At 36.7% G+C, this 72,089-nt stretch overlaps 1 protein-coding gene across 2 annotated transcripts; it reads right to left on the reverse strand.

Annotated features, from left to right (window-relative positions):
* Nucleotides 1–246: 246 nt before the first annotated feature.
* LOC129275228 (sodium- and chloride-dependent betaine transporter-like) lies at nucleotides 247–32,400 on the reverse strand. Of its 2 annotated transcripts, XM_054912022.2 has the most exons (15): nucleotides 32,048–32,400; nucleotides 25,199–25,253; nucleotides 17,956–18,160; nucleotides 17,001–17,135; nucleotides 16,025–16,325; nucleotides 14,502–14,640; nucleotides 13,789–13,923; nucleotides 13,000–13,103; nucleotides 12,039–12,163; nucleotides 5,201–5,313; nucleotides 4,751–4,888; nucleotides 3,605–3,707; nucleotides 2,880–2,983; nucleotides 1,858–2,031; nucleotides 247–1,423 (listed from the first exon to the last, which is right to left on the reverse strand). In XM_054912022.2, exons 3-15 carry the CDS (start codon nucleotides 18,149–18,151, stop codon nucleotides 1,322–1,324), a joined length of 1,869 nt encoding a protein of 622 aa, XP_054767997.2. In that variant the 5' UTR covers nucleotides 18,152–18,160; nucleotides 25,199–25,253; nucleotides 32,048–32,400; the 3' UTR covers nucleotides 247–1,321. The 2 variants fall into 2 exon arrangements, with proteins under 2 accessions (XP_054767997.2, XP_063964682.1); XM_064108612.1 differs by lacking the exons at nucleotides 25,199–25,253; nucleotides 32,048–32,400 and adding an exon at nucleotides 18,301–18,367.
* Between the last annotated feature and the right edge of the window lie 39,689 nt (nucleotides 32,401–72,089).

The following is a 72,089-nucleotide window of genomic DNA, read 5'->3' on the forward strand; positions in this document are numbered from 1 at the left end:
AAATTTTATGCTAAGGAGCCTAAGGCTCACGTCTTACGATATTTATTCAAATCAAACTTAACTAACGATTGATATAGAAATGATTGTCTTAATTATGCAAATCAAGATCAATCCCATTCGAAATCATACAATCGCAACTCTTTCTAAGTCAGCGGAGTGATATGAGCCGAACACTTACCCAAAAATTGCATTGCCTGGTGTTCAATTAAAAACGAGGAAGGTGAAAGATAATAGACAGCAATGCATGGGTGATGTTTGTAATATTTCAAACTTTAATCAGCAATGTTATTGTCATTATTACTGTATACATTATTGCCGTTGACATTCAAAGAGTAACACAATGTAAAAATAAAAATAAACTCACGATCGAAACAGAAGCTAGCAGACTAGAGATGGCGCTCTTTTACAATGGAATTGAATCCAAGGTTGAACCCCTCGCTTTTATCTCCACGAGAAACTCTCGTAAAAATCACGCATAAAATAGTAATATTCTCTTTCATCAAAATATAAAAAACACCCCAAAAATATTATCGCACTTTAAACCAAGAAGCGCATACTAACACTAATGGGGTGTTGCAAGAAACTTGCGATCAATTGCAAGTCAATGTTTGGTCCCTAAATCAATCATATGTCTTGTAGTTAATTGCAAATTAGTGATTGATTTCTAATCTGCTCCTTGAAACAAGAAGTTTAATCTGATTTGCTATAGCTAACGATGATCTGTCAGTTGTCAAATTGCGACAGAATATTTGCAATTGATCACACATATTTTCTTGCAACAACCCCTAACACTACATAGCTCATGAGTTTTGATACTTTACTTAAAGTAACGTAAGTCTCATGCACAAAGATACTATAAAAAAAAAATGAAAAAGATGATTACAACATTTTTTTTTTCTTTTTAGAAAAATACTTCTTCGGAGAAGGCTCTGAGTGCTCAAGGGCCTGTTGAAGAACAAGTTACAGTCAAACGCAACTCCTAGAATTGAAAGCAATTTGATTTTTTGTACTTGCACATTATTTCTTTCGCCTAGTTTTTACAGTATGTATGTCAGAGTACACAGTTTAGTTGTACAGTACTATGTGCTTATTAATAGTCATCAGAAACAACTGGGCATATGCGACTGGGAGATAGCTATTAAAATTAGGCTATCGCTATTTTTTTTTTTTTACTAATGTATAGTTTTGATTGTATATTGTGGTGTGTTTCATGGTTTTGAGGACAAAAACAAACACTCATACATACAAGTTTAACCTAATTTTGAGATTAAAAAAAAATCAGCTGGTCACAAAGTGCACTTTTAAGATCCAAGGGAATTATTCAGCGGACCTCTAGTATCTTGAGACCCACCATCTCCTCATTTTTCTCGTCCAGAGATCTCTGAAAATCCTGTATGCTTGCCGTAGTGAGGGCATTCCACCGCTACAAAAATAAAACAGAAGAATAATAAAAAAAAAAAAAATATGAAGTTCATTTCAGTTTCTCTGTACTGCAAGACTAAAACAATCGTTGAACTTAATATGATGTAAAATTAATCCCAATCAAGCAGCCGAATCGTCACGTGGTTTTATTAAATTGCTTCAGTATGAACATTAATTTAGATCAAGTAAATCGATTACAATCTCTTTCATTGTCTTTCGCACATGACATTAAAACAATGATAAAGGTCAAATAGCTTCGGACATGTTAGTGAAGCAGTGATCAAAGCATAGTGTGTATGTATGTATGTACGGGTGTATGTATGTATGTATTATGTATGTATGTTTGGACTTTAGTATGCTAACTTTGTTTTCATTGCTCTACCATCCGCTAAAAGGACCGTTCCCGTCCGCAATCGTAAAGTCCTTATTACATACCTGTCTCAGTGATCCTTGACTTTTGAAGATTAGCTGATAGAATATGAAGATGGGGATAGTGACCATAGAGGAAACTGCCATCATAATGCCAATAAAATAACCCCAACCTGGGTAGGTGTATTCATTCTCATACTTTAATGGCTCGTAGGCAACCAGGCTATACAAGAAGATTGTCTGAAAAAAAGTTTAGTGATAGATTCTGTAATTTGGAACTATACCATGGGGATGTTTTACGAAGAGTTGAATGTGGTTAAGGACGTTCCAAAGTTAAAATGAAATCCATGTTATTTTTAGAATTAAAAAAATAACATGGGTCCATGCTTGATATTTATTTTTATTTTCAGCTATCGAGCTTTGAAGTTCACCCAATTGAAAGTTCTCGAGAATGACGCAATGAAAAGAATTGGGCTTTTTTCAGACCTCACGAGATTGAGTTTAATCCTTTATTACTCAATAAGAAATCAATGTAAATTCAATCAAATTTTACAGTAAAGGTCAAAATCCATTCACATGGCTATTCGTTTACTCTTGTAAGGCCAGCAGCCACTTCAATTATGACAAATGGCGTGAAGGATGACAAAAACAGATCCCCAAAATTTGAAATTTTTACGACAAATTTCAGAAGAAGGCCTACATGAATGTTGCACTTTATTGAAAATTCAAGATATTTTCATCAGAATTTGCCATGTTGTAGGGGAAATTATACTAAAAGGGTGTAAACATTACAAATGACATGAATGGGGGTACATGTACTTCTTTTCAAACTATAAGAACTTTTGTTGGAGCAAATCTGCATTTAAAAAAAAAAAAAGAAAGTCGAATGTTAAGTTTTATCTGAGGAAAAATTACTAACCACTCTCTCATTTATTCAAACTCAAGATCACATTCGTCTACTTCGCAGCAGTACAAAGTTAAGTATTCTGAAGTTGTATAGAGGTACTAAAAATGATTTTTTTAAAGCTAATTAGAGAGAAAAAAAATTGCGAAGTAAATTGTACGAACGTTAAGCATTAAAAACTTACACCGGCAAATATTGGGGTTGCAAACATCCAAGAGAAGATCATGTAAGGCGAGATCCATTTCATACCGGTCATTGCTGTCACATTTTCCATAAAACGTCTCCCACCTAGAAAAATACATAAATAAATAAATAAAATTTGAGATTACGATGAGAAACGTGGCAAGGCGGCTAATCACGAACAAGCTGGCGCCCTCTGGGATTAAGATTGAAAATCAGTGCTTCTCCATTTTCCAGGAAATTACTCGAATTCCTAGCAACCTTGACCTTGTTGATCGGAAAATGGGGAAATAAATAAAGGCAATCCCAGGGAATCCGAAAATTAAAAATTACCCAATATTTGCATGTAACTAGTTTAAATCTTTCAGGTTATTATGTAGCCTAAATGTTCCGCTCGCGCTTCGCGCTCTTATCGATTTTGTCCCAATGTTTGGAAGTCTGTTTGCAAAAGAGACCTTGATTTCCGGTCAAAACTAAATGTACAGCGCAGGCTTGCTATATTATTGTCCAAACTTCTTTAAACATTGAAATAAAAAGAAATTAAAGGAAATAATACTGAATTTTGGAAAATTTGCGATTCAGTTTCGGGGAAACTTGCTTTTAAGGTATGAAACATTGTTTAGACTACAGTCGTGGCAAGTACCATTGATTGATTGGCTCTGGTATAATTGATTGGTATAAACACGATTTACAAGATATCAATAAGGTTTAGATTTTTTTCTAGCTTACCATACACCCACCCGATGACGGTTGATTCAAATATAGCGATCCATAGTAGAACAAAACCACTACATGAATAGTAGTCGAAGAGCTGAAATATGTACATTCCTCCCTGGTAAAGAGAAATTAGGGTAAATATGGTACGATGAAACATGATTTTATGAATATTGAAATAATAAAAAAAATAGAACAAAGCTACAACAAGAACAGTAGACAGATAGCTGAAAGATGTATATCGCTCCATGGCAAAGATAGATTGGGTTAAATTAATAACAATTTTCAAGTAAATACCAGCTTTCAATAGAATGGGAAATACTGAGTAATATCTTTTTAAAGAAACTTAGTTAAATCAATTTTGGCATTTCATATTCCGATTTTTCATGAAGTCGTTTCTCATTGTGTGACAGTGAACTCATTTTCATATTATTAGTTTACGTTCGATACGGCACCGACCTGGTTGAATAGGCTACATAATAACTTTAAATGTTCTGCATGACCCTGTATGCTTAATGAAAAAAAAATATATACATAAATTAATGTCACGTGACTCACCATTACGTCACGTAACTACTTATAAGTCGACATAGCAACATAGATGTCGCCATGTCAACTCCATGTCAACTTAACAAAGTTAATAAGAATATTAAAGTCGACGTGGTATGGTTAAATATCCCACCACTTGTCTATTTGGCACTTTAATTAGGCGTCCATACTCACCCTCCCATTTTGTTGAATATTATATAAGTTTCACAGGCCTAATTCATTTCCCATAGACTCGTGTGTTAAAGTGGCACTTAAAAAGAATTTATAAAAAATAAGGAGGAAATTCATGAATTTATGAAGACTACACCTGACGGGATCAAATTCATCACTTGAGAGAGTAAAATGGCCCTAATTCTTCCGCCAGTAAAAATATAGTTCCATTGTGGTGATATATCTTTTCAATTTGGAAAAAGTTCAGTAGGTACCCTTCCTAGAATCAGTGTTAGATCGTCAGTCATATTCATTCATTTTTGTCAATCAGCAATATCAGATTAAAAAATTGAGCTATGGGTTGGCTCGAATGAATATCTTTTGCCTGCCAGTTGTAGTTAGGCCCGTGTAACCTTAGGGAGTTCAAGTCCACCTTTATTATATTCTTGGGGGAAAACTTACGTTCGTTACCACAGGGATTGCAAGGATGCAGTAAAATGCGCAGACGGCTGCGCAGAACATTTCTCTTCTGTACCCACGGAGCAGGGTTTTCGGATACAGGTCGACGACGGTCGTGATAAATCCTTCAACACACACAAACTGTAAAAAAGTGAAGAAAAAAAATTTACGCAATATGCAGGTATCTTTTAGAGTAGCTCGAAAAGAATGAAAACAATCGGGTTCCTGAAAAAAGGGGGACTTACGGGTAATTTTGACGATTTTCTTTTTATTATGCCCTTTTTGATTTGCCGATAATTTGAGTTTTACTTAAAATTTCGAAATAATCTTTGCATCATCGGATAGCCTACAATGTAGGCTACTCTTTCAATATTTGAAATCATAAAAATAAATAATCACAAAAATTACCCTCAGTCCAGTGTTGCGGGAAGCAGACTTCTTGAGAAAACTTACCTGGCTATCTATACCTAGTAAGAGGAGAGTGAGGAAGAAGAGAATAGCCCATAGAGTGGAAAGGGGTGTCTGAGTGATGGCCTCGGGGTAAGCTATGAATCCAAGACCAGGACCTGTGAGGGTAGACCAAGTAATAGACCAAATACTCGTGTAAGTCCATATTTAGATAACCCATTCAGCAATATTGCAGTGCAACCGTTGCGGCGAACATTCGTAATGTATAAACATGATCATACTTGGGAATTATTTCTTGCACACGATTGACTCCTTCCCAATACACTAAACAAAACAAGTTTACAGCCAGACTGCAGGTCCCTATGCTAATGAGCAAATTAGCAAGATTTGTTCTAGTCCTCTATTGCATTCACCTCCCTGCAAAATCTCGTGAATTGCGAGACTTTCTTTCTCAAAGAATTTTACACCTTACCATGAAGTAAAATTGAATATTGTTGCACCATCAAAAATAGTAAATGTTACTCTTTTATATTGATCATTTATTTTGAATTAAATAATTTGATAAATAAGTGAATTTCAGGCATGAAAAGATGTCTCAAAACGTGATTTTCTTCCTCTGTTGTCTTTTGCAAATGGTGCAAACGTTTATTTATATCATCATAAAGCTTATTCTCTGTAATTTCTCACAATGTCACTCTTGATACGTGGCGTTTTGGAAATGGGTCTAGATCCAGCTTTTCCCATCAAGATACAAGACGATATTTCTGAAATTTCTCGATAGCATGAAATCCAGAGTTCTGATTGGCTGGATAATGTTTCAACACAAGAGGCGCGAGTAATTTGAAGAGATTACCGCATGGTGAGTGGGATCGGTATGACCTTGGAGAGACCCCAGCATGGAAACCGTTGGATGTTGGCTGGGTGTGTAGTTTCTTTGACCAACCAGAGTGCAGTATTTTTGTTTTCAAGCTGCAAAATGTACCTATTAGGTGGATCTTGACCCATTTAAAACACATCTTCTTATATATACATCCTATATCATAATAAAGCTTAGATCTTCAGCTTTATCATGATATCAAATCATTTGGGCTCAAACAGAAAATAAGTGTAAAAATAACAACTTTTGTGGGATGAAAATTATTTTGCAGCATGTGTTTCAGAATTTTCACTTAAACATGAATAACAAATTCTTTTATTAAATTCAGACACATGGCATGCAGGAATGATTCTTCTTCTTCTTCATAAAGATTATCAAACATATGAAATTTGATCTATATTTGGAGCAGCAATGGCTGAATAAAAAAAGGTGTTTTGGTCCGCACCCAGCTCACAGGAATATATGCAAAACCTTTCTAGTCATGAATATCACTCGGAAAAACTTTTTGAGGACCTGCCGGCTCACTGTTTAAAGTGACACCATTGCACTCTCAAGGGAAGTCAACTATTTCCTCACAGAAGAGTTCATAAAGTTTAAAGTTTCTGATAATAAATGGAAAATTCATTCTCTTCTACCATTTTCAGTGCCAATATTTTTGTTCCTGTTTCATCAAATAACATAGACTACTCCACTCCCAGTAACCATGGTAACCAAGCATCCGAAAAGTGTCGAAGGTGATCATTTTCGGTCTTGGTATTTCAACGGGAAAGAGGGACAATTGTTTGAGTTTAACGGACTTTCTCGTGTACGTCGATCACTACCCTGGACCCCGGGTAAAACGTTTAAGACATGCTAAAACATGTAAACCAACGTAATTTGAACCAAAATAATGTTATTCAAACTTAAGTACTTGTTTTTATAAAAACATGGCAAGAGAAAGTATATCCGACATGTCCGATATGAGTTTTGCCACCTTGGGAACATTCCTACTTGCAGCTCTCGATCATAATTCCTTTGTTTTGTATTTTAAAATCATTTTGAGAAAAGGGGCATTTTCAATTCAATTTTTCTTCTTCATAAAGATACCAAACACATGCCAGAGTGGAGTATTATTGTTTTCAAGCTGCAAAATAAGAAAGACTAGGACCAAAATGTTTTCAAAAGAATCAATTAAATTTAAGTTGATTTTTAATTTTAAATTTCATTTTCATTGAGAAGCTTCAACTAATCCAAGCCAGCTAATAATAAAGGAATTAGAGGATCTATTTTATAAACTCATGAAAATATCAAAACATCGTTAGGTGGGGCAGAGATGCAGGTCTCATTGTTCTTCTTGGTGTGAATAATATGTAGAGGTGTTTGTGCTCAGTGGATAAGCCTCCGGGCACTGAACCCCAAAGGGCCGAGGTTCAATTTCCAATGGAAAACGTGCGTCCTTTAGTAATGCGTTTATCTACATTTGCCACTCTCCATTCAGGTGTAGTTAATGGGTATCCGGTAGGGAAGAATTCCGTGAATGCTCAGGCACCTGATCAGCGTAGATGTGCTAAAGCCGGTGTAATAGCATGCCGTTTTTAGAACAATATTTTATCGTATGAAGTGCTTAATATGAAATATATTAAATGCGATTGCCTTCCTCTCCCTCCAACTCCCCTTTTTTTCTCTCCTACTATTGCTATTATTATTATTACTATTATAATCATTATTATTATTATAATTATCATTATCATTGTCAACATTAATATTATTATTTTTATCATCATCACATTGCTAATCGACAGTCTAAATGAGGGATAGGCCAAAGGGGGTCTGTCAGAAAGTCAAAGACAAGGTATACTCACACTATTATTGAAAAAAGGAGATAGTAGATTATTAGACAATTGGAGGCCAATCACAACGATTTCAAGGAGTAATCCATGAAATTGTTTCTTTTGATTAAACGGGTTATTTTAAGGGGCGTTCAGCCTCAGATAACTTAAGGTTGGTTCAAGATGTTATTGTATTATTGTATGTTATTATTGCAATACTTTGGAAGAACAAGGATTGGTACTTTTTTTTTAGATTTTCAAGCAAGCATTCGATTGTGTAAGACATAGCTTTCTTTTCGAAACCTTGTCAAGATTCTATTTTAAAGATTCATTTATTCAATGGGTTAAAGTATTATATAAAAATGCTGGAGGTAAAGTAATAAATAATGGTTGGATTTCAAAACAGTTTAAGATAGAAAAGGGTGTAAGGCAAGGGTGTCCTATATCGGCCCTGTTATTTGTTTTAGTTGTTGAAGTAAATGGCGTCACAGATAAGGTCAAACAAGAAAGTCAGTGGTATTAAGATTCCATTCCACATAGAACCGTTTTCAAAAGAATTAAAGATCTCACAGTTAGTAGATTACACCGCTCTTTTTGTTAATTCCGTCCAGGCAGGAAATGTCGTAAGTCAAGATGGTATTACGTTCGGGGATTATTCTAACCAAAGTAATGACACTTAATATAAATTATAATGAAAGAAGTGGTATATGCAACTTGGAATGGTCTGATGAACCAATTAAATATCTTGGGGTTGTATTATGCAAGAACGCAAATGACTTTAATGTCCTTAATTGGTCTGTCAAGATTGATAAAATTAAACGTATTATAAATCTTAGGAAGATGAGAAGTTTGACATAGTATGGGAAAATAGATATTATCAAAATATTACGTATATCACAATTAATATATTTAAGCACATGTTACATAATGCCCCAAATTTACATCAAAGAACTTGATTAAATAATTCATTCATTTTTATGGAAGTCTAAAAGAGAAAAAGTGAAAAAAGCTTACACTATTAATTCACCCCAATATGGGGGTTTAGGCATGATTGTCACTTTCTTGGTAACCAAAATTTGTAAGAGGTGATGAACCACCATGGAAATATATTTGTGTGTTTTGGTTGCAAAAATCAGGTGTACCGTTATCCATTCAATTCAACTGTTCTCCAGCAGACATGATTAACTTATGTAAAAAATATTCATTACCTACATTTTATACAGACTTACTCAATTCATGTGCTGAACTTCACTACCTTAATATATTCGAAGTAACTCAATTTGAAAATGAAATCATATGGAATAATTGAAATATAAAACATGAAAACATGTTATTGTATTTCAGAAAATGGTACGATAAGGGTATAGTAAAAGTACGCCATTCAATTGAAAATGGATCATGGAAAAACTCTGAAAGTATTACAGACCTACTGTCGATGAATTCTCTTTGTATCTTATTTCAATATGCTAAAATTAAAACCGCTTTTCCAAAACATTGGTTCGATAAGTTGAACACTGCTCAGTTTGAGAATCACGGTGATTAACCAATGCAAAACGATAAATTGATTCAAAACAATTCTACGCATATTTTGTAGATTTAAAGATAATTTACACCCAACGGTGTTATATCTTTGGCAAGATAGGCTGTCACTTGCAGAAGCATATATGATTGGAGCAAATTGCTGAAATTTAAGTTTGGAAAATTAATTAATAACAGAGTTAAACAATATAATTTCAAATTGCTGCATCGGACCTTGCCATATAAAGAGAATTTAGTTCGATGGAATATCACATCAGACATGGCTTGTAACCATTGTAAACAAATTGAAACTCTAGATCATGTTTTGTTGCATTGTCCACATGTGAATTTATTTTGGCAGAAACTAAGGTATTTCATTAAGATCCAGTTTAATATGAATATTCAAATTAATGAGAAAACATTATTGATTGGCCACGATGTTGAAAATGAAAACATGGGCTTTCTGAACGTAATTTTGGTTTTCGCACAATATACGATTTATAGAGTTTATATGCTGGCTCAGTTCACTTAAAAAAAATTCAGTTATTTTCTACGTTGTCAGATTTCAAGAGAGAATTAGTCACTAATTTAAGATTTCTTGAAGAGAGTAATAAGATGAAAATAACAGAAAAACAGTACAATGAAATCAAAGCTTTTGAAATGTGAAACTAATTGTATATATTGTTTGTGTTTGTTTATTGATTTTAATGTAATAAATACTAAAGGACAAAAAAGATCTGGTGGTATGCAAATGAGAGAGCTGATACACTCTAAAAAATCGAATGTTAAATCAACATTTGAAAGGTTGGAGGAGTGACAACCTTTTCCAAATGTTACATCCAACCTTGTATAAAGCTGAATCCAACATTTTAAGTGTTGGGTAGAACCATTTAAAGTGGTAAATGCAACATTTGGTAAATGTTGTCACTCCTCCAACCTTTCAAATGTTTAGTTAACATTTCTTTTTTAGAGTGTATGTCACTTTATCATTATTTCTTATTATATTATATTGTTTGAATTATACGATATTTCATTTTTGTAGATTTGACAATAAGGAGACTCTTCATAAAACCCCAATAGGTTACTGGGATTGCAATCACACATGTTCAGGGATGAATCACACTTTATTTCATATTACAATGAGAAATTTAAAATATTTCATATTTCATAAAGTCATACTAAAAAAGAGTGGGCGACGTCATCGATTTCCTCACAATATTCACATGGATCAAAATGTACACGTAACTGTTTTGTGAAAAATAAGCGAAAACTTTAAAACTGCATGTCCTAAATTTCTTTTTTTTACATCTGATTTTGATGAAATTTTCTGTGTTTTGCTTGTTTAATTTTTTTTCTCTTCACGTACGATGAAACACCAACCTGGTGGACTGTACTTTAACGGATGATGATGAAATCAACTTAGTGGTTGGTGAACTTTCCCTTTAAGAGAAAGTTGGAGAATACAGGTTATCATGGGAAGCCAAAAATGTCGAAATCTTGTTTATAATGTATGTCCCTTATGTTTACTGAGCAGTACTCCTGAGTCCTGGCTGTTACAGTATTGCTTGTATAATGAAGAACATTATTTAGTAATTATTTTTTAGACAGTTATGAATTCATTTTACCATATTTTAATCAATGACATACATGTATATGGTTTCCTATGATGTTTAATACTTCTTCACAAAACTGCTCTTTTTGGGGTTCAGATTTTGTTTTGTTTTCTATTTTTATTTTTTGAACGCGTAGGGTTGACCTCTACTGAGTCTTTGAATTTGGGATGAAAAGAGGGGGAAGTTCATGGCGCTATTGAACTGTTGATTTTTGTTTTGGTAAAATCGCCTCATGCCGTAAACCATTTTGTCTCACTCGTCTGAAAGCAGTATCACTGGTGGATCCAGGGGGGGGGGGGGGGGGGCAAAGACGGCCCGTGCTCCCATTTGAGAGGCACAATTAGAATTTGTAATGAAAAATGCCGTTAATATAGAAGTGTGCCCCCCCCCCTTGAAAGTGAAGAAGACTTTTTTTTGCTTGTCAATTTTTTTTATCGTGGACGAAATGTCCTTTGTTCAAGTTGAAAAGCTTTTTTTTATCCTCGGGTAAATGTGCACCCCCCTTTTGGAAAATCCTGTATCCCCCTGAGCTGTATAGTCCCCAGATTCCATTAAGAATACTTACTGACCCGATATATCTTATACATCAATACCTTTCCACTTTGTTTCAAAGTAAAGTAACTTTATATGCTCTTGTTTACTCATTAAAGATAATGAGCCTTGATCTGTTATATGATATAAGATACGGATTGAATATTTTGTTTATGAGATAACGCAATTTCCTATTAGACGAAAATTACACGTAGATAATAAATGAACCAGTCCAATTATATTTAGTCCATTCAAATTTTTTTTAAATTGCATCACCGCTTGTCATGGTCACCGAGCTTAATTCCTACCAGTTAAATGAATTTCAATCATTGATTATTTACGTATTAAAAATGAAGAAGTATAAAAGTTGTGAAGAAATGAAGTTGGATCAAGGAAACAAATATACCTTTTGTGTGTATGTATAATCAAAATTTCCGTACACATGTTTTAAACCTCTAGTCCTTTTAAGTGGACCAAAATAAATTAAACACAAATGTAAAAAAAAAGTCATCACTATTCTCAGTATACCAACCTACCTGAGCTCGCAACATCTGCAACCGGTTTCCCTTGCACACCAGACATGAATCCAAGAACAGCAAAGATTACGAATCCAGCATAAATACTGGTTGCACTATTTATTGCAGAATAAAGCAGTGTGTCCCTTTTTAAAGCATGAAAAATATAATCAAATCAATACTTGATGCCAATGTAATAATAAATAATAATGTTATTGTTGTAAATAAATAAAATATTAATATAATAACTAACAAGAAATAAGGAAAGTAAAATAATAAGAACAATAAGAATAATAATAACAATAATAATTATAATAGTAGGAGTAATAATATTGATTAAAATTAATGATGACAATACTACTACTACTTCTACTAATACAAATGATAATGAAATTGATAATAACAAAAATAATATTGATAATAATATTAAGATGATGAATCAGAATAATTTTTCTCTTTGATATCATAATCATAGCAAACCTTTATGTACATGAAATACATAACACATCGAATTTTTCTTATGTTTTGTTTGATGTCATGTTATAACCTATTAACATACAGTGTACATGACCAAATTGTATTTGTTCCAGCGATGGTTTCGGTATATATATCATATATCGTACCAGGGGTAGCCTCAATCACATACTAGTTTCCGGTTCTACCATGTACAGACATGGCATGCGCATATGAACATGCATGTGGTATATAATCAATTCATGTTGATAGGCGTTGTATAAAATGTTATATATCATTCCAATCCCTCGAGATTTAAAAATAAATTTTATGTATTGATAATAAATCCAGAATTCGATTGGTCCCTAATTACAGCCCATCTGCATTTTTTAAATCCCTGCAATTTAGAGTGTACGTAGTTCACATCTAAATAAATTACTATGCTATTATCATAATCATAATACAACGTGACTGAGGTACACTGTAGTAAAGAAATGATACATCAATTAGGATACATCAATTAGGATACCTGACGAAGTTGTGCGTTTTCCTATTGTAGCTGCCCAACGCTACCAAGACCCCCTGACCCAGAGAATTGGAAAAGAATATCTGAGTGGCTGCATCTAACCAGACCTTGATATAGGAGAAATCAAACGGAAGAGTAGAATTAGAGCAAGGATGAGAAAGAGCAGAAAGATGGGAAGTTGGATGAAGATGGAGATCAGTATACTAAGGAATAAGAAGAGATGGAGCTGAGGATGAAATAAAATTGAAGAGGGGAAGATAGCAAGATGGAAGTGAAGATGTACATGTATCAGGAAGAATGGTATCGAGGAGAAGGAGTAGGGGTGGTGGGGTTCTTTACGTTTTATATTTCCCTTTTCTCTTTCAGTGAGACGGGTTTTTCCCGCAAGTCTTACAAGTTATACACACGGGGTTTAACAGTTCACTGACCCAGAGGGTCGTAGGCTCAAATATCTATATAGCAAGAAATTTGTCTACATAATGCTGCACTCAACCCAAGTGATGAAAATGAGGAATGCACAGGGATATATTCCTTGAAACGTATACGTGCGTACCAGTAGATCTAGCTATGGTAATCATTGTTCTGCGTTATCTGATCATAGTTTTATTGAATACAATTGTTATTGTACCTTCTTATTTATCGATTGCCTCTTAATTTATCGGGAATTTTATAAGCGCTTTACTATAATAGTAAAGCGCTTAGAAATTCACGATAAAGTAAGAGGCAATCGATACATAAGAAGGTACAATAAAAATTGTATTCAATAAAACAATGAAATATTAGTTCTATTACCTGACTATTTTTCAGTTTTGAGAGATCTGGTTTGAGGTAGAAGATGATGCCTTCAAGAGCGTTGGGTAGGGTGACGGCCCGTACCAGTAGAATAGTCAGCAGGATGTATGGAAAGGGAACGGTGAAATATACCACCTATGTGACATGAAATTCAAAATGGCGGAAGTAAAGTAACTCTTATAGATCCCCAGATTTAAAGAAGGCTACATTGTTAGAATGATTTCATTGTAAGAAACAGAATTCGAAAAAAGTAAGGCAAACCGTATCTGTTTGCTCATATCATTTCATCTTCAGCACCCAAGGTAAAACAAGGTCGAACCTTCTACAAGTAGGAGTCAGAGAGAAAAATAGTTTTGATATGCTTTCTTGTCCTGTCCCGCAGTCGACCTATACAACCGAATCTACAATGTAAAGTCTGGCCAACAATACAAATGAATGATGGTCTGGAGCAATAACGTAATTATTTACAAATTGCAACCAATCACAAAATATTTACGATGTCACTGCGATTCGGAATTGATTTGCTTACATACCACCAAGGAGGTGTACATTATTAAAAAAATAATTTGAAATTCACAGGACGATTAAGAACTCTGGACGAAAGATTTCCAAATGAAATGTCCAAGTTAAACCATCATATAGGTTTAACCAAATTAGATCGCAGACAGGACGTCGCTAGATCGCAAAGAGATCGGTGGGCCTTACGATCTTACCTTCCCCGATGACTTGACGCCCTTACATATGCAAAAATAGACAATGATCCAAGCCAAGATCAGGCAGAGGAGGAGATGCCAATTCAAATGGCCGATGTCATGGATCCCTTCCGATAAGTGGATCTGAAGCACCTTCCGACTGATGATGAGGACATCGACGGCGACCACGATGATGACACGATGATTTCGAAGCAGATGGAAACATTTACAACGTGTGTGATGATGTCGACGGGCGCGGTTTATTCGTTGGCGAAGAGAGTAGCGATGTTTGACGACAATGGATGGTGATGTTGGTGAAGGTTGTAAGGAAAGGAAGATCATAATTGCCATCAGCAATGGTTGATGATGTCGAGGGTGACAATATATTAATGATCAGTGATGTTAAGGTTCACGATAATGACAAGAGATAAAACATTGAATAATACCTAATGATAGACCACTTGCAACTGTGTTTTTGAAAATAGGGCCCCGCAATCATAGCTCCTACCGGATCCCTGTTACCCAGCTACCCATACAATACCATATGATCTGTTGAATATATACTCTGGTATTTTTAAGATGTAGGACCCTACCATGTTTTATCAAGCGGTGTGGAAGCGTCGTGGTCTTGAGGTCCTGTATGACGCCCGGTGGGGGGGGGGGGGTACTCGACCAAAAAATTGGTAGGTGTGTGCCGCGGGCGAGACAAAACCGGGGGCCTTGGAGCGGACTTATTGTAAAAAGGAGGGTCCTCGGAACGGGTTGCGGAACTACAAATGTTAGTGAAAACGGGGGTCCTTGGAACGGGTCGCTTGCGTGTGCATCCCTATGGAACGGGTATACGTGTATGCAGCTAGCCAAGCGGCACGGGCGCTGGGTGTGCTCGCGCAGAGGCGATGGTCGGACAGCGCTCAGCGGCCGCTTTTCACCAAAATTGCAGTTCATTGTGGCGGATCAATGCGAGCGGAACGGCGTAACGAAAAATATGCGAAGCTTTGGAGCGGATTTCTTTCTTCTTTTCTCTCGATAAGAAGAAAATGCTATGCTTCGGAGCGGCTTTCTTAGTTCTTTTTCTTAATAAGATGAAAATGCTATGCCCTGGAACGGAAATTGAAGTGTAACATACCCACATAACCCACTATGCATTATATACCCCCGGGGTATGACGCTTGATTGAGCACACGCCCATGATTAAAATCACCAATGATTTTTATGTATTCTGCAAGATTAGTTTTCCAATATATATACATATCTTCTTAAAGATGTTGTTTTTCTGAACTGGTATTCACCAATTCATGGTTGAATAAACACGGAAAATGCACACTTCATAGATGTGTTTTTCTTTCAAATCACATAAGCTTTTTTCTAAGGCTAGATTAAAAGACTGTACAGCTAGTTATGAAATTTCAAATCATATTTCAATCTCATGATATTCAGCTTGATTAAGCACGAAAGACTCTGTAAGTTTCTTTCGATTCGGAATTTGCAAGAAACAAAATGTATATTAAGTTTACGTTGGAGTATTTTTCGTGAAATTTATTTACTTCCAAAACTCAACCGTGGGGGATGTTGTCTCGTTCCCGCATTCCTCGCTCGTATTCAACGTCGGACTAATCACGTCGTCGACCAAGTCGTAGGCGGTGTCGTTATCAAGAGAAGACGTCGCATTGACGTTCCTGACGTCATTGGCTGCAAGGCAACAACGGGTATTCCACTCGTTGTCGCAGGTAGAGTACGGAAGGACAGCCTTGAACGACCAGAAAAGATAGTAAAGGCCCCACGCCATGATTACCACGTAGTATGTATTTATGAGCGATTCCACCACCAAACATGCCACTCCGATACCTAAACAAAACAATAAAACAAGATTTAGAAATCGCGACGGTAGTAAGAGAGAACGGTAGCCTGAGATGCAAATCGATCTGATAATTCACAGATCTTGGAAAATAATTGAGGACCTTGCATGCGTAGATGAATTTCCATATCTTCAGTGGTTCCGAAAGCATCGTATATGCTATGGAACAAACCATACAACGTTCGTGACAACATCACTTCTGTCAGAAGCTTCATTCTGCATTCACACCAACGAAACCGACTCCGAACCGACCAATGATGAGCCATTCGATATAAGTTTTGATCGATCCGGGGCCCGTAACACAAAGGAATGATCGTAGAACATTTTTCTATGATTGATTCCATTGACTACAATGTACAATTAATCGTAAAAATCAAGCGTACGATCAATCGCTAACCTTTGTGTTACAGGGCCCTGGAGTCAGATAAGTTGGTGTGACTTCAGCATTAATGAGTTTCATTTCAAATATGATCCCCTACTGAAGTGAATGCGATATTGTATTGTCCCTCTGCATAAAAAATAACATCACCAAAATGGCTAAGAATGTTCTTGCTCGTGGTACAAATATATTTCAATTTTCATCAGATGGGATCAAGGAAGCAGTGTCCAGATAGAGAGTGGTAGGGAGGAAGGTGGATGCAGGGGGGAAGTAGAAGTAGACCTACCTTTGAAGAGGGGTGCAAGCATAGTCCATGCTGTGATTGGTCCCTGTCCGGTGAACTGTCCGATCCCTATCTCGATGACGAGCAATGGAATCCCTCCCAAAACCACACACAGAAAGTATGGCACTAAGAATGCCCCTGTAAGAAAGAAAATATTTCATTCTGTTTATCATAGTTTTCATTATTCTTATCTCTGTTTCTACTCATATCTTCTTTATATTTATGTGGTATATTAATAATGCATGTTACCTTATTATTAATTCTCTACACGCTTATATCAACTTCACCATGTTTTGTTCTATTCACTATATATCTAATCATATATAAATTAATTTGTTTTAACCATTGGATCACGAACTAGCTGAAAAGCAGACATTTCAGTTGATGTGAGTTGTGAAAGAATAAAATCAATCCATCAATCAGCCAATCAATCAATCAATCAACCAATCAACCAATCAATCAATCAATCAATCAATCAATCAATCAATCAATCAATCAGTCAGTCAGTCAGTCAGTCAGTCAGTCAGTCAGTCAACCAATCAATCATTAGTCAATCAATCAATCAATCAATTATCAATCAATCATTAGTCGATCAATCAATCAATCAGTCAGTCAGTCAGTCAGTCAATCAATCATTAGTCAATCAAACAATCAATCAGTCAGTCAGTCAATCAATCAATCAATCAATCATTAGTCAATCAATCAATCAATCAATCAATCAATCAATCAATCAATCAATCAATCAATCAATCAATCAGTCAGTCATTAGTCAATCAATCAATCATTAATCAATCAATCAATCAATCGATCAATCTAACACACACAATCGTGGAGGCTAATGTACACTTACTCCAGATCTTTAGCTTTACGTGCTATCATGATAAACAGAATATCTATTTAATATATAAATCGTTACGTTTAACTGGAGCTAATTAAAAATGATGAAATATGGACTTACCTCCGCCGTGCTTGTAGCAGAGATACGGGAACCTCCAAACATTTCCTAGCCCAACGGATCCACCACAAAGAGTGAGAAAGAAATCGATCTGTTTTGACCAAGATCCACGATGCTTTATTTCTGATTTCTTGGATTTCACTGGACCATGTACTAGGGTGTCGTTTGGATCATCACCAGGACGCATTGATGAATTCATTTTTGAGATCTGTGTAAAAATATGTATTTTTCTATCAGATTTATTTATTCAATTTAACTTTAGAAATAATAAAAAGAGATTACCGTACATAAACATAAAGAGAGGATTGTCAAAATCTGAAAAATTAGACGTATATGAATTTTCCACACCTCTGGTCTACCAATGGTTTCGCGCCTCGACGATCACGGGCGGCTCTTCAGGACACTGAAGTAAGTTGGAATGAGTGCAGGCCCTCGGTTGGGGCCAGTGGCGTAGACAGGTTCGTACACCTGGGGGGGATGACTGGGCTGCCAACGCTAGTGAGGGCGCGAAGCGCCCGAGCGAGGGAGCGAAGCGACCGAGCGGGGGGAGGGTGTGGGAGGGCGGTGTCCCCCCTCCCTTGGTAGGGAGCTTTTGCAATTTTGAACTTGAAATCGTGCAATCTGATGCATACTTAATGAGGTAAAATAACACACACAAGCGCGCACACACACACACACTCACCCCCCCACACACACACACACACGGGTGCGCGCACCACACACATACTACGCCTTGAATGGACAGACATATATCGACAAGATCTACACACCGTGGCATACGAATACAGAATGGACTGACACATAGTATTGCATATTGAACCACACTACGTATTTATTTATCTCTGTGAATTTTGCTGTTACACCTCTTCAGAAAAAAAACCAATGTCAACTGTGTACACGCAGGTATAGTCTTTGTTGTCTTGATATGGGTATGTGGTTATGAATGAAAACAGCCTCTGTGGCCATTTGTGAATAGAACACATAAACAACAAACAAATAACAATATGTCTGTTCATTATAAAGCATAATGAGTACGTACATACTATGCTTTTTTTTACCTCAAAGAAACAGGCATAGTATCCATAGATGGATATTGGCTGGCGGCTCATTAACATACAGATACAAAAAACATAAACAGTATCACTATGATCCATGGAGTAACAATACTGCTCTGTAAGTTTGTGAAGAAATCGGAACCATAACGGCATTGCATCGTTTCAAATTAGGGCATTATTTACTTCTATTTGATCTCAGTCTTATAATAGTAATAATAATAATAATAATAATAATAATAATAATAATAATAATAATAATAATAATAATAATAATAATAATAATAATAATAATAATAATAATAATAATAATAATAATAATAATAATAATAATAATACAAATAAAAAATAATACTAATACAAATAATAATGCTAATACTAATAGGTTCCTTTTATCTGGCATTTCAAGACAGGGTAAATTCACACTGTGCTTTACATGAAACAAACTTCTTTAAACATTTTAAACTTATGTCTTCATGCATCAATCAACATACTTTAAATGAATACAAAACAAAGTGCATCTTAAATAAAACAAAAATAAATAAATAGTTAACAATACAGAAAAGATGTAGCTGCTGCAAGCTTAACAACAAACTAATGTATACCAGTCAGTCCTGATATCAGTATTAGTGTAACAATAGTCATATAGTGGGAGCATGAAGTTGAACAATTCATGATTATACATAATTATATATGTTTGTTTGAATAATACTTGTTATAAAGATAGTAGTATGGTACTCTCTGTCACGAATTATTATGTATACTGTTGTATCACATTCATTTTCTATTCTGTTTTAGATTGCGCTGATGCATTTTGCACACAATGTATAATGCCTATAACACGAGTGGGCCAGACCACACATGTATTTCAATAAAAACCGACTTGAGAAAATAACGTGTATATAAATATATAGATAAATAAATAAATAAATGCATATAATGTATATATATATGTATAAATATCATATACCTGTAATATAATCTGATATAAACTAATAAATAAATAAATAAATATAATACATATCATATATGAGAAGGTATTGCTAGTACTCGGTTCGTGCCTGAAAAGTAGTCTCGATGAAAAGAAAAAAGTTGTTGCTTCATTCCCATACCAAAAACAGCTTGATTAACAGTTGCTAATCAGATAATAGAGACATGCGGTAAGTTGGTAAACTTACTTAAGGAGCATTCATGGCTCAACAAACAAACATATCGGTCTCTTAGTCAGTTTTACTTTTGTAGTCTTGCAAATTTGTGTCTTAGAAACCAAATATCTTGCGCCTCTTTTCGTTCCTGCCCAGTAAATACTTGTAAGATTTTCTTTTTTTTACCGTCTGAATTGGCTTTCACCGTGTGAATGCGGCTAATAACAATAAACACAATTACAATAATGATGAGGATTATTATTATCATCATCATAATTATTATTATTATTAATATTATAATTATTATCATTATTATTATTACTATTATTATCATCATGATGACTTATTAAGTAACCAAATATCATTCCCCAAAACCTGGGGGGATGATTGTACATGCCATCCCCCCACCTTGTGAGGTGGGGGGATGCATCCCCCTCATCCCCCCCGTTGTCTACGCCCCTGGTTGGGGCAATATATACATTTCATGGTCCGGTGGTTCTTTGGTAATCTTTCTTTTGTTAGTCGATTTGACATTTTCAGAACCTAGAAATGTTCTTTCCGATGAAATTTTTTTTTTGATTCATGTTCCTATGGGGTCCTAGAACAAAGTCAGCTTGGTTGCCCAAAGTTGCCGTTTGGGCAATGTTGCTAATTTGCATAAATCCAAAATGGCCGCCACATGCCGTCTTAAAAACCTAGGTTTTGAACCACTTGCCCCAAAATGACGAGGAATAACTCATTTCAGGGGTTTAGGGTTGTGTAGAATCCATTTCTGCCATCTATTTTGCAATATAATGTCATCTTCATGTCAAATCCAAGATGGCCGCCATCAGATGCCAACTTGAAAAAATAAATTTGAACCCTTTGCCCCAGAATTATGAGTAATATCTTTGTTTAGGGGTTTGGGGTGTGTAGAATCTATTTCTGCTATCTATTTTGCAATATAATGTCATCTTTAGGTCAAATCCAAGATGGTCGCCAGGTGACGCCATCTTGAAATATTAACTTTTGAACCCTTTGCCCCAGAATCATGAATAATAATTCTATTCGTGAGTCATTTGGTATGTTGATTCAATTTATGCTGTGATTTTGCATAAAGGAAAATCTTCAGATCAAATCCAAGATGGCCACCAAACGCCATCTTGAAAAAAATTACATTCCGAGGCTTATACGTGTAAGAGTAAATGTAAAGGTATTTCAGTAAGAATACTCATTTGTTTTGTTAATTCTCAAGTTTTAGGTCAAGGGGGAGTCACATCTGAGATGTCAGATTTCGGCATTAACTGCTCACCTTAGAATGAACCCTCTTTAGGTTTGGGATATGATCCATTTCGCGTGTATTTTTAGTTGTTTTAATGTCCATTCATACTTTTGAACTGAAGAGGCTTTTAGAGTCTTATTTGAATTTGAAAGTGTTTTCTCCATATTTTTTCCGAAATTAATGTGTCCAATGATTGGTAGGCATCAGTTCGTCTTAAAAGACGATGGTGTATTGCTAGGTCTTACATTTTAAGTGGCAGTCTCTAGAGCAAATTTGTGCAGATGAAGGAGAATGACGCTGAGACAGGTTTAGATAGAGATGCTGTCCTAGCCTTCCTCCTAGTCTTTTGGTCTGCCAATTTAGCATTCCGATTATTTTTTGACGTCTTGACCCCTGTATTTAGTAGCTCTTCATAGAATGGCGACTATCATCTACATCTTCATAAGTGTTAGTGTCTATGCCGGAAGTTTTATTTCACGTTTGCAGTTGACTAGGATGAGACCAATCACACAGCTCACATTACCTTGGCGAATGGCTTCTGGGATTCGCCAAGGTTTCATGCGGCGAACATGCCCCAACCACTTGAGACGCATTTCTGTTTCTGTTTGTGGTAACTCCCGTAGGAACTCGGCAGGACAGAATTTGTTGCTGGTATATAACCAATTACCTTGGAAACATTTTACGTCTAGGTTAATCAGTCATAGTGGCTGACGTAATAGACTACAGATATCACTCTTGGGCCTTTTTATCAAAGTGGAGACAATGGCAGAGTTGGGATTCGAACTCACAACCTTGCGATTATGAGTCCGATGCTCTAACCACTGGACCACACGACCCGTTGACTAGAGAGCGAGAATAAACTGAGGATGCCAGCACGTACGCTGAAGGGCCTCTGTATTTTTTACTTGGTCCTGCCATTCAATGTGCATGATACGTCCGAGGCAGCTGACATGAAAGGTGTTTAGCCGCTTTTCTTGGTCGGCGTACGTTTTCCAGGACTTACTTCCGTACAGGAACTTTGCCATGCCTGTGGCAGATTTTCCTATTCTGGTGCTTATCTCATTGTCCAGGGAAAAGAAGCTAGAGACAGATAGTCGATCCAAGGTAGGTGAAGAGTCCTCCACAACCAGACGTGTGCATGCTGTTGATAGAGATATCTGGAGGACAGTCAGTGTCTTAAGGCGATCAGGATTTCTGTCTCACAGGCTGATGGGTGATCCAAACTTTTTTTGGCGGCTGTATGACTATTTCTTGTACCCCCGCTTCTTGAGAGGCAAGGGCGACATCGTTTCCGTACAACATCTTACGAATGAGAACCATTCTGACCATGGCACGTAGTCGGTCTCTGGTACGAATATAGAAGCCTTCTGTGCATTCGCCAAATGCATACTGGTGAAGAATGGAGAAGAAGATCACAAAGAGTGTCAGGGCAAGGCGCAGCCTTGCTTCACGCCACTGCTCACAGGAACTGAGGGAAGCTACCAGATGTTCCAGCGGTGTAGCAAACTGTTGTCATGGAATGATACGACCATGGAACAGTCTTGGGGGAGCCAATCTTTTGCAGGAGGCTAAATAGTGCACTCCTGCTGACCAAGTCAATGGCTCTTGTCAGGACGAAAAGTCCGATAATTATAAAGGAAGGTAATAAGTTAACTAATTTTCTGTAAAATCACTATTTAATTCAAATAACACTTCGAAGTCCTTTAACTAGAAAAGTATAGTTGGAAAAAAAAAATGATATGGACTCCCGAAATAGATCATAGCCCGAACCTTGAATTGTTTCAATCTAACATGTCTAAAGTGAGCGGTTAATGACGAAATCTATCAACCTTCTGACCATCTTAGACATGACTTAACCTCGAACTAAAAATGGAGTGATTAAAAGAAATGAATCATTCTTACTGAAATCCTCTTGAATGGGCTCCTACACATAATAGTAACCTTTTCAGGAAAGCGTGTACGCTTTTAGGGAAAGTACTTACGGTTCAATAGTCTCGGGAAGTATTTTTTTATATGGCGTTTAGCGTTTGAACATGTTGGATTTGATCTGAAGATGAGCCAATATTGCAAAATTATTAACAGGAATGGAATCAACATACCAAATAACTCACGAAAAGAGGTATTATTCATGATTCTGGGACAAACGAATCATAAGTTAATTTTTCAAAATCGCATCATCTGGCGGCCATCTTGGATTTGACCTGAAGATGACATTTTATTGCAAAATAGATAGCAGAAAGAGATTCTACACATCCCAAAACCCATAAACAGAGGTATTACTCGTCATTCTGGGGCAAGAGGATCAAAAGTCAATTTTTCAAGATGGCATCTGGCGGCCATCTTGGATTTGACCTGAAGTTGACCTTATATTGCAAAAATGATGATAAGAATCGGTTCTACACACCCCTAACCCCCTAAAAAGAGTCATTACTCATAATTTTGGGCCGAGGGGTTCAAAAGTTAGGTTTTCAAGATGGCATCTGGCGGCCATTTTGGATTTATGCAAATTAGCAAAATTGACCAAACGGCAACTTTGGGCAACCAATCTGAATTTGTTCTAGGACCCCATAGGAACACGAATCAAGAAAAAAACTTCATCGGAAAGAACATTTCTAGGTTGGTGTATTGAGCCTAAGGGACTGTCAAATCGACTATGTAGCGGTAAGTACTGATCAGCTCAGACATTTGGTTGAGCGAGTTTTCCTTATTTGTTGTGGTGATAGCTTATCCCCTCAGCAAAGGTTGCAAGTCCAACTTCTTCGCATTGCCAAGTTAGATTTCTTCGTTATTTCCCATTTTAAATTGTAGTGTTCCCCTTTCTTTTTCAGATCCCATATGTGATTAGAGAGTTCTGTTTCATTTTGGTATTTCTCGTTTCGGAAAGATTTGTGTGAAATCTGAATCTTTCTTTGAAAGCTCCCCTGCGAGGCCAAAATACACTTTGGTAGTCGTCTTTGGCCTTGTGTGACAGATGCTAGTTCACGATTTGAGGGCAGTCTTCCTTCACTTGGCAGTTGCATGTTTTTTCCAGGGGTTCTCTTTTGATTTTCTGATGACTTTTTCGTTGTGTGATCTGATGATTGAATTTACTGTATTTTTGTTAAGAATTTGTGTGTAGTTTGTGTCCCTTGGAGAAATGTTATACATAACATAACCATGATAACAATGTTTTCCCGTCTTTTGACAATGCGAAGAAGTGGGACTTGCAACCTTTTTTTGGCAACGTTTTTAGTTGGTGTCCAGTAAAAGGTTCATGCCCACTCCGTCTTCCATAACCCACCTTCAGCATGTCCTACCGATCCCGACTGAAACCAATGAATCGGAAACAATGATCCTCTTTCCTGGACATGGATATCTCGGGTTTGAAACGCCATGGTACATTTGGGAAACATCGTCATGAGAGACAAAACTTTCGTCCAAGCAAAAATGAAAACAAAACAAAACCCCAAAACGACAATAACAGCAAAACAGAACAAAGGCAAACACAAAATGAAACACAAAGTAAAGGTCAAACGTCACACTATGAAACCATTTTCCCGTCAAAAAATTGTGACAACTGAAAAAAAAGAAGAAATGTTACACGCATTTCCTGAAGCACAATCATTTGAAGGCTTATCTTTAACTCGCATCTCTAGATGAATAATCATATTACAAACAATCATTGCTATTAGATTGTATCAATTTTCACAAAAACAGACACAAGATTTGGGTTGATGCCTCGAGATCAGCAGAATAATCCTTAACAAAACATTATAATCTTGACAAGGTCTATGCGTATTTAAAATTACCTGTACACTTGGACTTAGTCACAGTGCGGTACGAACATCCACGTTGGAATCTTGACTGACAAGAAAGTGCGTGGTTAATATAACCTGAAATCACATAACAACATTGAACAAATACGAGGGTACACAAACATTATTATAGGCTTTATAGCAGGGGTTCTCAAAGTAAGGCCCGCGGGCCGGATCCGGCCCGCTGAGCTTCTCAATCCGGCCCGTGAGACTCTGCTGTTTAAAAATGAATAATTAATCTCTTATATCATGTTAATGTCACAATATGATTACATTGTGTGTCCATGCAACCATTATAAAAGTAATGACAGTCAAATAAATTTTACTTTAAAACAGAGTTCACTGAGTCATTTCTGTTTATTTGCTGTTATGAGAGATCGTAAGTAACTTGAATACACAGATGGTATCCCACAATTGGGATTTTTTTCCCTGAAACTTTTAAGAAATTTTACCACATGCGCTATGACATGTTGTGTCCCCCTCAATTTTGTGTAGGTCTCATTTTCTCTGGCCCTTTCAGGCTTCATTAGAGTCCCATCTGGCCCTTCAAGGAAAAAGTTTGAGAACCCCTGCTTTATAGGCTATAAAGGTTACTGGGGAAGCCAATTCTATTGTTGAAATTTACGCAAACGTGGAGGCTTTCAAAGCTATATAGGTACAACATGTAAGTACTAATGCATATTTCAACTGATTGTTTATTAAATACATTTTGTACGGTGAAGCTGTTCACTCAAGCCTATACCATTCCTTTGTATTGCTATTGTAAACTTGGTGATCATTCACCTCACAATGAAGATCACCTCTTTTGTAGCATTGTTGTTGCCTATTTGTATACTGCACTGCAAGTGCTACCCAGTTAATCAAGGCTATGTATTAGACTCTGTACATGATGTTACTGGTGTTTATGTTAAACCTTCACCCAAGAAATACATGCTGACTCATAAGTTCATTGGTTCTCCTGTTCAGTATTATTCTAACGCTGATTCTGCTTTAAGGATTTTAATCTTGATTTCTGAGTACCAAATCAAGCCACATCACCCCTGTACTTAAAGATCTGCACTGGTTGCAAATTAGTGATCGGGTAATATTCAAAATTCTTTTGCTTGTTTATCACTGTGTTCACGGCACCGCTCCACAGTACAATATCACTCTCATTAATAGATATACCCCTTCTCGATCTTTACGGTCCCAAAACTCAGGATTTCTGTTTGTTTCCAAATGTAAATCAAAATGGGGGGATAGGGCTTTCATACATGCCGGTCCTTCACTCTGGAACTCTCTTCCTCTTGTTATCCGTGACACCAAGTCTGTAGAATTATAAAAAAAAAAACTGAAAACATACTTGTACAATGCTGCATACACATGATTAACCAATATTATTTTTCACCTCTATATATGCTATTTTTTTCTCACTCTTTTCACTTTTTCACCGTGCGCCTTGAGCATTATATTTTTAATGGATTTGGCGCCTTATAAATTGCATCTATTATTATTATTATTTTGATATAGGTGGTGGAAATGCAAGTCTTTGTTCAAGCACGACTAAAACGGTATCTCATGAACGGTTTCCGCCAACATAACAATAAAAGCCGCCAACTGAATACAGTTCTCCCCAATATTTTTTTTCCTGCTTTTCCGATGAGTCTTCATTGAATCGTTCATTTAGCAATAAAAGCCATTACTTAATTGTTTTAGAGTTGAAATATTATTCTTTAATGTAAAAAAACATAAAAATGAAATAAAAAATAAATTGAAATGAAAAATAAAATTAAAAAAATGATAAAATCAAATCTAAATAAAAGGAAGAGAGTAATAAAAACTATAATTTTGCAAGGAGATACTACTTATTGGATAATTATTCACAAACGAATTTACTGATAAATAATCTTTGTAACGTGCTTGAAGAGTCTATCTACTTCTTCATTTGTGTAAGAAATTTGTTCAGGTTCTCACTATTACGTTATTACACTTTACTTATCCCTAATCATAAATACAACATATGAAAAAATAAATTTCTTGGATCATCTCGATAAATAAATGAAACTAATGGCAAATGCATGCAACCTGCAATCATTCCATTGCGATTACTCCTTTCAGACTACTAACTTGAATTGTGTCAATTTCAGTCATTTTGGCGCTAGCCATTTTTGACACCTTGACAAACAAGTTTAGTGTTCGGTCATGCATAAAAAACACTTTTGTTCCGTCTAGAAAAAAACTTCTTCTATCTATGAATTTGAAAAATCCCCCTTCTGTTAGAAACACATTTTTTCCACATCATTTTTTATACGCACTGTATAAATGATTATGTAGGGAAACATCTTTCTGCTCTTTCGCATCGACCATGGGCGGAAAACTCTCCTCAAAGTTGGGGGGGGGGGTACAATCGATTTCACCATTTTTCTTTACATATGTTTTCACACACTCACGCATACCCACATACACATATTGAGATGGGTAGACATGCAACTACTTGATCGACCCCCTTCCCCTCTGGCCCCATTGGAAATTATGCGAGTAGCTGTCGTCTGTCTATCAATTCTAAAATGAACCAGTTTCTAACGTTCTCAACACTGTGTACATTATGTTGACTGTCAAACAAATATCCAACAAACTATAGTTTCCAACATTGTGTCAATGTTAACTGTCAACAACTCTCCAATAAATTAGTTTCTAATGTCAACGTTGTGCCATTTTCGGTTGTTCAACAACTCTCCATCGAACTCTTTTCCAACATTGTCAACAGTGTGGCCATTGTTGGCTGTTCAGGTACTATCCAATCAAACATGTTTCCAACGTTGTGACATTATCGACTGTCCAACAACTCTCCATCGAACTAGTTTCCAACTTTACCAACGTTGTGTCATTGTCGACTGTCCAACAAATCTCCAACAAAAATAGTTTCTAACGTTGTCAACGTTGTTCCGTTGTCGGTTGTTCAAGAACTCTCCATCGAAATAGTTTCCAACATAGTCAACGCTGTGCCTTTGTTGGCTGTTCAACAACTATCCAACAAATCTCCAACACACTAGTTTCTAACGTTGCGCCATTGTCTGTTATTCATCAACTTTCAATCGAACCAGTTTCCAGCTTTGTCAACGTTGTGTCATTGTCGACTATCCAACTAATCTCCAATCTACCAGTTTCCAACGTTGTTTCATTGTCGACCTCCAACAAATCTCCAACACACTAGTTTCCAACGTTGTGCCATTGTCGACTATCCAACTGATCTCCAACCTACCAGTTTCCAAAGTTGTGCCAGTGTCAGTTGTCCAACAACTTTCCATCGAACTAGTTTCCAGCCTTGTCAACGTTTTGCCATTTTTGGTTGTTCAACAACTTTCAATCGAACTAGTTTCCAACGTTGTCAACCTTGTTTCATCGTCGACTATCCAAATAATATCCAAGCTACTAGTTTCCAACGTTGTGCCATTGTCGACTGCCCAACAAACATGACAAATCTCCAACAAACTAGTTTCCAACTTTGTCAACGTTGTGCCATTGTCGGTTGATCAACAACTATCCATCGAACTAGTTTCCACCGTTGCCAACGTGTGTAATTGTTGGCTGTTGATCAACTATCCAATTAAACATGTTTCCATCGTTGTGCCATTGTCAATTGTCCAACAAATCTTCAACACACTAGTTTCCAACGTTGTGCCATTGTCGACCGTCCAACAAATCTCCAACAAACTAGTTTCCAACTTTGTCAACGTTGTACCATTGTCTGTTGTTCAACAACTTTCCATCGAACTAGTTCCCAACGTTGTGTCTCTTTTGGCTGTTCAACAACTATCCAATCAAACGTGTTTCCAACTTTGTGACATCGTCGACTGTCCAGCAACTCTCCAACTAACAAGTTTTCAACGTTGCCAACGTCGTGTCATTGTTGATTGTCCATCATCTCTCCATCAAACTCCATCCAACGTCGATTCAACGTCAATCCATCAAGTTTTTCCAACGTCCAACGACTTTCAAGTTTCCAACGTAGAGCCAACGTTGGCTTGTTACCTGGGTAAGTTCTTTTGTTTTTTTCTTCTCCCTTATCTTTATTCTGATTTTCCAATTTAACTTTTGGCTCTACCTTCATTTCCCGTTTCTTTTTGCCTCTTTCTTCCATTTTCCCGCCACTTTTGCCCATGCCATCGAGTCATATCTTTTAATTTCATATCCCTCTCTTGCTAATCCTGCTAATGTATTAGTATTTCAGGATATTATACTTTTTCACATGTTCTTTCTTTCCTTTACCCGTTTTCCTTCCATTTTCCCATTTATGTTATTTCTTTCTGTCTCTTAAATCTTTTCCCTTTCCCTTTTTCCCTTTTCTCTTTTTCTTTCTTCCTTTATTTCCCTCTTTCTCTCCCTCTTCTCTTCTCCCTTTTTTATTTCCCCGGTGAAATCCGCCGGGGGGGGGGGAGGCAGCTTGCCCCCTACCCCCGCCTGTTACGCCACTGATGCGTCCATTACGACTGGTATGTAACAGTTGGCAAAGTACATTGTAATAGAAATACGCTAATGCATTCAAAGTAAAAATGCAACTAATGCCTCCATAAAGACAGTGTTCATTGATTTGCTGTTATAGTAACCTGTACTACCCGCACATAATAGTTGTTCCCAACTTTTCGCTGTGCAACGCAGACGGACTTTACGACGGTTTATTGATTTTGGGAGAGACTTTTGGGACCGTCATAAGACACTGTTCTGCAATGCAAGTTGTGTGAGAAGAGATTTTTTTTTTCGTTTCGCATCTGCAACGGAAACATTCAATCTGCGTTTCGTGTGCAAAATTCTGGTGACTGCTATGGTAACAGCGACACATCCGATTTAGGACGAGTTTCCAGAGCCACATTTGGTTCCTCCCAGAGCTCGAGATGCCGCCCGGGGGCCCCACTTACATTGACGAGTGAATACCTGGCACGACCACGCGTAAAAAGGGATTTCTTTTTTAAGAGTGGGCACGTTACGTATATGTAACGTTATAAGGGTGTAAAAAACGATATTTAAAATACTGAGAAAAGGGAAATATTTCGTTAGGAAAGCTACGTCTTTTCTGTCAAATGTCAAATACTTGTTAAGGGTAGGGTTTCACACGCTAAATACTTGTTAAGAGATGCTTTTTCATAATCTGGGGAAGACTTGCTTCCCTTGTTTAGGGTGCTTTTCAAAATCCCATGGTCGCACCTGGTATCCACTCGTCAATGGAAGTGGTCCCCCCGAAAATTTGAATCTAATCACCCATTTCGGGAGAAAGTAAAACATATTGCCCATTACATTGTGTGCTAGAGGCATATCGTTTGTGTAGGAGGAGCAAGGAAAGGGAAAAAAAGGAAAGTCGGATGGGTTTCAGACGGATAGACATATTGCATATGCTGTGTACATATCAGCTCATGCGAAATGGTTAAGCTGGAGAGGTGATCTGACGCATGGAATCAATTGCCAGTGATCCACCAATAATCCACATTAGATGCAACATCAATTCGATGGACTGTAATGATCTATATCTAAGCCTTAATTCAGTAAGTTTTTCCTCACTCAATATGTACTCGATTTGTCTGAAAAACCACTTTCTTATCCATGTCATAATCTACATTTCGCATGTCTCCAGCCAGCTGGAGTCATGATAGTCATGATAGTACAGCCCCGCCGCGAGCTCAGGCAGGCATAATTATGCTATGATGACCAGTCGTACATGCATGAAATCGGGATTTCAGCAATTTGGAATGGCATGCTGGTATCGCATGAAAGAATTTTAAACGGAAAGCAGATCTATAGGGCCTGTAACACAAAGCTTAGCAATGATTGTAGAACAGTTTTCTACGTTCGATTCTATTGACTATATAATAATGTACAATCAATCTTGAAAATCGAGTCTATGATTAATCGTTAACTGTTGTGTTACCGGACCCTAATGTCGCGTTCTATAGGTTTGCGAAAACTCGCTAGTGTGAATTCTCGGACCCGCAATAAACTACCCCGGGATGCAAAATTGTGTTTCCCACAAGAGTTCCGGACCCCAATATGAATATTCATGACTTGCGTCTTCGGAATAAGAGTACGCACGCGCGTGAACAAAATTGTGGTTGTTCGCGTTGCATGCCATGCATGATGAATGAGTCAGGACCCTCAAATTGCCGGTACCCTTAGGCCTTATAATAGGCCTTAGGCTTAGATCTGTAGATCCAATTCTTAAACATTTATCAAATAAGCCTGTTCACGGTTGTAAACTGCGCACGAGCAGAAAAAGGTCATTGGAGACAACCATGAAGGTGGCTTTCAAATTCACTGACATAGGCATTTGTGATTTGATGATTATTCATGTATTCCTTTCAAAATATTTATCACGTCCAAGCTGAAGAGTAATAAATAGAGCCTTCATAATCACTGATATTTGACAGTAGCCTAAACAATAGTCAAATGTGCCAAAGGCAGACAATAAAACAGATTTCCAAACTTTATCCCTGATGTACTATTCTAGTCACCTGGTCTATACAATGCCTTTTGTTCTTAGAATTCGAATACTCTACCGGTAAAGCTTACGCAACATCTACATTTGAAAATGATAGTGCTTATCCTAATGAAAAATCACAAAGGTCATTGGAGAAAAGTTGATCATGAGCTAACCGTGAACTGGCTTATTGTCATAAATGACAAAACAAAATGCTAGGTTAGGCTAGGCTATGGCTTGCCTAGGATAGGGCATTTACTTTATCTCAAATCTAGACCTGTCTAATGACTGCACCCGAATAATGTCATTTTAGTAGGAATTGACAGGATGTGATAGAATGTGATATGACGTGATTTCCTAACTACAATTTTTCTATTTTCTCTACTTGTTCTACTCACCAACTGTCTGACTTCTGATCCACAAACGAGCACGTGAATTGATTCACAGAGTCCAAAAAGGCTTCGGAGAAAATATGGAAGTAAGCGGTGAATGAGCGATTAAGTCCGCTGAGGACGTAAAGCGAATCGCGACTAGAGCTCTAGTTGATGACCGCGGGAGATAAATCACTGCGAAAGTGAAGTCCGAAGTTATTGCACAATCCCAACACAATTAACAGAAAACTTATCGCGTTATCTTGTCCGCGAAAAAGAAGAAAATGAATTTGAAGCTCCTCTATTGCACACAGAAAACGCGAATAAAATAACCCACAGGTACCGGTATGTCCACAGATGTAAAATTGAACTCAGAAATCAGTGGCGGACCGTGACCCGGAGGAGACGAAGCATTGGAGTGGCACAGCATTGTTCACAAACAATACACCCTCCAATGCTTTGTCTTCTCCGGGTCTATAACACTTCCCTGGTCCGCCACTGTCAGAAATGCAGGACAATATAACTCTAATATATAAAAATCCAAGTATGGATGTATATAAAATCCAAGTGTATAAATCCAAGTATGGGTGTATATAAAATCCAAGAATGGTTTAGTTGTAAAACCCTGAGGTTTAGCGACTTTGTTATTGTTATTGTTATTGTTATACCGAGGTTGTTTTACCTGACTGCTAAGAAAGCACGAATGCCTGTGAGCAAGCAACCAGGGGACCAACTCTTCATTGAACGCGTGTCCACGAAGTTGACTCCTCGAGATCACAAGAAGAAGTGATCGTCAGTGCTTGTTAAACAAGTGAGAGGCGCATGGACGACCGCCCATAACATTTTTATTGTGATATAAAAGTGAGAATAGAATGAATTAACAATGAGACATAAAAAGAAAGAAAGAAAGTGTATGAAAAAGAAAATACTTGCTCTAGTAAGAAAAATACTTGAAATAGGCCTACTTGAAATACCCCTCAAAGAAAATACCTTCAAATGACTAGCTCCTTTCCGGACAATCTCAACTATAATAATTATTTCGCAGGGATTTTTTTTTTTTTTTTTTTTTTTTTTTTTTTTTGGGGGGGGGGTAAATTACGAAACAATGAGTGTGAAAACCTTAATGGTGATATTGCCCTTAAAGGAATTGCGCCCTCTATTAGCTGTTTGTATGTTTGGTAGTCAAATTCATCCCGGTATTGTCATTCTATAATAGGCTACTGTATTGAAAATGGTATACGCGTGTGGGATTTGACTTATTTTATGCAAATGTTACGCAAAATGTGCGGTAACCTATGGCTGTATTCAGCCTTGGTAGGGAAAGGCGCAGTTGCCCTCCCCTAAATTTTACACATACTTACAATATCGTATAAACATTCACTAAAATATATTATTAAAAAAATCCCACATTTACTCTATTTACTCTGGGTACAAATCCCAGCCATGGCGTAGTTTCCTTCAGCAATAAATTAATCCACATTATGCTGCACTCAACCCACGTGAGGTGAATGGGTACCTGGCAGGAATTTATTCCTTGACATGCCGAGCATAATATAATATTCAAGTCCTTTGGAAGCGCATAGAGACGTCATTCATAATGTGTTATGCGCTAATACAAGAACTGACTATTATTATTATTATTATTAGGATTGCAAAAATTACCATTTGATAAGCTCCGTCGCTTTCCGGTTTCCTTGAGTGTGTGTGTGTATATTTGTATTATATTGTAACATGTGCAACCATGTGTTTTCCCCCTATTTTGTGGGACCTTGCCTAACACGATTTTTTTTATATTAGTCTCCAATTTCATCATCAGTGTCGTGTACAGGATGAAGATTTTTAGTAATTTCTCAATTTGTTATGACTTTATTTTGTTTCATTAGATTAAGTATGTATTCAACATTTATTCATATCTATTCATTATATTGTATTATCATTAGTTTCGTAAAACTCTCGATATCTCAAATGTTAGTGAAATTAATTTTTTTGAACTTTTAACCAAGGTTCTTGCCTTTTTTGTAAACATTATATTTGATAATCCTTTATAATTTTATTTAGTTAAGATACCAAAGCTTTGCATTTAATCACAGAATATATTCTACGCAAGATGTAGGATAGTTAGTTGCTTAAGTGTGTATTTAACATTTGTTCATATGTATATCATACTGTATTCTCATTGTTGTGTTACTTATATGTGTTAAAGGTACCAGACACGATTTGCATTTCATGCTATTTTCTGGTCCCATTTATCCTGTTAATACCTTTGTAAAACTTTCAGTTTCGCAATGTTTTGTTTCATATCCTTTTTTTGGATAATAAAACATCAATCTCAAACTCAAACTCAAATCGATTAAATAATTTGAAGTTACCGATTGAGGGCGTATTGCTATTATGTCTGGTCATGGGAAGCATGTTGCTTGTCCACAGTTGTTGTTAAATTTCTTTAATTTGGTGATACGAGCCCAATGACGTGAGTATTATTTGTTTATCTTAAAGTTTATTAGTTATGTTATCATTTAAGCCAAGTGGCAAGGTGGAATATGGTTTTTAAGTTATGAAATTAATGTGTCAAAGTTATGTATGCCGAGTGAATTTGTTCAAATGAAAACGCCGTATACGTGTACATGCATGCATTACGTAATGGAGAGTATACAGTCGTACGTGGCGTGGTTGTCCATAGGCAAGAATCTTGAATTTGGCGCCTTCGGGCACGTGATGAATGCATTGTCATAAACCATGTAAACATAAAGAAGTAAACAGAAATGCATTTATTGTCGTAGTTGATTTCATTTATTATGAAAGCTGTTTTACAAAAAAGGTGAATTTAGGGTACATTAATCTATACATGACATTTACAGTATGCTTATACTTGATATGACCTTGAAGCATGTCAAGGTCATTCTTGGTTGTTGAATATTTTAAGTTGTAATGCAAGTCAACATTATTTGCCTGTTTTGGAAATCTGTAGAGATTCTTTATACATGATATGACATGTTGTCAATTCAGTTTATACAATTATTGTTTATTCTGTATTAAAATTGCAGATTGAACCAGTCGCATTGTGCACACGTCAACACACTGAACTCGGTCTGATTCTTGGGTTTTGTTTAGTTTTCGAAGTATCACACGCCACAATCAGATTAAATCTTGATTGTTTCATGTTACTTTGTATATATATTTTATGATTTTATGATTGAAATAAATTGAATTGAAATAACTAAGTATGAAATAATATATAATGCGTCTCCTCCCCTGAAAAAGTTTGCGTACGTGCGTAATCATAGTAATTCGGAAGTTTGTGACAATTCGTGGCAAATTACAAATCGATGTATTTATCTTCTCACAACATGAGTTTCATGGAAAATCCAGTTAAAGCCACCACAATGGATACTGATCCATTAGTTTACGTAACTTGATGACAACCACACAGGTATACTTTTTGAATTGACGGTTAATTGGATGATCTGGAAGCTGTTACAACCGATAATGTCGCAGCTACGCATAATGTCACACCAACGCGTAATGTCGCAGATTGCGACATTATGCAAAGAGCGTCCAATGCATAATGTCGCAGTCAACGCATAATGTCGTAACTTTTCTAACGCATAACGTCACATATCGCAACGCATAATGTCGCAGCAAATTTCTAACGCATAACGTCACATGTCGCAACGCATAATGTCACAGCGTTATTTTCTTCAGGACTCGAGTTACAGATAATATATAAAATATGCTTTCACTAAGTATTTTGAGACACGAGAAACAGAATTTAGTGATTTGGAAATCAGGATTACTCTTTGTATGGATATTTATTGGTTAATTGCAATTTCGTCTACTGCCCTTTTTCCCACTATCGCATGGTCTAATATAATTTCGTCTACCATTAGTTAGTCAACTATCAACATAGTCCAACAACCATTTCGTCTAATTACCATCTCGTCAAATGGCCAGTTGGTCTAATAGCTGTTTTGTTTATTATCATTTAGTCTAATCGTATTTTTTTCAATTGGTCCAATATCCACTTTGTCCAATATTATTACTTCTATTACCTTTTGGTCTGATAGCCAATTGGTCTAATAACCAATTGGTCTACTTTCATTTCGTCCATGTTCCCTTTGGTCTAACTTCAGTTGTTTCACTATCACTTTGTCTAAACCCATTTCGGCTAACAATCTTTTGATATCGTTGCCATGGGTCCAATCACCAATAGGTCCAATCACCATTTCGTCCAATCATCATTTCGTCCAATAGGCATATCCATTTCATCTTATAACCATAATTGTCTACTGGCACTAGATCCCTACGGTGACTATGTATCATTGCCGACATGTTATAGTACTACTGCTGATTTGTGGTTCAGATCAGCTCGCGAGCGCAAAAAACCCCTCTACCATCCGCCGACAGGGCATAGGCGGATCCAGGGAAAGGCCCGCCCCCCCCCCCGCAAAAAAAGGAAGGGGAAAGAAAGAACGAAAAGGGAAAAGAAGGGGAAAGAGAGGAGGGAAAAAGGGAAAAATAAGAGGTGACAGAAGAGTGAATAAAATAGGGTGAGGTGAAGACTTGGAAAAAAAAAAAAAATATTTCATGTCTCAAAAGAGGCGCGATAGCTCAATCGGTAATAGTCATTACGCCTACCAGGTCCCTTGGAGAGGACCTTAAGCCGTCGGTCCTCTGGTTGCTTGCTTACAAGCATTCATGCTTTCTTATAGCAATCTGTTAAAAAAAAATCACCATGTACTATATAGGCTAAAATTTTCGCTCGCGCTTCGCGCTCGCATCGAAATCCCCTTCAGAATTTTTATACATAGTGCTTGAAAAAGTGCTTAAATTTACCCCTTTTCGGACTGGAATATGAAGTACTTTTAGCTCTCGCTTTATATTTTTATGCTTTTTCAGTTCTAATTGTTTTGCAAAGTGTACATCGATAATCATTACTATTATTGTTTTTTACTATTACAAAGTTATATTTATGCATGTGTGTGAAATTAGGTAATGAAACTAAGTTTAGGGGCTGGCCTCACATACAAGCTTTGCTTATTTTACTCTAAAATACAAAAAAAATCATTAAAAAATACAAAAAAAATCATTAAAGGCAGCTTAATGTTATTAACTGTGTTTATCAAATCTATAGGCCTTATTATGTTTTATAAGATGTTATGTTTTGTTATATTCTTTATTTTTATGATATGTTTATCATATATATCATTGTGAAACGGAAAACAGTAAATAAAATGAAATGATTAAAACATGTATTAAAAATGCCTAAATTCTAGGTCTAAAAAAAAAAAAAAGCGCACTCAAGTTTATTGAGACACGCAGCTTGTTCTATATATTACGTGCTTGGATTATCCAGTTTCAGATCAGAATATCAAAAATCTTCTGCTTGCATTATTAACATTAATGTAGGAAGATACCCAATTACCCATCCATTTCACGACTTACAACACATTAAAAGAGTATTCTGTTCTTAGATCCGAAATCTATTTTTTCGGCTCGTGCTGCCAACTCGAGTCCTGAATAAAATACCGGTGATTGGACGTATCGGTGATTGGACCCATGGCAACGATACCAAATGATTGTTAGCCGAAATGGGTTTAGACAAAGTGATCTAGTGAACCAACTGAAGTTAGACCAAATGGAACATGGACGAAATGAAAGTAGACCAAGTGGTTATTAGACCAATTGGCTATTAGGCCAAAAGGTAAGAGACTTAATGATATTGGACAAAGTGGATATTGGACCAATTGAAAAAAATACAATTAGACTAAATGATAATAATCAAAACGGCTATTAGACCAACTGGCCATTAGACGAGATGGTATTTAGACGAATTGGTTATTGGACTATGTTGATAGTTGACTAACTAATGGTAGACGAAATTATATTAGACCATGCGATAGTGGGAAAAAAAGGCAGTAGACGAAATGGCAATAAACCGATGAATATCCATACAAAGAGTAATCCTGATTTCCAAATCACTAAATTCTGTTTCTCGTGTCTCAAAATACTTAGTGAAAGCATATTTTATATCTTATCTGTAACTCGAGTCCTGAAGAAAATACCGCTGTGACATTATGCGTTGCGACATGTGATGTTATGCGTTAGAAAAGTTACGACATTATGCGTTGACTGCGACATTATGCGTTGGACGCTCTTGGCATAATGTCGCAATCTGCGACATTATGCGTTGGTGTGACATTACGCGTTGCTGCGACAATATCGGTTGTAACAGAAGCTACATGAATTATTTTGCCTGAAATAGGAATAAAACCTCACGTTGAGACCCTCCCCACAAAAGCCATTTAGGTGTTCATTATGATAAACTATATACGGAGTGAGTCAGAAAATGACCCATCAGTATGAAGTTGTCTTGTCTATATAATAAAACAAACATATTTAGGTATCATTTCCATATGGATCTTTGCATGCATTACTGACTATGATACTGTCTTCAGAAAGTCGTGAAATCTCAGTCGCGCCAAGAACAAAACAGAGATAGAAGAGGACAGCGAGAGAGTGAGAGAGAGAGAGAGAGTGAGAGTGAGAGAGAGTTTCATAATATAATAAAATGAAACGAGTAATTCTGTCGCGAGCTCTGTTGAAAGACGGAGTGCCCTACTCAGGACCAAGTCCTCAATAACAAGCGTCAAGTGCCAAAGGCTCCACGCGAGACGTGTCGGAAATCAATTAAATACGTCCAAGACCAAAATGAAAAAAAAAACAGAAGAAAAGGGAATAAATGAATGAAGACATGAACTCCAAAATAGAGAGCAAAACATCAATGAAATATTCCAGGGTGCGGAAAAACGTTGTTAATTTTCTAAATTGAAACCCATTTGGAACACAGCTATAACAATGAAAATGCATAATGTTTCTTTACAATGAAATCTTTTGCAGTTCATCCTGTATTCTAAATGTTAGAATTACACATTGAATAATTATAGTCAGAAAGGAAAAAATTACCCATTTCCAGTGTAGTACGTTGTGCCAATCCTGAATACAAGCTTATTCTATAACTCTACAATCTTGAAATTGGTATCGCAGCGTATAAAACCATACAAATGATGACATTATTCCGTCCGAATTGTCAATACTTATTTTAAAATCAATATTCATTATCTTCCTGCTTGTGTCATGCTATATTTATATCTACTGCAACCCATGTAACAGGGTGAGATTTAGCAATTATTAAAAATCTTTCAAATTCTGAGAATGGACAGTAGATTACTTTGTTAATCTAGACTTGAGGCAATAACTTTTGTGCATTTCAATGGGTTGACGTTGTTTATCCCACAGAAAGAGCGAGACATACAATATGTGAATGTGTTACTATACAAAGCAGGATCCAGTCAAACCTGAAGTTAGCCTGCAAAATAAAGAAGAAAATTCAAGGAGGCATATTAGTAAAAGTTTGAATTGAAGATAAATTCGGGAAACAGTAACATGTATAAGGTCATGAATTATTCAATTTGCCAAAAGTTGTAATTTCTACATTGGGCTGAAAAACTATAAGACATATACTATAGCGCACATATCTACCTTGTTAGGTGCTCACGGCACTCCAATATTACCCCGGCTAGCATGGCTAAGCCAGTCTACCAATTCCGATGCTCACAGCTTGTTGAGGAATTAAGTACCCATGATTTACCTTAAATGTATAAAATCATGCCGCCAAAATCAAAACAAAAATTTCGTTTTCAAAAGTCTGATAGTGTAAAGAGTATAGTTTATATTTATGGTCAGGGCAAGCGCCATGATATTCAGAGGGGGGGGGGGGTGTGTAAGATGACCTTTTTTTTTCTCATTCAATTACTAGAGTTATTGTAGTATTGAACATGTTGAATGACCCAGACAACTCTATTTACATGCTGATTTGTTCCTTTTCTTCAGCCTCCTTTCCACCATCTAATTGTCATCAATTGAACAATATTAGGGGCTAGACCCCTGCAGCGTCTTGGTGCCGCCCTTGTTTGGGGTGGGAAATTCATGACCGAATCCTTGTTTAGAGTATTAGAGTATTTTGAGATCGAAGGATTATTATTTTTGAACGGTCTACTTTGAAAGAGAATGTATAAGAATTAGATAGAACACCTTCTGTCAGAGGTCCCCTATGTATTAACAATTATGATAAATGTAAAATCACCCCCTCCCCCCCCCAAAAAAAAAAATATTGGGGTCTGTCTGCTGATGAACAAGATTAAATAACCTGGATTCACGAAAGATGGCCCGAGACGGCCGACTTATTTTAGATGAATGGCCGTCTGCTGGCGCCGCCTAGGATACTCCGATTCAAGTATTCGTATTTACATCTTTGTCGCATTTCGCTTGAACATTTCAAACTCCTTCACAATTTTTTTTTACTTTTCTTTGGCCGTGACTGAAATCAGGTCTATTGACACTCATGCCAACTGTTAGAGAAATTACATGTATGTTCATCGTTTAGTGTTTTGTATCGATTTCCCTTAGGGGAAGATGGGGTAAGTTGAGCCACCACCCCCAGGCCGATAATGAATGAGTCAGACATTGTGATGGTGCCATAATTGATAACCAATTGCATAGCCCCTAACCCCACCACATTGTTTTAACGTTGAAACAAGAAATATTTTTTTAGAGGGAATTTTTTTTAAAAGAGTGAAATAGATAAGCGCTTATTACCCAAACGCATCTTTAAATATAATGAAGATATGATAACAATATTGTTAGTCCAGGTATGGATCCTCATTGTCATAGTCTTTTACATGATGGATGATTAGAAATGTGTGGATGTGAAAATATCACATTAAGTTCGGATAGGGGTAAGTTGAGCTAGACAAAATGGGGCAAGTTGAGCCATGGTAATTCATATGGATAATGGATATATATTCAATTAAAGTTGAAAAGCCATTGATATGCAGGCAGAAAGGACCAAATTCACAAGACAGTTGTTTTACTTTAAGGATGTTAGTATTTATAAAGAATTAGCAAGTGAAAAGACTTTAAAAGAAAAAAAAAACCTGTCATGCTCGTTCTTGTCCCATACCGTTTGTACATAGTTTTTGTGGCTCATCTTACCCAAGAAGGTGGCTCAACTTACCCCATGGGTGGGGCAAGTTCAGTCATTTGTCATTTTTTTTAAGGGTGACAGTGACTTTCAGTGTTGGGATATAATGTTATATATAGGTAAAAAGTGTTTCCCAAGAATTGAATTTTAAGGCAAGATAATTATTTCTACAAGATTATAAATCATAATAGTTGTAACATTAAAAAAGCAAACAAAAATTTACTCAACTTACCCCGCCTTCCCCTACAGTTTTGCTATTTGAATACCGAGGAAGATTCATGTCTGTACAAAATAATGGAGATATTAAGAAAATAATCGCCGTTGGTGAAGGTGATGGGTATAAACTATCACTTTCGAGGCGAGTTTGATGTAGGTATTTTTCCAAAGCGAAGCTGAAACAAAATTAACCCTGTCTCGCACACCTGAAATCGAGTGGTGATTAATAATGCTCCATACGTCACATCTGAAACAATAATTTAGATGTAATAGGTAGAAAACGCTAGATGCTTCCCTATAATAAAGAATGAGCAAAGTTTTCTTTCAAAAGTCAATAACACATTAACTTCAATACGACTCATTGAGTATTCATGTGACCATTTCTGGGACCCCGGCCGGTAAAGCATTCCGACCTAATTTTGAATGTGGATGATTTTTACCATACCCTTCCGAGATATGAAAAACAAACTGCGAAATGCAAAATATGTTCTTATGACGTCACAGTACTGAACGCTACATCAAATTAGAATTAGATGAAAATAGTAAATTAAGAATATATAAAAGAAGAAGAAGTATTACAATAGTTGTCGGAGAAAAAAAAGAGGGAGGAGGCGGCTGAAGATAAAGAAGAGAAAGATATAGCTTCTAATATTAAACAACAGGAACATTAATAATTGATTGAGACGGAGAACGATTGAAAATATAGAGAAGAAAAGGGGAAAAGAAAGAAGAAGAAGAAAGAAAACTACGGAGAAGGAGGAGGAGAGATGAAGAAGAAGAGAAGAAGAAGCTTTGTGGAGAGAATGTATTCTTATTTTGCACAATATGTCATGCTCAGCAATCACAATCTAACCCCAAGGCTGCATACGTCATGCACGGCCATAGTCACATTTGATTTTATATGTATCTTCCCTAATGACTGATAGATTACTCTTTATAGTTGTGTGACTATGAGAATGAAATGTTCCCATGGGCCGACAGGTTTGATGGGCCTTATCTTCTTTTCTTTCTCATTTTCCCCTTTTCCCCATCATTATCTCGATTTCATTTCAATAAAATAGCGCCTATGCATGTAAAATTGATGAGAGAAGCCGGGTGATATCAGACAGTTTCAACGGCTGATGAGAGCGGCTAAAGTAGACCGCGGAGAGTAAAGCAGTAAGGGTGAAAATCCGTTCAAAAAGGCATCAATTTGGAAAGTGATAAATTCGGAATTTAGGGGATAATACCCGTATTATTCTCGTGTTGAAAATCGAGAATCTTTAAGAGTGTCGAATGTTGATTGCAATCACTGTATGGTAGGTTTTATTGAAATATCTCAATGGAAAGGAAGGCACGAGCGTGGGGATAAAGATTGTATATAACCTAGTGGAGGAGTGAATCAGAAGAGAAGTAAAAAAAAAAGGGAAGGTGAATGATGAGAGAGAGAGAGAGAGAGAAGGAGGGGGGGGGGGGTGAGAGATACCAAAACCCAAGAAATCTTATTGGAAAGAGTAAAATGAGAGGAACAATTTGAAAAAAGGTTTCATCGAAATTGGTTATGAAACAAGCAAGATATGGACGTTTAAAAAGTCTTGTTGTCCTTTCTATGGGGATCCTCAAATTGGCAAATGTGTTTCAAAATGGCTGATTTTGTGGACAACTCTCCATTTGTTTTGTACACAAATTTTCATATTTTCCCCTTTATTTTACATATTTTACATTATCTCCTCCTGACCTTGACATATGTTTTGTGAATTATATTTTCCCATGACATACGTTGTGCACAGAAGGAGGCAAGATGCAATTTGAAAGATAATGAGGAAAATCTGAAAATTTGTGTACAAAACAAATGAAGAGTTGTCCACAAAATCAGCCATTTTTAAGCACCTTTGCCAATTTGAGGATCCTCATAGAAAGTACAACAAGACTTTTTAAACTTCCATAACTTGCTTATTTTATAATCGATTTTGATGAAACTTGTTTTAAATTGTTCCTCTCATTTTACTCTTTCCAATAAAATTGCTTCTCTTCTTGGATTTTGGTTTCCTTTAAAACCCTTCAACTTAGCCTTGTTATCCCAAACACTTCCTGCTTCACTACCAATCTCCATTGTTCTATAGCACTCGAAACATCTATCTTCATCACTCCACAGTTCATACCTCTGACATGTCTGAAGCGTTGCTGAGGCATCTTCGCAGTGATTTTCCTTGAAACTTCGGTCTTAGCCAATCAGGTACTGGTATTTCCGTAGCTTATAACAGTTGCCTGTATTAATGACGAGGTAAACACTTCATTGAACCTTCTCCCATCCTTCTTCATCATCACACCAACTATGACTAGCATCTCACAGCTCGGGAATCACCCGGTCTCTTACTTGAAGAAGTTACGGTTTACATGATGCCATGGAAAGGGGACAAAAGCATGACGAAACATCAGAGAGATAGAGAGGGAGTGGGTGTATGCCCATAGTGTTTGTGAGTGTGGGTGTGTATGGGTGAGAGTTAAACAGGGTAAGAATGGATAGTGAGAGCAGGAGATGGGGAAGAAAGGCTATTAGGAGAGAGATGCAGGAAGGGAAAGGGGTTATGGAGAGGAGAGGAGAGGAGAAGAGACGAAAGAGCAAGAGAGCGAGGGAGAGAGAGAGAGGGGGGGGGGGAGAGAGATAAATACATAATAGAGAATCAGGAGAGATAAATACATACAAAGAGTTGGGAAAATAAATGAAGAGAGATATTGAGACAGACAGGTAGAGAGAGAGAAGAGGAGACAGAAAGTGTGCGTGAGAGATGGAGAGAGGGGGATGTAGAGAGAGAGAGCATCAGAGGAGAAGAACGGGGGGGGGGGGGGGGCACCGAAAAATAGATGCATGTGTGTGTGTCCGTATTACATTAGTGCGGCACGTTGGTAATGATAAATTTCGCACTTCTCGTCCTCCACAGAGAAACTTTTCCCGGGGTCGTTTCCGTCTTCGCTGTTCCTATCAATCGGTGATTGAGTGTCGGATATGTTACAAATCAACAAGGGGATCGTCTTCGGGATCTACGATCGTCAAACGATGAGTGGAATCTCGCTACTGGAGGTAAGCGTGAGATCATTTCAAATTGTCTTAATAAAAATGTGATGAGTGGTGGTTTCAAGTATGCTTCCGATACATGTATCAACAATGGTGAATGCTATACTTTATTAATGCGATAGATCATAGATGCCATGTTCTTTTTGTGACTAGCCACTTGAAAACCAACATTCGTTGCCAAGATGAATTTTTAGATTTCAATTTTTATTGAGTGTCAAAAAGCTTATCATATGCTATAAAACTATATATGACTTGTCAAAATTATTCAATAGTAACCCTCAAGAGTACTTTATTGAATGCAGAAGAAATTCAGCGAGAGCTTCAAAAATAAGGAGAACAAAAGGTTCAGGGTTCACACAAGCATGAGATGTACACGTTGTGCAATCTTTGTAAAATATCCAAGCAGAAGCAGTCCGGGGAAATAGTGTCAAAGAAACTCTTCTGTTTGTCTCTTTCTCAATTTTACAGCTTCAAATTATGGCTGTATGAAGTAGAATAATTACTATAACTTTCAGATAAGGCAATTTTCCAAATTTTGCTTATTGGAGACCAAAATATTATTTTGAATATTTAAAAAAACGTTCCCGGTGACTTATTGTTGGTTTTGGCATGTTTGGGGTGGTTGGTCAACTTTGATCTCTGTTTCATTGTGGAAGCGGAACACTTCTAGTTAAAGGTATTGTTTAACTTTGTGAGCAGCCGATTAAAAAAAATATCAAACCAAGATGAAACATGTGTACAAGTGCATGTATTAGAACTAATAAACCCTGAAAACAACCATTATTGAGAATGAAAAGCTAAAACTATACAAGGCAAACCCCGATTTCGTAAATAGGCGTCTTGTAGACGCCTAAATAGTACACATAAGTGTATGGGATGAAATTAAGATGGTGTTTTCGGTCACTCTATATTTCAATTTTTGAAGCACTAAATAATTTAACTGTGAAGAAAATGCTCGGAAATTGTTGAAAGTAAAAAGGAAATTTTTAAGGCATAAAACACCATATATGGTTATAGCGTTTGGTAGAATATAAAATTAATTCCATTGAATTGATGAATGCTAGACTAAGGGCATCGGAGTAAAGATAAACTGAAGACTGAAGACGAAACAAATCTGCTTGAAAGCACGATTTTGTTTTTTTTTTCATGATTTTTTTTCCACATGTATTGTATATATATATATGCTTGTATTTTGTTTTGTTTTATGTTATACGGGGCCCCTAAGTACAACGGTATTTTACTGCGAGATAGATAGATAGATGGTATTTATTGTGATAAAAATTCAATTAGCAGCCAAAGGGTGAATTACATGAATTTGTACAGAGTAAAATTTCAGTAAACAAACAAACAGTAAAAAACAACAACAACGTATATCAATGTATAACATAGGAAAGGGGATACAGAGAGAAATGTATACAGAGGAAGAACTAATGTCAAAAGGAGGAATGGGGAAAGATTAGGAGTAGACTACAGTTATATACCTTTAACATAATGAACATTTTAACATAAATATATATTTAACCAATGTTGAATGAATAACAGTAGATTAAAGAGTGGATTGTATGAAATAATACTTGCTTTTTTAGAAAACAAACAAACGAAAGCTACTAATTACGGTCAAATTAAAGGAGGAAACATGTATTCTACACAAAATATTTCTAAATAAAACAGTAATCTGGCGCGGCTACCCTGTTTAAATAATACTAGATAAATGAATAAATGACGTTTTTTAGAAAACAAACAAACGAAACCTATTAATTAGGGTCAAATTAAAGGAGGAAAACAGTATTCTATACAAAAGATTTCTAAATAAAACAGTAATCTGACGCGGCTACCCTGATTAAATGATACTAGATAAATGAATAAATGAATAAACGAATAAACGAACAAATAAAAAGAATATTGTTCTTGAAACCCGATAGCTGGTTAGAGGCTTGTCAGATATATCTGCAATTAACGTGTGCAAAATGGGTTCCGAATATTGTAGTAAGTATGCCTTACTAACCTGTTCTAGAAATAATTCATGAACAGGTTATAGACATGATAAAGAAACGTACAAAATACCATAAAGATTTTTTTTCGATGCTGGTATTAGAATCGCTCATTATGTTAATGTTGCTAGTGATGGGTAGGCTACGATCTTAGAAACGCTTCAGCGCGGTGATCGGTTTTAATGAAATAAAAGAGAAACATAAAATTTCATGAAAGTCCACGGGGGGGGGGGGGTGATCTTGTGACGTCATATACGAGCCAGTTGCAGCTGCTTTCCCGAGTTCATGATATGTCATGTAATATGAATTCTATAAATTTCCATTTTGAAATGGCCCGGCATGATGACTCATGATATTACAAAATAAGCATGTGAAATAATGCGTCTGGTGACATATTTATAGAACGCAATGAAAAAGGTACTTTCATCATTTTGAGGAAATTATACTTTTATGGAATTTATTTAAAATCATGTGCAGCAGCTCGCATGCGAGCAAGATACAATTAAAACAATCATGCATCTCCATGGCCTTGGGAAGCGGGGGTGCTGAAGCACCCTTGATATTTATGTTATTGCGCTTTTCACCGGCGAACTTCACCGGCGAAGTTCGCCAGCGAAGGGGAAAGTGTCCAGTATGAAAGGTACACAGGATAACTTCACCGGTGAAGTTCGCCGGCGAACTTCTCCACCTCTAGAGGTGGAGAACTTCGCCGGCGAAACTGTTTCACCGGCGAATTTCGCCGGTGAAAAGGCCAGTATGAAAGCAAACCGGAGAACTTCTCCTCTTTAATGACGTCAGAGGTCAATTTTTTTCTCTCCCGAAGTCCGAGATTCCGCGCGCGATAATTTAAGTTGCAAGCTCAGCTGAATGCTACATGGCCAAGTAGATACCCTCGAACATAATTTTTTTTACTAACAATATTTTTTCAAAAGCACTTTCTACATGTATAAAATGCGCTAAAATATAAAAACAAGGTTATATTGTTTGTTTTTCTCGTAATACTTCCAAAATATGTTGTAATTATTTTTTTTTTACCTTTTTGTAATAGGTAAAAAGTAATGTTTACAATTTTCTTTCGTTTTGTTCTGCAATCGCCCTTTCACTTTCGCCGGGGAAGAAATGTCAGTGCGAACGGGTACATTTTTTTTTCGCCGGGGAAGTGAGGAATGCGAGGCGGAGGTCAGTATGAAAGGGGTATTACACACCGTAGGTAGCACCCCTGGAAATCAGTTGGTATGGTAAAAATAAGAACTTTGATCACTCTCAACCTTTTTTTTGCTTGTCATTTTTTTTACTCCAAACCAGCACTCCCTCTTCAAAAATTGTTCCCCTGGCCCTGTTTTAGGAATTATTGTTAATTTTATGAAAAAAAAAATCACTAATACGTTTCCTTCCTTTCTCTTCTTTACATAAAACCAAGTTAAAATAATAGTGAATTTCATATTCATTGCAAACTTGTCTGTACCATAAAGTTCAAATGATGCATATTTGTGAGACAACCATACACGGTCTAGCTTGAAATAACACCGAGTTAGGTTAATCTACAGCAAATGGATTAGATATTTGTAGGAAAATTTCATCCAAAGGGATTTATTTATGTTCCCTTGAGATGATTATTAAGAGGACCATTTTGAAACCTTCGCTGTTTTGCGAAAAGAAGATTTGTAACTGAAAACTTCGATTTTTGTGTCAAGTCGGGAAGAAGCATCCTTCAAACTTTAAATACCAAGCGTTAATCCCTCGTCTTCATATACTAAAAATACATTTTACTCTAGAGATTTTGACCTTTAAAAAATAATAAAACATATACCACGAACTGTGTCGCACGTAACAATACAGCTGGTGCAGTTGTAGGGCGGGGGTTGGGGGTAGATTATCGCTGCCTTGAACAACTGGTTAACCAATGCTATTCCATAATATATATATATATATATATACACTGTTGGTCATAATGGTGGAATAATTATTTTTACCCCAGTTTAGGGAAGGATTTAAAAAAATTATTTATTTGTAATAGATCTAGATAATGGCATACATTCTCAGATTTTATTGAATATTGATTTGCGAGTGTTTCTTTTGCGTGACTGCTAAATCATATGTGTGCTACTATGCTAATCAGCTAGGGAACCTACTTCCTTAAATCATAATTGACAGTAATGAGGATTAATGCCTCACAAAAGGGCACTTATATAGCTAATCGACACGATTTTTATCCTGGGGCCTCACAGTAACGAGGCCATTACTTAGCCCCTGAATCATGACTGTACGCAGTGTTTGCTAGGGTACGCGGCCGCCCCCACAAATCCCCCAAAACGAAGAAAATGCAATAAATTGTCAAAAATTCATTGCAATTTCCCCCCGCCCCCAACAGGAAAAATTTCTCTGTGTGGCCATGCCTTGAACCATAATGCATGGCCCTACAGAGGAATTTTTCCTGTTGGGGGCCGGGTGAAAATGCAATAAATTTTTGACAATTTATTGCATTTTCTTCGTTTTGGGGGATTTGTGGAAGGGGCCGCGTACCCTAGCAAACACTGCGTACAGTCATGATTCAGGGGCTAAGCAATGGCCTCGTTACTGTGAGGCCCCAGGATAAAAATCGTGTCGATCAGCTATATATCAGTGCCCTTTTGTGAGGCATTAATCCTCATTACTGTCAATCATGACTTAAGGACGTAGGTCCCTTAGCTGATTAGCATAGTAACACACATATGATGAAGCAGTCACGCAAAACAAATACTCGCAAATTAGTATTCAATAAAATCTGAGAATGTATGCCATTATCTAGATCTATTAGAAATAAATAATTTTTAAAAATCCTTCCCTAAACTGGGGTAAAAATAAATATTCCACCTTTATGACCAACAGCGTATATATATATATATATATAATGCGTGTGCTTTTGTAGGGATGAGGCTGTGTGTGTGCAGAGGGGTTGCGAGTACATGTATGTGTTATGAATATAATCATCATTATTAGCTATCCGATCTCTGCATACACGACGTCTTCTTCCTCAGTTCTGAGAGGAAAAATAAATCGACCGATAAAAGTACCCCTTTTAAGAAGCATATGGTAAATGGCGTGCCATACCCAATCTAATTCAACAAAAATGGGTCAGGTCTCTAGATTAAAATCAAACAAACCATAAAAAGACTTACGGGGTCCCATAATCTGGAGAGCTTAATCACTTCTAAGATGGGTTGAACCCACGCACGTCAATTAATTTATTTTACCATCCTATTTTAGTCTATCTGCAAATTTCGACTGAGGGAAATTGGTTACTTATCTTATTTCTCTCGCATCCATGCTGTTTTAATAATAAAAAAAACAAGTGTTATTTCATATTATATCAAGTTTCTAGAAACTGTTTTGTGCTAATTCATGTAATTTATTTCAATTTTGCAATTACCGCCCACTACGATTTTTTTTTATGAATTAAAAAAATCATTTAACTCAGGTTATAAATTTGAATAATGGGTAAATCTGTCATAAGGTGATGAAAGGATGTTTGTAGTAAATGCAACTGAGATCACGTGTTTTCTGTTAAGGGCGATTCCATGCTAGAAAAATCAGCTATTTTCGCAACATTTTTCAACCTATTGTCCAAACAAACGAAGAACTTCAATTTGTTTTGTGGTAATAATAGAGTACTACTGGGTAGATATATGAAAAAATAACAACCAACAAAAATATGCTGTCCATGGGTGAATTAGAGGTAAAAATGTTGCGTGTCGTACGGGACATTTCTGAGTCCCGTACGACACACAACATTGTCGCCCTTAATTCAGCCATAATCAAATATTTTTGTTGGTAATCAGTTTTTCACATGACTACCCACTATAACTTTATTATTGATCAAAAATAATTTTTCATTGCTCAAGCAATCAGCTAAGAGACTAGAAATTGTTGACAAAATGTCCCGTACGACACGTATGGAATCGCCCTTAAGTGTTGTAATCTCCATCATGATAACAAATGGACCCAATTCCTCTAAAAATCACACTTCATCCACGGTACATGTATAATTATAACACTTCACCACGAACTGTTCAACCAATATTTTCAACAAGTATTTTTTAATGCGAGAGTATTTGATGAGCATTTTTTTTTTCGCAATTTACAATTTTTCTTAAAAATAATGGAAAGAATTCCATAGCTTACAATCATTATATCCATTTTGCGGCCAAACTTCGTTTTACCTCCAATCATTGATTCATCACATCCATGGTCTATAGCATGATACCAGTCAAAACTACCCACGGGGACACCCATATTGCAGTGGTCAGGTGGTGTTACGAATGATCTTTGCTCTACGCATTGTTGAAATATGATCTTGGGTGGACTTGTCCTTTAAATATTCCAATATCATTCACCCAGTTGCTTCATTGCAAGATTCTCACGACCAATTTTAGAGTCTATTACCGGCGCCTAGCTTCTAACCATTTTGGTTTATTTCTTTAGCTTTTTGTCATCTATCTTTTTGATAACTTCCATGATAGAAAAAAATGTGTTAAGAATAACCCCAAGTCATATTTAGAGGACACTCTTTCAAACTTCAGCTGAATGATGCATTTTTCAATATATCGTAATTGTACTTTCTACCGCGCTGAAAGCTGTAGATGCGCAAGTTAATGAAATGGCATTCTCGTTAGTTTAATTTATCTTGATATAAGTGTGGGTATATATGTGTTGGTCTGAGAGAGATTAGTATAGAGACCGAAATGAATTACAAGAGAAATATAAAGCGAGAATAATAACAATAATATTAATAAAAATGGTATGAACGAACAGCAGCGGAGGCCGAAAGAATAAATAAAAAAATCACGAGAGACGGAGAAAGAGATATAGAGAGGATAGGAAGAAAGGGCAGGTACAGGAAGGATGAAACTAAGGAGAGAGAGAGAAAGAGAGAGAGGTAGAGAAAAATTAAAAGAAAAAAAAAATGGATATAGAGAGAGGAGAAAAAAAATGAGGTGGTTGAAGCGCATTTTAAATGGGGATATACTTGTATCACAGGTGTATTTGGGTCAAACTTTGTTTAAGATAACCTCAATCTACCTTGGTGAGAACTGGTGCCTATGTGAGTTCTCGCAAACTTTGTAAATGGTAAATATAAACATTATGTACTCAAATCAGTGTATTTGTAATTTTCTCTAGGTGTGAATAGTATTATCACCTACATGTGAAAACTGATGAATTATCGGGACACATAGTGACACCAAATGACTATCTAGATTAGATCGTAAAACACTATATATTACAAAGACATTTAGTATCATCCGTTGTATTCTATAAGAAGGAGGGGCTGGAAAAAGAAACAAAAAACATCTCAGATCCCTATTGTTAGCACTTATTATCGTTTAATAAATGCTTTATAGTATAAATTCTCAAGATATTATTTTTTGGAAAGGGGTTTGAAAATATGATAACTTCCTCATGAAGGATTATGTCATCCTTGGCATCTGGATTTGTTCATCGCAACCATACCTTACTTTTGCGCAAATCGAACACTACATCACAGTAAAAAAATACCTCCTGATTATCCAAGCGTTTACGCATACCACATGGTATCAAATTATTTGGGATAAGATACTCTTACAGGCAATATATGATAATTATGTGTTTTTGTAATTCATTCTTTACTTAAATTAGGGATTTGTGAGGTGTTAAGTTATTTTTACTCAAACGGTATAGAAATCGGGATCGCGACTTTCAATCATGTAATATTTTTAAAATATATATCCGTTTTCAGCGTTTTATTTCAATGACCATTGTACGATTTGTATTCATGTGTGAATTTTGTGTTTTTGCCTGGAGCTATATATAGTGACTTTTCTTTTCTTTCCTGTAACATACCTTTAGATCCCAAGATTTATCAAATCCGTAAATCTTTATAGGTTTTGGGGATAGACGTCAATGAAAGATCAGATAAGCTTATTGCAGAGAGAGAAAGTCGGACAAAATTTAAATATTCGGTGAAATGTTTGGATACTTTCTCCCATGTTTTGCTTCTTGCAACACCACTGTGGGTATAGAGTAATTACAAGTTTAAGTAGCCTGTTTTTTCTTTTTACCTAATCCATCAAACAAAGAGAGAGAGAGAGAGAGAGAGAGAGAGAGAGAGAGAGAGGAGAGATATGGAGAGAAAAGGCAAAAGACGGAGAGAGGTATATAGATACATGGATAGAGCATGTATCTAGAGAGAGAGAGATGGAGAGGGGGGGGGGAATATGTTTGAATGACAGCCAAGCCCAGAATAATTTATATACAGTGTGCCCCACAAAAATGTTAAGGACACTTTAAATGGGTATCATCATTTCTATCATGTGAAACTTACCAAATCAACATACGTACGATATTAGTGATGTGATGACATAATGCCATTAGTGACGTAGGGTTCAGTCTAAGATTAATTGATAGCCATGGTCATATCTGGTAGATACAAGCAGGACACTCGCTTACCGATTTAGTTTGAACCCGGAACACCCAGTGCTACTGACATGACAGAAGCGAGACTGATAATTACCGAAAAATCGTCATTGGTTCAGATACGTTTCAACACAATAAAACAAATTATGGATGATGGAATCCCAGCATGTCTCCTTTCGATGTGTCAGTTTTCTTTCAAGCAGCAGGTTAATTTAAGCAAATTGCCTCACCACCGTTATACAGTGAGGTGACACATTAGAATGACAAGGCATGTAAGGCCATTCATTACACGCAGCAATTGTTCAGGGTAAAACATTCACATTTTTAAGAGCGGTTCACCGTTTCTGATAGGGTGGATGGAATGATATTCTTTTCCCACGCTATCAGGGTTAATGTTGCTGCATTACCACACCTGTCTGGACAGTATTATATTTTAACGGGTGAACCTTTTCTTAGCAAAGTTATACCAACATGATCAAATACTTAAAGATATAAATCTTCTATCATCTTGTCAGGCGCTAGACGTATAAGAATTAAGGGTAATAATAACATATGTTATGCAGAGCTCGTTAGGAGATCCGCTAAGGCTTAAGTGGCTACCCTGGGAAAATAAGATTTTTTTAAATGGTTAACGACCCTAAAGAAATATGGATTGATGAAATGATTATCAGCCTGTATAATGATCTAGCAGTTCGGTCACGTTTGGACGGGAGTTTAAACATAAACAAATACGTCGAATTATATCATATTTGTATATTTATATCTTACCTACGCCATTTTTTTCACCCATGAAAAACCTCATTCATCGGAATCGTGTGTCGTTAACCCGTTATGTTCAAAGAAGTAGGCTAATTAAAATGACTACACTTCCTCGCGATAAAAGATGACAAGAAAGTGATTGGGAGCAAGCGAGCATTCTTAATCCCTCTGTTCCAATTTTAGAAATAGCTATCTGGAAGAGATTCTGTCAATTTCAGAAATGGGAGTTTGGAGTATGAAAGGCTGCAAATGAATTTCATGTTAAATGCCTCCCCGAAAATGAAAGTGGACCTGATTTTGATATTGAGGTCAATTATGTATACTTTTTTTTTTTTTTTTTTTTCATTTTTATATTTCAATACAAACCTATAAAATATGTGTGGAAACAATGAATAAGCGTTACTTCTCGAAAAAATGAAATTGAAATGGATTATATTAAGAAAACTTCATCACAGCCGAAGGCAGAATTGCGAAATTCTGTACAAGGTAAAATACAAAATAATATACAATATCGATGACAAAAACAAAATGACATGTAAAAGTAATAAAATAAGTGTTATGTTGAAATTAAAAAAAAGAGTAGAGTAGAATAATTGTATACATGGGATAACAGTAATCTTAAAAATAACTTGTAAAATTAGATTTGGTATTATCTAAAAATAAGTATTGTAAGAAATTAAACACCCTGTATGTTTCGAAAGGTAGATGAAAATAAATACAGATGAAAGCATTGGGGAATTTATGAATCTAATCATGCCCTTCAGTGATATTGAAATAATAAAAATAAACAAATTAAGGAAAACAAGAAAGTGAAAAACATAATTTTTAAAGGGAGAGAAGGTGACGGTGTGTGTGTGGAGTGTGTGTGTGTGAGGGTGAGGGTGTATGTGTGTCAAATATTATGGGACCTTCATTCGGTAGGGTACAAATTGATTAAACTACTCAAACAGTGGTAAAAATGGAAGGCAACCCTTACATGGAGAGTAAAATATGACAGTTTGCCTGGCATGGAATCCTGTCTAGCCACTGGTGGTTAATGGGTGTTGAATAAATTGGCATTGGACTAAAAGCTGCAGGAGGCGATCGGTACAATGGGGGAGAGGGATGGAGAGCGCAAAAGAAAGAAGGAGAGGGAGGAAGAGAATAAGAGAATGGGGAGGGGGTGGTGAAATCTAATTGACACTTAGACGTGTCTCAGACATCTTAATCAATGGAGAAAGGAAAATTAGCTCTAGGCATGAGGGCGAATAAACGCATCCCTCAACATGAAGACAAATGGCTTATGATGATCACAGGAGAAGGGAAACGATGAGATCATTAAAGGGGGTAGTCACCCTGGAAACGTGAACATTATCGTTTGATTATCGCGTATTGTGCACCAGGATGGTAATGCTAAACAGCCAAGCTTGTAGACTATAACCTCCAATTAAAAACATTCTTTGTAATAGAACAGACAACATGCAGATACTGTAAGTTACTTAGAATCGGGGCATAATATCAGATAGATTATAAATTACATATTATGAACAAGAAATATAAGAAGAAAATGAGATTGGAGAACTTCAGAATCTTGCCTTGGCATTCACGACGAAAGCCACTGATCAACAGAGCAATTAGAAAGCATAACATGCATAATGGTATCTTTGCTTTATATCTATGTAATATACTAGTGATATGTCAGTGAGCGATGAAAAGTTAAATTCACAGAGATTTGTATCTAAGATCTTTTTAACTTCAATTTTAAAAAGATTCGGGGATCCTTGATATTATATTCAAGAGTGCTCCATAGCTTATACAGGGTGTTGAAAATACTGATTTTGCAAGTATGGCTCGGAGTAGTGTTAAATGTAATCCATCAGATTGACTTGTGGAGTATTTATGAACATTTTATGACAGGAGGCCTGTATTATTGTTTAATTGATACACGAATTGATGCATGAATTGAATACATTGTTTTGAAAAAGTTGTCATAATTATGTTTCTTAATATGAAGCAAATTAATAAATTATTAATATTAGCAGATGTGAGGGTAATTATACATCACTTAGCGTCAGCCAATAAAAAGGTCATGGTAAACATTATAATCATGATAATGAATTGACATACTATTCCAAAACTATGCAAATGTAAAGAGGAAAACAATTAATTTGGGATTACCCAGACTGTTGTTTCTGCGTAACTTCAGTTATACATTTACCTCTTTTACTTCATTATCATTTATTCAAACTAGCTTTGTTTATTGTGATTGTTTCTGTACTTGGAGCTAGGCGCAGGGTTTATTTTGAAGCGATGATCACCTATTTTGCCCTTTTAGTTTTTGAATTACACGATCGATGATTAAAACAATAGCTGGTGTCTGATTGGCGAAATACATTTGGTACAACCATATTGTATGTAAAAGCAACTTGCATACACGTATATACCTATCACATGATAATGATCCAAAATGTGTATGGAAAGATGAAATGCCTGCCGGTGATTGGTCAAATAGTTGTAACCACGTGGTCAGGGAACTGGCCGTCTATCATATCACACAGCGCGTCCGTTGACACCATTGTAGTTAATTCCCTGCACCCGATCATCACGTAGTCAATGCTGAAACAAATTAAGCTGTGTTTGATGATGGGTGCCAGAAAACCTTGATGAAATCACTGTCTCTTGAGTTTATTCATCCTTAAATGTAATTCCCATGGTTGCATTTAGTACTATATTGAAGGGATACGGTTTCCTAAAGTTATACACACGAACCAATCTGTCATAGATCTTTATGTGTCACTATTGCATCATGGGATTGATCACGTGACTAAAACCAGAAAAATTGTCCAGAAAATGGTCTAATGGGATTTCGTCGAAGTCGACCTATTCCATCAGTTTCTTTTTTTCTTCGGTTTGTTGAGAATGGCAACTCTAGATTTAATCGTTTTGAAAATAGTTAAAGAATGCAGCGAAAGGGTGGGGGAGTTTAACGTAAAGAAAGGCTGATAGAATAACGATATTTTCATACATATGTTGATGGTTTTGTACCTCACACCAGCTCAATGATGTCGTAGAAAGTAGGCGGATTGGAATAGGGGAAATACCCCTTTCCTCCCTTATGACACGACATTCCATATTCATTAGAGGCGCGAGAAATTCAACAACTTATCAGACTTAATTATCTCACTTTCATTCCCGCATTGGGTATACCACAGTCTTCCATTTCATATTCATCATGTTCATAGTGATCTGTCTCCCTGCAAATCCTTGATGTTTCCTTCTATTTTTCACACATTTTCCCACTATTAATCACACTATTTATCAATTTCATTCCCACTCTCTCTTGCTCTTCCTTCTACTTTTTTTTGGATATCCAGTTATCTTGTCCAACATCTGGATCCTTTTGACAGCCCTTTCCCGTTTTTAACTGCAGAATATACTGTTAACGTGATTACTTTGATGTATCGTTTCAAACTTTGCTCTCTGTTAAATGAAATATTCCTTATCCCATATGCTATAATTCTTATGCATCTGCCATGTCTATATCCAGTTTGGCTATATTAAACATTTTGTCTATTGATGCTGTCGCTAGGTCTAGTTCTAACGTGTCTAGAGTCGGGTCTAATGTTAGACTCTAACGGTAGATCTGTAACGTTAGATCTAAGTTAGACCCAATGTTCCGTTTAATCTTAGATGTGACGTAACTGTAGAGATCTAACGTTAGATCTAGACTCTACTGGAAATCTTGTTCTACAGTAGTCTACTCTAGACTAGTCCTAACGTAAGATCTATTAATTATTAGACCCTGATAATCTAACGTTAGGCCTACAGGTAAGGACTGCTTTGATATTCGAGACCTAACGTCAGGGCTCGGCCTAACCGATTAGACTAGACCCTAACGGTTAATTCGGTTCATAAAATATATATTGACTGCTTTGATATTCGAGACATGGTGGTTTCTTTCGGCTCGCGGGTACCGCATCGGTCAGACCATGCCCTCGGGCAAAGCCCCCGGGCATAGTCACGTTGCGGTCCCCTTGAGCCTCTAGATACAACCATGCCTCTCAAATACCCTTTTTACACACGCTAAAATTTCCTTAACCCCGTACTATAGGTGGGGCTAAATTGCCATTTAGCCCCACCTATAGTACGGGGTTAAGCTTAGCCCACTTTCTTTTTACACAGCATTTTTGCAAAGTGGGCTAACCCCACCTTTAGTACGGGATTATTTGGCCCTGCAAAAAAGCAGGGTTATCCCAGCAATTGCGGTGCTAAGAGCGATAGTACGGGGTTAAGATCGCTAGTGTAAAACGAAAGTGGGCTAAGCTTAACCCCGTACTATAGGTGGGGCTAAATTGCAATTTGGCCCCACCTATAGTACGGGGTTAAGGAAATTGTAGCGTGTGTAAAATGGTACGAGTGAAGTACTTGTACTACGAATGATCGACAAAAACCACTAGTCCGGGGTTAGCGAGTTTCGTGTGTGAAAAGCTAGCATTCCTTATCCGGGGTTAGCAATAACAATTTGGCATGTGTAAAAAGGAAAAAAAATAGTACGGGGTTAAGGATAGTACGGGGTTAGCGATAGTCCGGGGTTAAGAAAATCCTGTGTAAAAAGGGTATAAAGTAGTCCATATATCTGTATTATGGAAAGTAGGCCATCTGTTTACCAAGTGACTCTTGTCCCACTCACCCACTCCGACCTAACCCACATTGTCCTACTTTTATACTTCATTATCATTCTCTATTCTTCTCTGTATTTGTCCTATCTCGCTTTTTTCTATCAAAATTTTCTCCCGATTTCTCTTTTATGCCATCCATTTCGTGTGGATGAAATTCCACTTGTATATGGAAACTATGTTATGCAAAAAACCTGTCCAATTCCTGAGTTTTTTATCGATCTAATTGACTTGATAAAGTATTATTGCATTATTCTGCATTGTTATATTTGATTACGATCCAAGTGAAATGAATGTTTACCCGCGCGCGGCTATATTTCAACGGCGTGATAAATCGTGACAGATTTACGACCTCTGATGAAATTATTGCACACTGAACTTCCCATGAAGTATTGGATAAGTGGTTGGATAAGGTATGGATGGAAAGACGTGAAAACGTCAGCGCGAACATTCAGAGCGAAATATAACCTTCCATGACAATCATGATAAAGTGAATAGTGTCATGTGAATCAACATGTTATTCATAAGTATTGCTTTCAAAATTGACGCTAGTGGTTTTATAACTTATAGGTAATATGTTACGCAATAAGGAAACCTGGGCAGTCCAAATGTGATTTACTTAACTAACTCTCAGCCATTTCCTTCACTTATACATTTTGAATCGTAGTTTAAACATGGATCTACTAGTAGGTCCATGGTTTAAAATAGCAAAAAAAGATTACATTATTTCCGCATTAAAGATGCAATCCCATTGCGTGGCTTCAAAGATTTCCCTTGGGGTATTCGCGTGACTTAGACCTTAATCTATTTTGTCATATGAACAGGTATAAGCGTTTCATTACCATGTTGTTGAACCTTTGCTAAGGGGCCGCTCAAAAGGTGTACTTATTGTTTTCCAATTATCTTCCTGAAATGATGTAATGGATGCAACACATTGTAACACTGAATATATGAACAGCCACCCCAAAATCACCAATACGTCGCCTGGGAAGGTTCCCTGTAATAGCCAAAATAATAAACTGGTCATCAAAAAGCAAAAAATCAATTTCAATTTGTAAAGTTGATTAGAAAACAAGACACAAGATATTCTTTAACATAAATCTTTATGGACATCTTGGAAGTTTCATTGATATCACGCGATGTGCACGTTTAATTGATTTTGAGTGGGTTTATTGTTTATCAATTTCGACACATCATACATAATTTTAAAGCTAAGGATGTGTTCTTTCAAAATTCATGATGGGTGACTTATTATTGGTTTTGGGGTGGCTGGTTACATATTCACTTGATGAAGTCGTCTTATTCATTTTTATTTTCATTTTTTTCGCGTTCTATCCGACATCTGCATCTGATTGTAAACGTTAATGTATGGCGCATGTAAGCCTCTGTAGAAATTGTGCGTGCGTTTCTCATCAGAAAAGAACAAAAATAAATATATAAATGTCATATCATAAGCACTTTGGTTAGTCAATCATCGCAATTCTCATTAATTTTTTTTGTATGAATATTTATTTTTTTTATTTTTATGAAGTTTTTCGTTCGGTCTTGTTTTCCTTTGTCATTGTCACCGCCAGTGTAAACAATTTTTTTGTAATTATATTTTTAAAGATCCAATAAATAAAACATTTATTTTAAAAATAAATCTTGTCTCCTTTACCTCGTATTAGTCAGGCAGCATATGTCATGATTTACCGGCTACTTCGACAAATTGGCTAAGTCTGATTTTACACTTTTATGTGATTGGTGACATCACAATGAACAACTTTCAACTTGGTGACAAATTTTTAATGGTCATCTTGACCATGTTAGGGGTCAAAATAAGGTCAATAGGGGTGATTTTTTTTAAATTGACCCAATTCTGTCGAGTGACACATCAAATTGTTTGTCTTATTATACTGAACAAAAAAATGTACGCAATTATATACTCTTGACCTCCCGTTAAAAAGTTATGACCGGAAATGTCAAAATGTCAACGAACTTTCGTTAAATGGCAAATTACACTGAAGGTGTTAAGAAAGCTATTTTTTTCCGTGTTTTTATGCATGTGTGTACTTTTTAATTTTCTTATCCAGAAGATATAAAGGGTTCAGACAAGGTCAGGGAAAGGTGAAAAGGTCAACAAACTTTCATTGGAAGCCAAAATACACGTCTAAAAGCGGTTAGAAGTTAAGAAGTCTTATTTTTCGTGGGTTCTTTATTTTGAAAAGTCTATATCTAAGAAGACATTATATATGAAGGGGTCAAATGTGCTTATTATAGATAAACAGAGATAGACGTCAAATACATTCAGTGTGGTATCATGGTATTGCAGGAATACCTTGAAACGACTTGACAAACCATTATGCCCTTAAAATTTTATCATCTTCATGATGTGATAAGTGCAACCAGGGAGTTTTTTATTATTTAGGAATTCAATTCAAGCTCAATTTATTTTAAATTTACTAGTCTTTGATATGTAAAGAAGTATTTCCTTCATTAATTTTGCTTTGTTCAAAATATTTTAATTAACATAAATTATTGTAATGTATTGGGGTATAAGTATACTATGTTAACATAATAAACACATCGATTGATCAGTGCTTCCAGCTCCTAAGAAAGATGCCTAACATTTCATTTGGATTATCTTGCGAATAAGATAATGAGGTTAGGATAGGATTGAGGGTGATAAGTTGAGCTCCAATTGCTCCTCAATTAATTCTAATGTATGACAGTTATGTAATTTCTGACAAAGAGGCAACATCGTGCAGGCATGCTCATTGTAGTCATGGGTGTCCATTTTGCTGATGTGATATATTCTGACCATTACTTGATCTCTGGAGCCAAGCAGGACTACACATTTCTGGTGCATGTGCTGTTCTGAGCTTATCAATGGGGCCCTTTAGTATTTTGTAAAGTGAAATTTAAGGATTTCGTGCATAATTTGGTCAATTATATTTATTTTTCATTAAAAATGCAAGTCTTCACAATTTCTGGGGGCAGCTGTCCCCCTTCCCGCTGCGGTATGGCCGTGGTTTACTTCAATGACATATGTGATTATTCTTTCTAGTAACATCCAGGTAGTTCAGCAAGTAGGAAAAAACAAGAACGACAAAAGAACAAAAACAAAATCTGCATCTATTCACATTTACTATCGTGAGAACTGGTATTAACATGATTAAGTTTAGTTTCACCATAGCTCCATGGTTTCACGTTGTATGCTCTGGAAAAAAACCCACACTTGATAAAATAGTACAAGCCGTGTAAATTACAGCACATAATCAGGAATGTGTAGTCCTTCTTGGCTCCAGAGATCGATGGTCAGAATATATCACATCAGCATAATGGACACCCATGACTGACTACGATGAGCATACTTGCATGATGTTGCCTCTTTGTCAGAAATAATATAACCGTCACACATTAGAGTTAATCAAGGAGCAATTGGAGTCCAACTTATCATATCATCCTCAATCCTAACCTCATTATCTTATTCGTAGGTTAATCCAAATAAGATGTTAGGCATCTTTCTTAGGAGCTGGGAGCACTGATCAATCGATGTGTCTGTTAACATAGTGCACATATATACCCCAATACATTGCAATACTTTCTGTTGATTAAAATATTATTTACAAAGCAAATTGATAAAATGTATCTTTACATATATCAAAGACTAGTAAATTGAAAATGAATTGAACTTGAATTGAATTCCTAAATCAAGAAACTCGGAAAGAGCTGATTGCACTTATAACAACTTTCTTCACACCTTCAATGTAATTTGCCATTTAACAAAAGTTCGTTGACCTTTTGACATTTTCGGTCATAACTTTTTAACGGGAGGTCGAGAGTGTATAACTGTGTACATTTTTTGTTCAGTATAATAAAACAAACAATTTGATGTGTCACTCGACAGAATCGGGGCGATTGGAAAAATTGACCCCTATTGACCCCATTTTGACCACTAACATGGTCAAGATGACCATCAGAAATTTATCACCAAGTTGAAAGTTGTTCCTTGTGATGTCCTAGTCTACAAATGTAGACCCACATCTGCAGTGTGTGTACCTCAGCTGATTCAACGAGTCTGCATAGCAGACTAGGTCTACTGAGGCTGAAATGGCTCGCTTCGCTCGCCCTTCGCAAACCAGCAGATCCCACCTCACGAGCCATTCAGAGTCTGCATTGCAGACTAGTGATGTCCCCAATCACATAAAAGTGAAAAATCAGACTTAGCCAATTTGTCAAAGTAAATGACATATGCTGCCTGACTATATGGTAGAAGGTGAAGGTTTTTCTTTTTCCATATCAGATAGATATATTTCGAGAGAACTCTGGATTTAAATGGGATTCAATTAAAACGTTACACTAATACTTTTCATAAGTAACGGTTCGATATTGATAACTAAACCTCCACCTTTTTGGCGAGCAGTATTCTGCCGTTTCTTCATGCAGGAGAAGTAACTGGGTGAATAGGAAGGGGTGGTCTGTGCAAATAGGGAAGGAGTGTGTTAAGAATAAGTGACCCAGTTAATACCTAAACAGGGGTGGAAAACTATCATTCCAGCTGTTGGTGGAATCTTTTCTGTGTATGGGCAGCAAACAAAGTTATCCGTGACTATAAAGTAAGGACACCGAATATAGTGATGAGTCGATAAGTTCGCGATTATTTTTTTTTTTTAGATAGATGGATATATATTATTTCATTGTATTTTCCACAATAGCTCACACTGGCGTAAACATTTCTGACTAGAGTAAGTCTCTTACTCCTACACGCCTTAATGTAAGTAATGGAGGAACATTCAGAAGCGGATCTAGAGGGGGGGTTGGGGGGGTTGCAACCCCCCCAAAAAAAAAAATCCGGGGACAATTTTTTTAAATCTTCTTTTTTTTTAACTTGTAATTTTATTTTATTCTATTTCTATGTATTTATTTCATTTATTATTATTATTATTATTATTTCTTTTTGGGGGAGGGGGGGGGGTGGTTGGGCATTTTCACACACAGATTTTCAAAAATTTTCCCTACTGTGGGAGGGGGAACACCCCCCTCCCACACCCTCCCCCCTCGCTCGCTCCACTCGCTTGGACTCGGTCGCTACGCTCCCTCGCATACCACCCCAACCCCCCTCTATAAAAAGCTGGATCCGCCCCTGACATTTATATTAAAGCATCAAGCATCAGCCACCCTAAATATGAGTAAGAATTGTTTTCTGTCGCTCAACTCAGTCCATCAAGCGCGTCATGTTGCGTTCCGTGGCGTTCTTGACACCATCTTTACATGTTTACCCCCCACCAAGTGGCCCAGACGTACATTGACAAGTCACGGCGTGGCATGGCGTGAAGCGCACACCAACTTCATCGATGGTAAAAGCCACCAAACCCTACTGCTTTACGACTGCTGACTTGCGAAGCTATCGTGCGGTGTTTACTTTTTCACATGGCGATTAACATGTTTCTACCACCAGGCGATGGCATCATGAGATGATAGTAATGCTCACCTCTCCATTTATCTATGTCATCAATAACAAGCAGTGATGAATGATGCAAGACATTTCTCTGAGAGTTAGACCACGTGTTTTAGCATCAGGTATAGTTAACGCTTCATTGGATGAATTTCGCGCCCATTAAAACGCCAGAGGCGGTACTATCCCAGGCGCTAAGGTATAATGTGAGCAGTCAAAGTCAACTAGCGGCGAGTTCTGAGGAATTGAAAAGCAGCAGAGGGGAGGGTGAGCTTGGTGAGGGTTAACTAAAACGACCATGAGTAAATACAAAGATGGTATGGCCTGTGTTTCTGAGGTTGCAAGAACAGCATCGTTCACTGTAAAAACTGTGGTGTTAAAAATGACACCAGTTGGTGTTAATAGAGGACCACACCCCAAGGTGTTAACATTACACCCTAGATATTGAACATAACACCAAAGAGTGTAAATGTAACAACCAAAGGTGTTGTAATAACACCTATAGGTGTTAAATTAACACCATCAATTTAACACCGGAATGAAATAACTGATGTGGTCCTCTATGTACACCGGTTAACACCACAGTTTTTGCTGTGTTATGTTGTCATTTTTTTATTTAACAATTACTCAAACATGACTTTTGTCCAGATGTCCAGATTCGTTTCATTTTATATTTATTCATCAGCCTGAAAAGAGAATCTATGTTCTTATAGCGTCTTCATCGGGGGGGGGGGGGGGGGGGTTATCAAATGTGAAATTCTTTCTGGTGTTATAGCCCAGGGAACATCGCATTATCTAACCTCATCTGCTGCTGGGCAATATTGTCTCAGAGGGTGGTATTGATTGTATTTGAATGTACATTTAGGAATTGCGAACATTACTATTTCATACATCTATTTTAAGGCATTGTGTCCTGCTGGTAAATTCCATAGTTATTTTAAAGCTAAAATGCAGTACTTAGAAAATTATTGTTGAAGTCGATTATATCTGTTATCTGTGAATTAGGCATGCTCTCCGTTTTCTCAATAAGTATGTGCGTTGATATGGGAGGGTTCCAAAAATATTTCTTTTTCAAACTGATTAAATACTTTTATTTGGGATACCTAAAATTCTTCAGCTCTCTTACTTTGTGTAGCTTTTAAGTTTTAGTATTAAGCACTGTATAGAACAAAGGTATCTTAATTCCACCATACTATATTTTTTTAATGTTTACGATACATTAACCGGGGGGGGGGGGGGGGAGGCGTGTTTCACAAAGATTTACGTATGAATTAAATACCATTAGAAACGCGCATTTTGGAATGGCTTTTGGTTTTCAAGTTGCGTTTAAGCGCGATCCTACCTGCAACGGATCTGAGGTCATGGAACCCTCGTGGATGAAACGATTCCCTGCTCGTATCATGACACCGGCAAGTCTCGCTTTCTAGAGTCATTCCCCTATCCGACACACCATCTGTCTGTGAAACTGAAATCACACGAACCATGTCGATCATCACTGTATAGTCATGATAGTCATCCTATCCATGTCACGCTGTGCCTCATTGCATTTATCATGTCTTTATAAAGTTCATATCCAATATGTTGTGCTCAGGCGTATGAGTTGGTGGGCTTGGGGGCACTGCCACCCTCCCCCAAAAATAAAGGTGGAGAAAACAGAGAGAAAGATGGAGAAAGAATGAAAAAGAAAGGAAAGTAAAGGAAATTAAATATTTTTTAATGGTTTTGTCTATTATTTTTCACGAAATCAAATCTTTATCGTAAAAACGTTAACCAATTTCGTTTGCTCACTTCGCGTTTTTGTGACATGTAAAAAAAAACATATGCTTATATTCGCCACATTGTGTCTAACCCTCAAATTCTTTTTGGTCATTACGTCACTGAAAATGTGCATGATGGGTATAAGGGATGTAAAATAACCCACTTTTGACGGTAATGGTGTTGGTGCGGAGACCGAGGGGGGGGGGGGGTGGACTGCGGTGTGTGCATTGAGATATCGAGTGTATGGTGCTTGCAACAATTTTTGTTTTATTTATATGAAGGCCGTCATTTCACGCCGTCCTTATGACTCTTTTTATATCCGGTCTAAGGGTGTCGAGATAACGCCTTTCTTGATAGCCATGTGATGAGGTGAAGAGGATGGATCTGAGGTTATATATTTAACAATTGATAGTAATGACCATGATGATGGTAACAACAGTTTCCGTATCAAATGCCCTTTAACGATCATAGAGTTCAATAGTAGCTATTATAATCATGAAACAATTATGGGGTCAGGTGACCTTTATGAATATTGATAAAAAGTACCAGGCTATAATACTACCATGAACTCGGAAACTCTAAACGAATCATTGCTACGGAAGCAATTCAATTTCTTGTTTTACAATTAGGCTTAAATTTTATGAGGGCTTTAACACGTACACCACCTTAATTAAACTAAGTGTAATCTGTGTAGTCTCCAAATGACGCGTTGGGCAACATGATAAATATCTAAGAATGACGTCTAACAATTCCCAAAAAAGAATGACCTTAGGCGGAAGCCTGAAAGATAAATTATGTTTGTCTTTTGATCATGTTAGTTCCTGCAAATCCACATTATAGGTTAATATCTACCTTAGATTGGTCAAAGTCCAGGAATGTAAAATTGGAGCTGGTAGCTGGCAATATGGAAAGTACTATGTACCCGGTAATCAACAACTGTTCTCTGACAGACTGGGATATAATTGGTGTCGATTCCTTTACATCTGAACATCATTTTTAATAATCAATGCGGCACCGTCGTGTCCGTATGCTTCCAGATTGCTTCATAGTGATCATAAGAAAGTTTAATGTTCTAATTCGTGCTTCGGCATCGCCATGTCAATGAAACGGTGACGATCCCACATTCTGTCGTGATGATGGACAGGGACAGTCAAACGATATATTGAATTCTATAAGCTGGATTTAGAAAAATTCTCTGCGTGGACATAATGATATCACATCAGTTGGCGCCAAACCAAGATAAGGTGGTACAGTAATTATGTTCAAATCGATTTCTCCTCGGTTACTCGCCTATTTGTTCATTTGCTCAGTGTGATGTCTAAGTGATGTAGCAAATCTTTAAGCCCGGATTTACAATGTTGTTCAAACTTAAAGGACCATCATGTTGTTTCTTTTTGTGTATATAGTTTTGATCCAGGAAAGTTGGGGGAGGAGGAAGGGGGGGGGGGGTGGAATGTGTTGTCAATTCATTCTATTCACGATTATTTCTCAATGAGTTTGTCTCGATCAATTATTTCATAGCTCAACGCAGTACAATACCGGTACACGAGACACCTGCTGAATTATTCTTGGAAATGCTAGGTTTTGATACTCAACTTTTTATTCTCATACAATTATGATCAAGACCTGAAAGTAAAGTTTAAATTTCTTCAGAAAGTAAAACGAATTGTGTACATGTACAGATGCATGAACGACGTTCCGATCTCTACATGGTGACTAAAGTGATAGTTTATTCAAAGTGATAGTGTATTCATTATCATTATGATTGTGGTAATAAGCTGAAAAGACGCTCTCTCTCATTGGTGTTTTAGGAACATGTCCCTTTTACTTCACGGTCTTGTATCATACAATCTTTAAACTTTTATAGTCATGATCCCGGTTTCTTAGTTCTTTCATTTGTCCGGTGGCATATGTAGACCTGTACTGGATCATCATTTTCATTAATGTTTGTTGATTACCTTTTTATTCTGTAGACCTGATTGAAAATAAGTTGAATCATTTGAATAATTGGTAATTGTATTAGTATTCTTCTTTATTTCAAATTAATTTTATTATAATCCCTTTTTGGAAACGTTTTGATCATTCGTATCCACGGCATTGCTACAATGTAGCTCGCATTGTTTCTTCAACATTAACGCTATTTCGTCACCTGAATAATTACTTCTATTCTACCATTCTACCATTTGCTATATTCTAGTCAGTCCTCTCTTACTTCATGACCCTTTTTTTACATGTTTTCCCCTTCATAAGATCAACGTCGAAAAACTTCGCGCATACTGAGTCAATCAGACCCGACACCTTGGACATGTTGGACAGGTGATGTCAGCGATCTGGGAAGACATTTGAACCTCCTAACCAATCTTAGGGGAAATAAGATAAATGTACATTCTTTGCCAAGTTGACCGTGTCGACTCTGAAATGGCTCTCTTTAAGCCTGCTGTCAATGGAGCAATATCCCAAGAAATCTAGAATAGAATTCATTAATATCATTTCGAATAATCCTTTCCTAAAGGTGCGACAAAGTGACAGGCTTTCCCAAGATAACCGGAATCAATTAGGGTAACCAGTGGATGCGCTAAATCTAAGACGCTTAGCTAATCATTGCTTATATTGTGAATGCCCTTTTCAAGAATAAAAAAGATATCAGTCAATGATATGGATTTACTCCAAAAATAATACTTATTGAATTTTATGCAATTACTTGCTAATTTTTGAGGATTTTATACTTGAGCATGGACTATTTCGCTTTCGAGATAGAGGACATGTATTACACTGTTCATAAAACCGTGTTTATGTTTGTCGTGCATGACAAAGTGTTAAGGTTCTTTTGTCACTGCTCATGAAAACCAGGCAATGTAAATGTATCCGTCAGTCCAAAAGGGTGATTAAGTAAGAGCTTTAAAGAGAGGGTTTGCACAGTTTCCTACATAATGTCTTAACAATAAAAAAGGCAAATGATCGTTAAATAACTAAAAAACTAAATTATTGCAATCAGTTCGAAGACGATGGTGGTGATAATTAAAAAAAATAACCCGGTGTAATAGGGTGGTTGTACTTGGGCTTGTAAAAAGAACAGATGGTTTTAAAGTTTGTGAATGATCTTGACAACACATGGCGTGGAGGAGAACTTTAGGATCGTACGTTGACATTGACACGCGCAGGTACTTAAAGATCCTGCACATACTGATATATCACCTCACACCTTTTTATTTTAGCATTGGAAAGCTTCGAAACTTCCGTATTCTGCTCCCACTTAGTTGAAGGGTTGTCAAAGTGGCCTTGATACTATAGCACACAGGACGGTGATAGCATGCATATCGCCTGTCAAAACTCGCCGGGGTTTTCCCCGAGGGCCTGTTGGATGATGTCCCTTCTGCATGTGGGCATTGTTACAGTCCCTCGCACGACTTTGGGAGTGATCCTTACGCTATATGAAGCGGAGCGGTACGTGACCGACTGCGGGCCAATATGGCGGACATCGCCACGTGATTTGTATTCCGAACGGGGCGATCTTTATTCGGTCTGGTACTTTGAATTCTATTTGCGAATATCAAGAGGTGTGGAAGCTTCAGATGCATGCCTTGTATATTGCTCTTGAACGACAGAGTAAAGGAATGAATATAAATATGAGCTCAGGCAGTTGCAGCAGTAGGCTTTGAGGGATAAATTATTTAATACATCCACTGTTCTGCTTCGAGTCTATAATTAGTGAACTCAATAATGACAGATATATATATTGATAGAACGATCGATCGATAGGCAAATATACACTGATACTATGAAAGAAAAATGGACAAATGCGATGTTTTGTGTGTGTGAGTGTGTGCGTGATGCTTGCGTGTGAAAGGGGATATAGAAAAGAGACAGAGAGAGATAGAAATAGATTAAAAATAACCCCATGAAGATGACAGATGGCTTCTTTCAAATGTGAAGTGATAATACGAAGCACGATAAACCGTACACTTTGCCATTGTTAGGAATCATTTCAAAGTTCTTCGTTCATGTAAAAATATATCCTTTTCACCATGATTTCATATCTACTGTAGATTGCACATGAAAGAGAGAGAGAGAGGTTGGAAAGATGATATGATAATGATGGTAGTAATGATTGCGAAGAGATGTCAAGCATGAAGATGTAGAGGACGGGAATGAAGAAAAAATAGATAAGGCTAAAAAAACAAAAAGTTAAAGATAAATGCCAGTTGTGGTAACGATCTCAAAATGACTCTACAGAATCCAATATAATGACCACCCAAGTGTCTGTTTGTATGAATAAACAAATATGTACCAAAGGATTCTGGAAGAAATTGTGTAATTGCTGAGAAATAAGCAAAATAAGCGCGGATTCGGCACTTCCGACGGGTCTTTATTCCAGCATTAATAATGTACACTGTCTCACGTGTGCCAATCTGTGTTGGCGATATTCAGTGTGATCGTTTTTCAGCTTAGATTTTATGATTTCACAAAGCTCAGTTTATGTAACTGTACCAGAACTAGATCCACGATGATATAGTAATACTTAACCTTGGTTTTAAAGACTTTCTCACAAAATCAGTGTTTTACTGCAACTACTTTCATTTAGCTTTAAAGGAAAAAAATAATTCTGGAGAGATACATATAGAGAGACGTTCACAATGCAATGTAGAGAGTTAGAGACGGTGAAAGAGGAAGAGAAGAAGAAAAGATTAGGGTCGAGGCAAGGAAGAGAGAGATAAAGAGAGGGAGGGAGAGACAAAGAGAGAGGGGGATGGGGGAGGATGAATGTGGCAAAAACGAGAAAATAACGTTGAAGGAGGTAAGTCCACGGTTAGTGAGTGGCATTTCACATACACAGGTCCTCGTATGGCGTTAGAATTTCAGATGAATTCTTTTAAGTCCAAGGTAGACGGTTTTTACCAGTAAGAGTGAGTGTGTGCGTGTGTGTGTATGCGTCTGAAAGAAAGATAAATGGGATGGTTAGAGACAATGTGCGTATGTTTGGGATAATTGATCGAGGGGGAATGAGGGAGGGAGAGAAGGGGGGAGAGAAAGAGAGGGAGAGGGAGAGAGAGATAGAGAGGGAGAGCGAAATGGCAAGAGCGAGGGAGAAGAGAGAGAGAGATTGTTGCTTTATATACGACTATCAATTTTTATCCATGTCTACGCCGCAGTGGTTTAAAACCCCTGGCTAATGTCCAAGGGGATTCGGATATCAATTCATTCCACGCAGGAATTGGTAAAAATAAAATAAAAACATAAAGTAGACAGAACAACATGGTTTTGTTTTCACGGAAAATGATTTAAAGTTTGGTCACGACATTGTGCACGAAAAGCATGTGGGACGAGAGTGCATTATTATCAGGGCAGCAACAGAAAAATATACGTGGATACCCACTTTCTGTGTTAACAGATAACTTGACTATTACGAATATATGTATGTATATATATGTACATGTATATATACAGTACATATATATATATATATATGCGATTGAAAGCTAAGTCTAGCGTCCATGCCTGAACTCTTTTACGGCTATATATATAAATTATATATAAATATATATATATGTAAAGTTATACATGTACAACAGCTTTGGCAACTCTTTTATTTAAATATTGTAAAGAAATGGATGAAGAGAACAATGGTAGGCGTAGCTTAAATCAAGGTTCCCCAGAGCTATCTACCCTTTGGAAAAATTGGTGATGCCGAAAAAATTTATCTGCTGGGAATCGAACCCGGGCCCCCAGCTTTGAACGCCGGTGCCTTTTATATATATATATAATATAAGTGATTCATTTAGAAACCCAGATAATACATGTATAATCCCGATTAGCAGAAAAAGAATAACATAAAAAGTTATAACCTCATTTAACTCGTGGTAGGGGCATGTCCAACAGTGTGTATTATCTCACTATGTATTATTATTATTATTATTTTATTATGAGGATAAGCTGTTTTCTGTCTCATTTTTGTGTTTCTCTCCGTTTATGGAAACAAAATCCATTATGCATGCTAAATGGATCAACGATCTTATTTTGACAGCTTCCGAATTCACTTCCTAACAGTATTGATAATAAAAAGGAATTAAATATTTTTTCAATGATAATTTGATTTTACCGTGTTGGTATATGATATATACGTAAGTTTATAAAATTGACAATTTTTACAGAAGCAAGCACTGTAGAATGAATGAAAAGTATTAAACCCAACTTATAAAAAAATGGGATCTTTCATCCCTTGACTCATCTAATAAAGACGAGAACACACTCTGATAGGATTATTTGACAAGAGAAAGGTCGAATTTCGCCTTATCACGTCAACAAGAAAACCAACACTGACCTTCATCGAACCAATAGTCTTAGGGGAATCGAATTTGCCCTTTCACTTCCTTTAACATGTTTAATATCACCACCAGAACTGCTACACATGCAGGTTCTTTGTCAAAGAACTCATTCGATTTTGTCGGAGAACTACCTTTTCATTCCTTGATGCAGCTTGCTATTTTGGCTCTTGTTTCTCGAATGAAAAAGTCAACATGGGAAACAAAACGTGAAGGTGTGCAGGGTCGTGTCGTGATATTGGAATATAGATTGGTATGGACGCTCTTCTGAGATTACACTCTGGAAAGTAGGTGTGCGGCGTTGTAGTCACATCTGTGGATTAAAAATAATCCTCACTGGGAAGGCTTGTATGATGGGCTCTGAGAATCGTAGTCTCGTCATGAAATACGATATTAAATGAGTAGATAT

The sequence above is a fragment of the Lytechinus pictus genome, chromosome 13 (genome assembly GCF_037042905.1).
Source record: "Lytechinus pictus isolate F3 Inbred chromosome 13, Lp3.0, whole genome shotgun sequence".
Lineage (NCBI taxonomy): Eukaryota > Metazoa > Echinodermata > Echinoidea > Temnopleuroida > Toxopneustidae > Lytechinus > Lytechinus pictus.

Excerpts from the sequence above, each read along its gene's own strand:
- LOC129275228 (XM_054912022.2), bottom strand. The coding sequence starts at position 18,151 with ATGAATTCATCAATGCGTCCTGGTGATGATCCAAACGACACCCTAGTA. Across the intron at positions 2,984-3,604 it reads CGTCATCGGGTGGGTGTATG|GTGGGAGACGTTTTATGGAA; the intron begins GTAAGCTAGAAA and ends GTATTTTTCTAG. Across the intron at positions 1,424-1,857 it reads GTCAAGGATCACTGAGACAG|CGGTGGAATGCCCTCACTAC; the intron begins GTATGTAATAAG and ends TTATTTTTGTAG.